General features: G+C 42.2%; 5 protein-coding genes, 1 long non-coding RNA gene and 1 pseudogene across 10 annotated transcripts; 3 read left to right on the forward strand and 4 right to left on the reverse strand.

The window, feature by feature from the left end:
• The first annotated feature begins 12,469 nt into the window (after positions 1-12,469).
• On the forward strand, positions 12,470-16,369 carry LOC143890215 (Putative thiol-disulfide oxidoreductase DCC). Of its 2 annotated transcripts, none has more exons than XM_077394810.1 (5): positions 12,470-12,740; positions 13,158-13,215; positions 13,649-13,756; positions 15,863-15,955; positions 16,059-16,369. In XM_077394810.1, exons 1-5 carry the CDS (start codon positions 12,557-12,559, stop codon positions 16,081-16,083), a joined length of 468 nt encoding a protein of 155 aa, XP_077250925.1. In that variant the 5' UTR covers positions 12,470-12,556; the 3' UTR covers positions 16,084-16,369. The 2 variants fall into 2 exon arrangements, with proteins under 2 accessions (XP_077250925.1, XP_077250924.1); XM_077394809.1 differs by having other exon boundaries at positions 12,474-12,740; positions 16,076-16,369.
• A 736-nt stretch (positions 16,370-17,105) lies between these two features.
• On the reverse strand, positions 17,106-24,061 carry LOC143890216 (pentatricopeptide repeat-containing protein At5g06540 pseudogene; annotated as a pseudogene). Of its 3 annotated transcripts, XR_013255145.1 has the most exons (5): positions 21,789-24,061; positions 18,451-18,540; positions 18,228-18,334; positions 18,036-18,132; positions 17,106-17,952 (listed from the first exon to the last, which is right to left on the reverse strand). The product of XR_013255145.1 is annotated as a pentatricopeptide repeat-containing protein At5g06540 pseudogene, transcript variant X3 (transcript). The 3 variants fall into 3 exon arrangements; XR_013255143.1 differs by lacking the exon at positions 18,451-18,540; XR_013255144.1 differs by having other exon boundaries at positions 18,228-18,540.
• Positions 24,062-25,632: 1,571 nt separating this feature from the next.
• Positions 25,633-26,226, reverse strand: LOC143891309 (uncharacterized). The gene is made up of 2 exons (XM_077395911.1): positions 26,036-26,226; positions 25,633-25,953 (listed from the first exon to the last, which is right to left on the reverse strand). Exons 1-2 carry the CDS (start codon positions 26,090-26,092, stop codon positions 25,633-25,635), a joined length of 378 nt encoding a protein of 125 aa, XP_077252026.1. The 5' UTR covers positions 26,093-26,226.
• Positions 26,227-26,721: 495 nt separating this feature from the next.
• Positions 26,722-31,960, forward strand: LOC143890217 (17.8 kDa class I heat shock protein-like). Its single transcript, XM_077394811.1, has 2 exons — positions 26,722-27,464; positions 30,901-31,960. The coding sequence occupies exon 1, from the start codon at positions 27,004-27,006 to the stop codon at positions 27,442-27,444; it is 441 nt and encodes a 146-aa protein (XP_077250926.1). The 5' UTR covers positions 26,722-27,003; the 3' UTR covers positions 27,445-27,464; positions 30,901-31,960.
• A 13,893-nt stretch (positions 31,961-45,853) lies between these two features.
• On the forward strand, positions 45,854-49,711 carry LOC143890218 (uncharacterized). The gene is made up of 5 exons (XM_077394812.1): positions 45,854-46,300; positions 46,528-46,710; positions 48,879-48,948; positions 49,050-49,121; positions 49,432-49,711. The coding sequence occupies exons 1-5, from the start codon at positions 46,025-46,027 to the stop codon at positions 49,482-49,484; spliced, it is 654 nt and encodes a 217-aa protein (XP_077250927.1). The 5' UTR covers positions 45,854-46,024; the 3' UTR covers positions 49,485-49,711.
• Positions 49,712-55,888: 6,177 nt separating this feature from the next.
• VTC5 (GDP-L-galactose phosphorylase VITAMIN C DEFECTIVE 5 (VTC5)) lies at positions 55,889-62,868 on the reverse strand. The gene is made up of 7 exons (XM_077394813.1): positions 62,299-62,868; positions 57,791-57,900; positions 57,652-57,711; positions 57,327-57,569; positions 57,024-57,209; positions 56,650-56,910; positions 55,889-56,548 (listed from the first exon to the last, which is right to left on the reverse strand). The coding sequence occupies exons 1-7, from the start codon at positions 62,408-62,410 to the stop codon at positions 56,216-56,218; spliced, it is 1,305 nt and encodes a 434-aa protein (XP_077250928.1). The 5' UTR covers positions 62,411-62,868; the 3' UTR covers positions 55,889-56,215.
• On the reverse strand, positions 59,724-62,289 carry LOC143890220 (uncharacterized). The gene is made up of 2 exons (XR_013255146.1): positions 60,121-62,289; positions 59,724-59,997 (listed from the first exon to the last, which is right to left on the reverse strand). It is a non-coding gene; the product is annotated as an uncharacterized LOC143890220 (long non-coding RNA).
• Positions 62,869-64,308: the final 1,440 nt, after the last annotated feature.

A 64,308-nucleotide genomic window follows, 5' to 3' on the forward strand; every position in this document is an offset into this window, starting at 1 on the left:
GAAAAGGTTTCCCGAGAAACTGCTCGCCCACCCTTTTTCACTAGTTTTCCCGGGGAAGTAAATCCGACCAAAATAGTGGGACTTGGTTTCCCACACTTGTGAGAAAAGAGACATTTCCACATCATTTTTGGCAATTTCCATGTCATTATTTGACATTTCCCATCTAGGCTTGTTACTTTCTCAGGAAAGCAAGTGAACACTAGAATTCTGTCTTGTCAAGGAAAAAAGAGGCTGTTTTCCAGGGATTTGCTTTCCCGGGAACGCAAGTGAACAGAGCCTAAGGAAAGTAGAATCGAACCCATTAACCTCACCTTGCAAAGGTTGAAAACATCGGTCCGACCCGAAATCAATCTTCCAAATTAACTTTCTCCTTTGTTTTTATTTTACTCATTTTATAATGGAAAAGGTAGATTTGATGGGTCTGCTAAAAACCACTAGAAATTCACGTATCTTCTTATAATGAATAACAGAGAAAGATACCACTCTCTTTCCACCGTCAGATTGTTTCACCTGCGCAGCACAAAGTGGGGTCACCCAAAATCAGCCTTTAACTTTTTTTATAAACGTCTCAGATTAAAATATTTGAATTTCTATTGAGACTCATTTGGTTTCCTGGTATTCAATTGAGAGAGGGGCTAAAGTGAATAGGAAAAAGAGGAATTGTATTTTTGCTTTTTATTTTCCTCTTTGTCCGGAATTCGGAAACAGTAATCCTAAGCAGAGGAATGATAGATACAAGGGAGCTCCTGCAGAAAGAGCCGCAAAAGGGCTCTTGATTGGATCAACGTCATCAAATGTAACTGATTTTACTTTTTCAATTGATTTTAAAATGTAACTGAAAATGACGTAGATCCAATGAAAGGCCCTTCTGCAACTCTCTATGCAAGGTCTCCCTTGTTGGATATATGTTCAAATATAAGCCCATAGATAATGGACCAGGTGTTTGGGCCCATATGGGCTGAAGCCCATAACCTCTTATTCTCTCATCCCTTCAATATTTATACTTTGTATAAATAGGGGCTGGAAGCAACGTGTTAGCATTCCACTTAGATGCAACCCACGTAATGCTCAAGCACAAAACATTCCACCGACTCTGTTTTTTCTTCTCTCTCCTCTAACATCCTTGTATCTATCATTGCTCAAGTAAGAGTATTATTTGCCATTGTACTAATAATTTTCCACTATTCCGGTTCACCCTTTTCAAATCCGATTAGAATGCGTCTCCATGACAATCGGTTCTTAGCTTGCCAAAAGTCAAAACAATCTCCATAAACCCAACTACATTCAACTTCTACCATGCCATTTTTCATCTCAACTTCTTATATTTTCTACTAGGAAAAAACAGTAGTCTTATAGTTTGATAATTTGCAAATATAGTCTTCATATTTGAGTGAACTTTATAAATCCGGTCATGTCATCAATTTGTAACCAAAATACCCTTGGTAGATTTTTTTTTTTTTTTTTAATGTCTTTATATATTCTAAAGGCCGAAAATTACCTTGTAAAAAGACAGAAATACCCGTGACGCAGTGATATATTTTGATAGGATGGAGCCCACCAATTTACGTTACTTTTAGATCGGGTAGGTCCCACGCTCTCCACCCAAGACTTTGATAGGATGAGGCCCACAATTTTACACCCAGTGTTTTGATGGGGTGGGGCTCATTATTTGACAACCGTGCATAGCATGTGGCCCAAGAATGCCACTATATGTAGAAATGATATTCGACACACTATAAAAACATCACTAACAGAGTAACAGTCACGGGTATTTTGGTCTTTTTACGACGAAATTTTTCGTCTTTTCACATTTTAAGAACATTTTGCTCTTTTACCATGAATATTCTCATCACAAATTGATGGCATCACTGGATTTGCAAAATTCACTCAAATGTGATGATTCTATATATAAATTGTCAAACTAGAAGTCTATTTTTGCAAAATGTTATGGTAACAGAGTTGTGGGCTGAGAGTGAAACCAAACAAATAGCCTCTTCACACGTTAGCAAGTTCCTTTTTTCTGGCTTTTTAGCTTTCAAAATTTCAAAACTACCCTCCCATGTCATGTGGCATGGGGGGGGGGAATTGTTCGGCCCTGAGAGCCACCGACAGAGAGAGAGAGAGAGAGAGAGAGAGAGAGAGAGAGAGAGAGAGAGAGAGAGAGAGAGAGAGAGAGAGAGAGAGAGAGAGAGAGAGAGGAGAGTCACATGACATACACAGCGTTAATCAAGGGAAGGATTCACGACGATAAATCTCTGCTCTGTTTGGCAAATTTGGCATGAAAATTGATGGTCAATTTGACTCTATCCCTATCCTCACCTTTTCAATACATACCATTTTTCTAATTTTTTATATTGACACCCCACGTGGTACGTTCAATTTGGTGGGTCCCCAACCAAAGAAACTCAATCCACCTATTGGTGGACATTGGGTAGTTGGGCAATTCCAATTGTATAACAGGAATCACCCACCTTCACCTTTTGAAGGGAATCATTAATTCATTACTATCATTACTCACTGTGTTAAAAAGTAGTAAGCTGTAAACACTAAGCTAAGTAATTTTATGACTAAGAAAGTGGGTTTCTACTGACTTAAGCTTCAAGCATAACTTGGCTGAGTGTGGAAATTTTACAGATTCTGTGTACGGGTTCATCACATGGACTCCGCATAGAGACGAATATTTCAACATCATCCGTGTCATTATCCTCTTCTAATTATTATCTAATATGTCATTATCCTCTACTACCCTTTTTACACTACGAGGGTAGGGGTGTAAACGGATCGAATTCGAATCGGATATGGCTATATCCGAATTCGATTACAGTATACACTATCCGAATTCGGATTTAGATTCGAATTTGACGGATATTTAATATCTAATTTGGATTGGGTATGGCCCAAAATTTTTATGGATCCGTCCCTTCTTTAAAATTGACTACTAAAAGAAGAAGAAAAAAAATGAACAAAGAACTGTATTTTGATACGAATGTCCTCTTTACCGGATGCTCAGGACTCTTTGTTTGTTTATGGCATAATGGGATGACTGGATGAACGGTCCAGATTCTACTTGCATGATGCAAGTGGTGAAGAATGGAAGAAATACAAGTGGGCCCTACTTGTTGGATGAACCAAAATCGATTCATATTGGACAGTTCTAAGCATCCGATTTTGTAGTGGCTTTCTTGATTAAACAGACTGATGCTTCTTTCTTTATTTCTTTTTCTTTTTTTTTTCCTAACCGTCGATTTAGTGGCCACAAATTGAAGGGTCAGAATCATCCCATTGCATCTCCATTTCGCTCCATGGACCACACATCAAATAAATGGTTTGGATAATTGAGCAAGTGGCCCCTATCTATACTTTTACTTCTGCCCACTCAATTTGGGAAAAGTATGTTCATCCATCATGTAAAGAATCCAATGTTGCAAGGTATTAGCTTTATGGTTCTCCAATCGTTGTGATCCATCCCTTGAGAATGCTTCTGTCTACAAACACAGTTGATTGCTGTATGGACCGTCTAATCTTCCCAATTCCTTAAGGCTTTGTTCACTTGTTTTTCAGGGAAAGGAAAAGAAAAGGTTTTCCGGGAATCTGACGTGGCATTAGGAAAAGAAATCCAAGGAAACTGTGTAGGAAAAGGTTTCCCGCGCCTGTTCACGTGCACAGGAACTGTGCAGGAAAAAGTTTCCCGAGAAACTGCTTGCTCACCTTTTTTACTAGTTTTCCCGGGAAAGCAAATCCGACCAAAATAGTGGAATTTGGTTTCCCACACTTGTGAGAAAAGAGACATTTCCACATCATTTTTGGCAATTTCCATGTCATTATTTGACATTTTTCACCTAGGCTTGTTTCTTAGGAAAGCAAGTGAACACCAGAATTCTGTCTTGTCAAGAAAAAAAAGGCTGTTTTCCAGGGATTTGCTTTCCCGGGAACGCAAGTGAACAGAGCCTAAGAACAGATGAATGGAATTCTAGGCCTATCTACTCAATGATCTAACTAACAATGTGGGCCGCCTTTAAATTTCTTCAGAAAGACAAATCTAATAATCTTTGAGCCATCACCATGCGATGGAGTGAAGGACAAGACAGAAGTTGGGTTGTCCTTGCCGGACACTGAAATGGCTACATTAACTATTACATATACCTTTCGCTGTCTCTTCCACCGTACCATCTAAGGAGTAAGTACAAACACATTACTTCTCAACTATTTTGGGAACTATGTCCATTAAAATATTTTAACACAGTAGTCTTCTCTCTAAAATATTGATGGGTCTTAGGTTTGTTTTTTTAATTAGATAAGAAACCCTATTTTTCATATTACTTAGAGAGCAAATTAAGTAATCAGGACAAGCGAAAAACATGTTACTAATTAAGTTCCGTAATCTCTTAATTGCTTACAGAACAGTTTGGCAACCATGAAAAATTATTCTATTGAATATTAGTGGGTCCAAGTCCAACTGTGTTTAAGATGAGCTGAGAAAGAAGAAGGAGCAGTTGATGAGCCACTACTAAATGAGAAACCCCTAGAAACAGTTGAAAATAATACACCACTTCAAATGAGGTGTTTTTGTCTCCTCACTCCAATCCTCTTAAATCCCTCCCTCTATACCCATTTCTCACAGCGGACCCTACTAAAATTCTATTTGGTTGCAAAAAAGGTGCAAGGTGGCTGGGCATTTTAGGGATATGGAATGCCAATTGTTGCTTGGTTGTAAAATTTGAGCTCAAATTTCATTTGACTTTAAGACATTGAGGAGACATCATCATTTAGGAGTGGTTATTTGGTTATAACCGAACCGAAATAACCGAAATAATTTTAGTTATCAAATTTGGGTAACCGAAACCGAACCGAAAATTTAAAAAACCGAACCAATTAAAAATTTGGTTATTCGGTTATAACCGAATAAACCGAATAACCGAATAGTGGGAGAAAAAGAGGGAAAAAAGCTAAATCTTTGTTTCGATCGGAGGGCTAGGATCATCCAATTGAAATAATTTTTTGAGCACAACCTAATTAAGTTGTGATCAATCAAATGGACGGTTTTGATCATCCTTTGGAGTGCCCATATCACACTTTTTTTTGAAAAAATAATGATTTTTTATCATAATTTCGGTTTTTTCGGTTAACCGAATTTTTTTTGGAGATAACCGAAACCGAAACCGAATAACCGAATTGCCAAAAAAAAACCCGAAACCGAACCGAAATGGAAAAAAACCGAACCGAACTGACCGAACCAATTCGGTTCGGTTCGGTTATTCGGTTTTAACCGAATAATGAACACAGCATTAGCTTTTTTCCTAGGTCGCTGATGTAACGGAGTTGTCCCCTCTAATACAATTCCAATGCAAAACCTCATTTTGAAGTTTTTTGTGAGAAGAATAGTGGAATTTGTTTGTCTTGTATAATAATTGTCTTCTTCCATGGGTTTTTTTTTTCTCTTCCACCACCCATTTGATATTACACTCAAATATTTTCACACCTCTTCTAGTAACCAAGCGCCTCACCGCTTTTATCTTTTCAACTACCACTCTTTCCCCCTAGACAAGCCTACACAACTTCCATGCTTGTCACCTCCCCTTTGACTACTTCTTCCACTAAAATTCCAGCAACCAAATAGAGCCTTGAATAATTTTTCATGGTTACCAAAAATGCCCTTAATTTCATTTTCTTTCCGGTGCTTTGTAATTCAGGTATGCTCACAAATGATTCTAAATGGCTAATAAATTCATCATCACACACAATGAGAAATTTCAAAACACAGACAGCTGCATGAAGTATGTGAAACACAAGTAAACGGTGTATGCGAGTATATATGATTAAGAGAACGGTGGGTGGTAGGAAAGGGCTCATTGATGAGGTCCACCCAGGCAAATTGATTTTGTCTCCGCCGTGTTTCCCGTCTCCACGTCATACAATCATTTTCTTTCCGTATCTGCCAGCTGGATACTTTTTACACGTTTACACGTACTAATACTATTATTTTCCCTTCCACCTCCCGTCCGGAAAGTGTGGGAAAACTTCTCTCATTCTCTCCTCAGTTCTCACTTGCCATGCCAACAACCATTTCACATGGCTATGATATTTACAGGTAAGCCAACAATGTGAAATGACTGAAATATCCTTGGTTAAACTTGTCTTTATTCCAATTAAACAAACCATCTGAAATGACTAAAATACCCTTGTCTCACACTTATCAGAAACTGAATGACGCATTAGGTCCTGTGGGTAACAAAAAGGTTCATTCGTAATCTATGAGCAACATGGTCTAAGGCGTTTTTCGTTTAAGATTTCGAGAATCGATTTTGAATTCAAAACTGATTGTTGGACTCAGAGCTGTGTTTAATTTTGACTCCAATAATCAGTTTTGGACCCAAAATTGATTATCCTAAATCGATGTTCATGGTACAATTGCCATTTATGCCAATGGAAACGATCACATACCCAAAGTCAAAAGTATGGGCGCATAAATGCCTTTTAGGATGGAGCATAACACCCACCAGTTCATTTATTCCTAGAAATCAATTGATAAAAAAAAATTCTAAGCCATACGTTTAGAGTTGGGATAGGCGCTGTTTTGGATGCCAATTGCGAGTGAGCCCTAAGCAATCCCCAAGCAAAATAATGCACTTTTTGGTGTTTGTTTGCTAATTTAGCATCACAATCTATGGAGACTGCCAGACTAGAATCATATGTAGCTAATTATTGCTTGTCTAGTGATGTGACAGCCATGAGCTCTCTTATACCCTCAATGTCTGATTTCTCCAAAATGGTAAAATTCTTCAAGTAGAATTCTGCTTTTTTCACTTTCTCTCTCTTATCTTTCCATGGGTTGGTAATGACACTGCTTCTCGTTACTTACGAGAATGGCAACCAAGCACTACCTATCACTATTCTACCAGGTAAATCCTTGGTGGATCTGGTAGATCAAACACTACTAATCTACATGCTAACCGTCTGCATCCATGTTTGGGAAGTGGTGAGAGAGGCATAGGGAGACTGGGAGAGGTTATGGATCTTATTCTTTTACCTGGTAAATAGGGAAGGTAACCATCTGCATCCAATTGGATAAAATCTTGAATTTTCTTATATTATAATAATAAATACATAAAGGTGGCACGTGCGAACAAGAGGCTAGAGCCAGATGGCTACAGCTGTTTTTTTGTTTATCATAAGGTGGACGAATCCAATGAGCCGTACGATAGTCCTACCAAACGAATAGTGGTGTACGGCATAAAAATTAGGGGAGGGATATTCCCCCATCCCCTTCGATGGCTATTCCCCCCCCCCCTCCTCCTTTAACAGAAATCGTTAACTTTTATGCTTTTGGAGTTAACGGTTGCTTGTCGATGGCTATTCAAAATTTGGTATTATATTAAGAGGAATGTTAAAGTGAAGGATGCGTCCAAAAAAACAGCCGCAACGACACCCCCACAGATCCACATCAGCATAGTTCATTAACCCATTACTTTTTCAAATTTTCAGTGATACTTATAAATGCACTTTGATGAGTGGATCCAATAGGAACGCCCATGTGACTGGTTGTGCAACAACATCCCTCACTTTATCATTTCTCTTATCTTAATCATTTTGATAAGACAATTTGGCGGTTATTAAGCAAACAATGTTCAGCTTATCTAACATCATTCCCTCTCTTATTACGACTTTGATTCTTTTTCAAATCTGAAAATTCAAAGCGCATTCCCCGCCAAGATTGTGGTTTGGTCTTTGGTTTGGTATCTGGAATATATAATCTGAAGAAGCTTGGTGGGAAGTCTTTTACTTTACAAAAATTCACCTCCTTGAAAAGCATTTCCCCCACCCACCCAAGTTAATTGAATCCGTGTTCCACACACCTTTCTTACTTTTCCTACCAGATCACAAGGTTTTATGACATACACAGGCTCCCCAAAATTGCAATGATCAGATATTGTAACCATCAAGGTTTAAAATTTCGGTTTCGGTACCGGTTTCGGACCCGAAATTCCAAAATTTCGGTCAAAATCTGGTACAAAAATCGAAACTAATATTTTATTCAATATTAAATTTCGGCCGAAATTACCGAAATTTCAGCGAAATATTAAATTAATTTAAAAAGAAACAGATTTTTTGGGTCAAATTTCGGAAAAACCGAAATTTCAACTGAAATAAATGACCGTTTCGGTTTTTTGGTGGTTTCGGTGTCGGTCTCCACCGAAATCTGAAATTTCGTTTAAAACCATTTTAACCATTTGATCAACAAAATTTTTCCCATGTAGCCTATTTGATGTGGGGCCTATAGATGGCCAATCCAATGTGGGCCCCAATATTTAGATGACGGAATTAAAGATCACTTGTGCCACTTGTACAATAGAAATTTGTTGGAAATCTAGAACAAATTCAGTTGAATGGGAATGGAAAACAACCTAAAATCAATCAAGAGTCGCGCCATAAAGATAGTCTATTGTCAATTAAGACTAACACCCATCTCCACAATAGACCTGACTTTATGATGATATGATCTTCAAAATTCTAAGGGTGGAGTCGGTGGACTTTACCATTACTGTGGGTCTGTCAATCCTAATCGTTAGGTCAATACACTGCCTATGGATGGTTAAAGTTGTGGTCAAAATGTTCATCCCTAATTGATATCTGCACTCCCCTCTATCTAGAACTCGCATAGCTGGCTTTTATAGTTGGCAAACCAGCTGTCAAAAGCCAATAAGAACCAAGGATTGAAATTTCGGTGAAAATCTTATAATTTCATCCAAAATTTTAAAATTTCGGTCCCGGATTGGCCGAAATCCCAAATTTCGACGGGTATTGCGGCTGAAATTTAAAACCATTTCAGAACAGCCAGAGATTAAAAAAATAGAATTCAAGCATGAGAAAAAATTGGGCATTCGGCCATTAGAGCGGGCCAATGGGCCGATAAGGTTCAGTGACAAATTATCCCACTCTGACCAGAACTGAATCATGTGCACTTTGAGACGATAGCGTATTTTGTAAGGGTTGCCCATGCACATGGTCACATGTGAACTCAGCCCCTCCCCCTCCCATAGCCATGTGCCTTAAATGCTCCCTAACATGGACGTGTTCCGGCATGGGCCCCACTTGCTTTGCTGTCATTGTTTGACACATGTCCCATGCATCTCCCTAATAATTCAAAAGGAAGTATCCATTAAAAAAAAATAGAAAAAAATCAAATGGAAATTTAATCTAATCTAATCTAATCTAATCTAATCGAATCTAGCTACTATATATGAAGGCAAAATGATGGGTTAAGTTCTTCCACCCTTTGCCCACCTTTGCCGTTATTTCTGCTTGTGTCCCATTGCCATAATTCCAATTGTATTCCACATGTAAGGGCATTTGTGTCATTTTTCGTTATTTCCACTTGTGTCCCACCTTTTACCTTTTGATCCACACGTCATCATTACTCTTTTATCATTAACCCCTTTGTTGTGTCTCACCTTGTACCTTTTGACCCACACGTCAGCATTACTCCTTTATCATTAACCCCTTTGTTGTGTCTCACTTTTTACCTTTTGATCCACACATCAGCATTACTCTTTTATCATTAACCCCTTTGCTGATATCTAACATCTGTCTCTATGAGAAATTATTTGAGGGTAAAATCGTAATCTACATACGAAAAGTACCGACATAGGATACCTGTCTATGACAATTACGGCAAAAAAGTACTAAGAAAAGGTAAAGACATATGACAATGATGAAAGAACTACTTTATATTACTCATGCAAGACACTTGCAAAATATTGATGGATTCCGGGCACCTGAAGAGGAACAACAATTATGGAAACCCCTATCGATTGGAGGGCTATGATCAGCCTATATTGATTAGAGGGCTAGGATTAACCTATGGAAATGGTTTTACGGGCACAACCGATTGATGTTATGTTCCATCACATGGACGGTTTAGATCAACCTATAATCCTCTATAGATCAGAGGGTTCAGATCAACCTATGAAAATTATTTTTGGGGCACAACCTATGTAGGAAGTTGCCCATCCAAAAGAAATTTCTTTTCTTTTTGTTTGGGATTTACACGTCAGCATTACTGCTTTATCATTAACCCCTTTGTTGGTATCTAACATCTATCTCTATGATATATTATTCCAGGGTAAAATCGTAATCTACATATGAAAAGTACCGACACAGGGTACGGGCCATACCATACATTTTAATAGAGTGAGGAGTGCGATCATCAAAATACGGTGAGTAGTGCCATTATAAAATATGGTAGTGAGTAGGGGTGTTCATTATTCGGTTAAAACCGAATAACCTAACCGAACCGAAATGGTTCGGTCGGTTCGGTTCGGTTTTTTTTCATTTCGGTTCGGTTTCGGTTTTTTTTTTTTTTGGCAATTCGGTTATTCGGTTTCGGTTTCGGTTATCTCCAAAAAAAATTCGGTTAACCGAAATAACCGAATTAATGATAACAAACCATTATTTTTTCAAAAAAAGATGTGATATGGGCACTCAAAAGAATGATCGAAACCGTCCATTTGATTGATCACAACTTAATTAGGTTGTGCTCAAAAAATCATTTCGATTGGATCATCCTAGCCCTCCGATCGAAACAAAGATTTTGCTTCTTTCCCTCTTTTTATCCCACTATTCGGTTAATTCGGTTATAACCGAATTTATAATCGGTTCGGTTCGGTTTTTTAAAATTTCGGTTCGGTTTCGGTTACCGAAATTTGATAACCGAAATAATTTCGGTTATCAAATTTCGGTTATTTCGGTTCGGTTATAACCGAATAACCACCCCTAGTAGTGAGGACTTTAGCACTATATATAATTTCAAACCGTCGTTCTTACTTGGATGTTCCCACGTAGGTCGGGTTCAACCCGAACCCAACAAATTCAACCCGAATTTGGGTTGGGTTGGGAAAAATCAACCCCAATTGGAAATCGGCTTGGGTCGAGTTGGGCTGTCAGGCAACACGACCCGACCCGACCCGAAACCCGAATTTGGGTTCTATCTAAAGAAGCTCTGTATATGTGTGTTTTTCTTTTTCAACATTCAAATAATCTCCACAGTCCACAGTTGACGGTTTGGATAATCCTATGGTCCGGCTCATACCGTACTTGAATAAAGTGAGGAGTGTGATCATCAAAATATAGTAGTGCGGATAATATTTCCCTTTGTTAATTGTTAGTCCATGTTTGGTTTGGATTTTGAGAACCGATTGTGAGTTAAAAACTGATTATTGGTGACTCACTATTGGTTCTCAAAATCCAAAACAATCTTGCTTCAGTTGAGGTGGTCAACAATTGGTACCATATCAAATCGGGTCAGCCCGACCCAATTCGGGTTGGTTGACACCCAAGTTGCACCCCTAACGATGACGAAAAAACTATTTTTCCTTATTCACTATGTGTGGGTCAAATTACAGAAATATTGATATTACGAATGCAGGACACCTGTAAAAATATTGACGAATTCTGAGCACCTTAAGAGGAACAATAATCATGAAAACCTCTATAGATTGGTGGGCTAGATCAGCCTATGGAAATGATTTTACGGGCACAACCTATTGATGTTGTGTTCCATCACCATCACATGGACGGTTTAGATCAATTCTATGATGTGGTCTGTACAATTTTAAATGGATAATTTAAATGGACAGCACACGTGCATTTTTACTAGTCTAGTAAAATATAAAACTAAGATGGCCATGCATATAAAAGATAAACATAAGATATATCCATATCTTAAATTCCACCTCGTGTAAGGTGTGGTCTAAAATCCTTGCCTACTAAAATGTTATCAGCACTACTGTATTTTGATTAGGGCACTCCTATCTTTATTAAAAGTACGGTATGGCCCTCACCATAGGATGATCCAAACCGTCCATTAGATTGGCCAAAGCCTAAATAGGTTGTGCCTCAAAAAACATTTCCATAGGTTGATCCTAACCTTCCGATCTGAATGTTAGAGGGTTGATCCTAACCCTCTATAGATCGGAGGGTTAGGATCATTTTTACTAGTCTAGTAAAATATAAAAATAAGATGGCCATGCATATAAAAGATAAACATAAGATAAATCCATATCTTAAATTCCACCTCTTGTGTAAGGTGTGGTCTAAAATCCTTGCCTACTAAAATGTTATCAGCACTACTGTATTTTGATGAGGGCACTCTATCTTTATTAAAAGTACGGTATGGCCCACACCATAGGATGATCCAAACCGTCCATTAGATGGGCCAAGGCCTAAATAGGTTGTGCCTCAAAAATCATTTCCATAGGTTGATCCTAACCTTCCGATCTGAATGTTAGAGGGTTGATCCTAACCCTCTATAGATCGGAGGGTTAGGATCAACCTACGGAAATAATTTTTGAGGCACAACCTATTTAGACTGTGGCCCATCTAATGGACGGTTTGGATCACCCTATGGTGCGGGCCATACCGTACTTTGAATAAAGTGAGGAGTGCCCTCATCAAAATACAGTAGTGCTAATAACATTTCCCATCCCACAAACGGCAAAAAGTTTTTCATTCTCCCAGTGCCAATAATCAAAAGCAGAATCCCCCAACGAGAGAGAGAGAGATGGCTGCTCTCCTTCCTCATGGGTGCGCACAATTAAAGATATCACGACCTGCGCAAGTTAGACAACCTCGGCGTCCGAACGCCACACTGTCTCCTTCACCTTTGAGGGGTGATACCATCGATTGGGTTGAAGCCAGTTCTAGCTTCTTCCACAACGACACCAGACCCATCATGCTCTTTGACGGTAATCTGCTCATTTTAGTCTCCTTCCCTTGTACAATTCTAACTTACGCCTCTCAACACAGTCTACCCTGTTAACCTCTGCATACCCAAGTTTTAATAAACCAAACCCTTAGGATTTGGATCTGTAGAGGGGCAATTTCTGGTCTGTATACTCCAAGGTCTACCTATATCAGTTTCTTCAATCTAGTGAAACCATTTTACTAAGTGCAAATGTGTGGCCAAACTCTCAGTTTAGATTTATACAGTTTGCTTTGTAAAACTAAAATTCAGAGAGCCAAAATCCCTTACTAAAAAAAAAACAAACTCTTTAAAACCCAAACATGAGATAATGAAGAACTAGACTGTTGTGGATAATGAGTTTTTAACTGAAATGCATTGCCTAAACATGACACACTCCATATAATATTTCGTGTGATAGGTGTATGCAACTTATGCAATGGGGGTGTGCGATTCGTTCGCGATAATGATCATAAGAGGTCGGTAGCTCAACAAGTATCTATAGCAATTTCAACTCTGCATTCCCATGTGTTTACTGTTTTCGCTTATGAAGTAGAGTAGTAATTTATCCTAAGGAGTGCAACTTGGGTCGATTTTTAGGAATTTGGGTTGAGCTTTTACAGTAAAATCGGGGCGGGTTCGGGTTGATTCCAATTCATTATGTTCACCTAGTTAGGACTCAAGGATTGTTGGGTTTTTCTCATAATTCCCATATTGATAAAGTCTTAACGTTGTCAACATGGATAAATGCCCCCATTTAGTAGCAAGAGCTCAACCCGACCCGACCCAAGTTGCACCCCTATAATGGCTATAAAACTGATAAATTTGCCATCCACATGATTTCAATATCACCCTCAAATCTGTATGCTAATGTGCTTGGATGCCCCTTTTACAATGATTATACTCCAACAGGAATATTAGGTTTGAAGCACTACAGAGTGAATCCGGGAAGAAACTGCTTCAAAGATCTAGTCGATCACCTGATGATATTTCCAGTGTCGTACTTGTTGAGAAGGATAGGTAAAAGGCTTTGTTTTTTATAAATGTTAGAGCACCATGTCTAGATATTGTCTTAATAATATAGAAAACTTGTTCTGTTTTCTTTTATAGTAAAAAATAGTCTCTGAATAATGAATCAATTCTTCAAAATGCAAAGCCACTTGATTGAATCAAACTGAGTTTCTAGATTCTCCTTTTCAGATCTTTAAAAAAAATAACAAAACTACAAATCATGCTTATAAATAGTATAATATATAGCCAAGCCAATTACAATCTAGAGGCCACAGAGTTGGTGCTTTGTCCCAAGCCCGTGCTAAAGGATTATCTAAATCTCCTTCTACAATAAGATGACTGGTCATCGACTTTGCAAACCATCTCAATCCGCATAATAAGGCTTGAACTTCTGCCTCATTTGATCCACAAATCCCAGCAAATCCCGAAAAGGATTGTATGATTTTTCCATCTGAATCTCTTAAGAACACCGACGCATGCACGGCACAGGTTCCTTTTGGAATTTCCATCAAAGTATAACTTCAACCAACTCATTTGATCCTTTTGGGTATTCTCTCAAATATCACAGTTCTCCAATTCCATACGATTTCTCCCATGCTATAGTGGAGCAAGCTAGATTCTCTCCCTAGCCCAAGAAATAATATCCTCTTTATTCTCCTAAATAATTCCTCCCCTTCCGCATTACTTTTTTTTCAAAAATTCTAGTGTTCCTTTCTACCCACAAATGCCATGATATTGCATATGGAGTGAGCCTCGACAAGCATCGACATGTTTCTCCAAAGAGAACCTCATTCCAATCCAGAATTGTGTTTTTGAAGTTCCCATGAAAGACCCGCACCATTCCAATGCTAGTTTGGATCATATCCATGAAATAAAATTAATCTAGGCTAGTTAGGGTCTACAATCTGATTGGATTGCGGGTGCAATTTGTGTGCACGGAATCTAATGGCTCCCAAAATTCAATTACATTACAATTTTACACACAAGTTGCACACAAGCTCCTTTTACATACCACAGAAGAAATTAATTTAGGTCTAATTTGAATATGCAATCTGATTGGATTGTGGGTGCAATTTGCGTGCACACTATCTAATTGCACCCAAAATCCAATTAGAATGGAACTTTACACCTATGATTTGTAGACACGGACACGAATGTCGCATGTCGACACGGACACATAGTGTCGGATACGGCCAACTCCAAAAAGTTAGAAATGGGGACACATCTAAAATAGAAAGTACATATAAACATGATTTGTGGACACGAATTTGTGTGCCGAGTTTTGACACGGATACAAGGTATCTGATGTGGCAACTCCTAAAAATATAGAAAGAGTGTCACACTCACATACACACATACATATAAAGTATATAAAGTTATTCACACTTCTAGCAATATATTTTAAAAGTGTCTAAAGGAGTGTCGACACGTGTGGACATGGGTGTCGTATCGGACACGACACGACACGTGTGTCGGCAATAAATTCAAAGTGTCAGCCAAATCATAGGTTTACACACAAATTGCACACAAGCTCCTTTTAGATTCCACAACCAAAACTAACCCTTTATAACAACAATCAAGAAAATTTTTTATATTAAATCATATAGTGAAATGTGCAATTCACGTATGATTATATCAAATAAGACAACTTGAACCTTCAATTATCATTGTCTTGGAGGGGTTAGTTGAAATCAAATAAGGCCATGTTTGGATACCCACGAGATTTAGATTTGGATTTAGTTGATATTTTGAACTGGATCAGATCCTTAGATTTCCAAATCAGCTACAACAGTGCAAAAAATTCCGATTTCCAAATCTGTTATGCGAGACGTTATTTGGAAATCAATATTTGTGGCAACTTCCTTCACCGTCGCTGCTCTTCGATGTTGCTCCGGCAGCAGCGAGACACCCCTCCCTCCCTCCCTCCCTCTTAAAACATGATCATTAAGATGATTGATGTATTAAGTATCCAAAACTCAAATCCAAATCAAAATACAAATGCATGAGGTATCCAAACGGGCCCTAAAGGGATTCACACTGTAAATCCAACGAGTTTAGCAGTACTGTTTAAAATACACAAACTAGTAACTGCTTGTGTTCTATGGCTGGATGCAGATCATACATAAAGTCAGAAGCGGTATTGAAGATCATGGAATACCTTGACTTACCTTTCCCTCAACTAGCATTCTTTTTACAGCTTGTACCTTTGTAAGCTCACCCTTTCTCCATTATTCAGAAAAAAAAGCTCACCCTTTGATGATTCTTTAGCTCACATTATGTTATATTTAATTAAATTATGTTATCTTTACAGTTATTTAACTGTTGCAGGTTCCTAAGAGATTTTGCATATGACAATGTAGCCAACAACCGGTACACTATCTTTGGCCGCTCAGAATCCTGTGAAATATAAAGTCTTGATGATTCTTTAGCCTATCTTTATCTCTGTATGTAGAATGGCTTGTTTACATGGAAATGTAATTTTATGTGATGCGCATAGAAAAATTATAGAACACACACTGTTATGTATAAGTAATGAATATATTTCTGAACGTTAAAAAATAACAATTGTCTTTGATGGAGAGTCGCGACAGATATTGCAATTGTTCTTATTTGTGTTTTCTACTTACTGATTCTTCAACAGATATTGCAATTGTTATACTGTAAAACAATTGTTTGTTGTACAACAAAAAATTGTTTCTTGTTTGTAATGTCTCTTGCCTCCTTTGTAATGTTTCTTGTTTTTTCAAAAAATTCTACCCTCATTCAAAAAAGTATTGCAGAACAATTGAGTCACTCTACTATATATGTGCATGTGGAGGAGACTGATATCTGCACACTAAGGTGTAATATCAGTCCCTATATACATGCACACACTTAGTATTAAAGGATAGGGAAAAATGCAGTTACACCCCCTCAACTTTCTGACATCATACCTGAATCCAAACACTACCAAAACCACATTGGGCCCACATTGTTTGGATGATCCAAAGCGTTCATTTGATGGGCCCTGACACAAATAGGATGTGCCCAAAAAATCAGCTCCGTAGGATCATCCTAACCCTTCAACCTGTGGACGAACTGTAAACTGAGGGGGTCTACCTTACACAAGTTGAAACCTCAGAGGGTGTGGTTGGTGACTTTTAAAAGTCAGGGTTATAATTGAAAATGTCAGAAAGTTGAAGGGGTGTATATGCATTTTTCCCTAAAGTATAATATAAACTTTGTACGTAGAGAAAGAACATGTGCATCTCCAGTTCAAGTTTTTCATGTCACTAGTAAAAAATGCACGTGCGACCGAGATATCTTGGAACATGTATTCTAATGTCTCATTCGTTTGCACCAATAAAAATAACAGACATGCCAGAACAAGTAAACTGAATATTAGTATGACAAGAGCTTTCATTGTCATCATCGATCACTCAAAATGCATTACAAAACAAGGCTCACTTTTCATGGGACCTGATTCTAGGGATCCTTACGATCATTGCGGCTAGAAAACCAAAAGAGATGGAGTTACACAGATCTGCTCAAATGAATGCCTCCTTATTTGTTGCTGGCTGTGATGGACTGGGGTGTGTATACACTCCATGATTTGGGGTCTTTGAGGGCTGAAACCATCCATGGTTCTTGGATCCAATTTGATTTAGTTATACTGGTAAAACAGATTTCTCCTCTAAAGACATTTGCTGCAGAACATCAGACCTAAGAAGATTTGTAAACATGTTGGGACCCGGGTAGAACTCGCCCTCAAAAGCTAGCCGTTAAGGGGAGGGAGCTAGAATCCTTTTTAAGCATCCACATCCACTCACTTATCCAATTTGGGATTAATTGCTTTCAGGTGGAACCCCCCAACAATCTCCCCCTCGAAGTGGAAGCACCGTGGACAATCTCCTCCCTCCACGCGGAGGCAAAGTGGGAACTACGAGATCTTCCCCGAGGGATTTTTCCATCCTCGGAGGCATACCGTGGTTACCGAGATTCTTCCCCGAGGGATTTTTCCGTCCTCAGAGGCACACTGGGATTACCAAGCCCTGAGCTCTTATACTATTTGTAGGGAATTTAACTGGGTAGAACTCACCCCTAAAAGCTAGCCGTTAAGGGGAGGGTGCCCGAATCCTTTTTAAGCCCATCCACATCCACTCACTTATCCGATGTGGGATTAATTGCTTTCACACGGAACCCCCCAACAAAAAGAAATAGCACATCTGCAAAGCAGAGGGAACACGTCAAACTCAATTCAATTTTTGAAGAGAAATACAGTTTAAAATAACAAAACTGGAGTCTGTACCATTGATGATATCCTTCTGTAACACCAATATCCATGCACGCAGTAAGCACTCAAAAAATTTGAACAGAGTAATTGCAATGTCACTTGACATGACAGCCTAAAATCACATATTAGGTGTAGAAGGTGAGAAATAAGTGCGATAAGCAAGAATGAAAATCTAGCATAGATATCATGAAGGCATTTTGTTGTTACCTGCATTCGTTCAACACGACTGATACCAATTCCAATATCTGCTTTTTGAAGCATACCAACGTCATTGGCCCCATCACCAATTGCTATTGTAGTCTCACCTTAAAAACCTGCATTTTTTTCAGAGACGAATCAGATTCCTTTAGACTTTATCTACGATGATCAAGAGAGATTGACAAGGAAGTGCGTGTGCGTGTGTTTAAATGTGGTTGGCAACAGTAGCCACCTAAGAAAAAAGTTTAAGAAATTATGTTTCCACCATATTCCAAGCATTTCCAACCCCTTCTTTCTGCACATGAAAATTTCAAACAGACCACTATGTGGGTGTTTGTCAGCTAATCCAATAATAATTGAACAATTTGCAAATACCAAGTCCAGTAGTCAATGTGATTGTAATTGCAATCTAAAAGAAACTTCTATTGCATGGAGTTCATACAAGGAACTGTTTTAAACATTCAAGCAGTTGCACACCCCGTCAAATGCAACTACTATCTGAGCATGCCTCTGTGTGTATTAGTAGAGAATCTGTTAGAAAATGCAGTCTCCAAGACAAATAAAGACAAACCAAAACAAAGGGTTGGAAATTTTGTTTCCCATTTAGATAAGGTAAAGTCATTACTCATAAAACGTAAAAGAACTCTCTTCTCAATTCTATTTGCTGGATTTTTGTGTAATTTTTTTTTCCTTTCAACGATTTAGAGGGAAATGATATGGTTACTTGGTTATGGCTTATTTGAAGGGATATCAAGGGTTTCTCAGAATACAAATTGAACCACGCCGGTTGAAGTTATTTTTCCATCTGTAGCGAAACAATGAAAAAAATAGGAAATTATTGTAAAGTTTTCCGTGTGAAAAAAAAAACTTTTTCAGAAGTTTTTCCCCTCACTTTTTGCCGCATTGTTTTATTATTAAGCAAAGAGAATTCCACCTTCACTATCAAGTGCGGTAAAGGAAAAGATTGAAAAGAATTCTACCAAAATTGTTCCTCTGCCACAAAATAAAACCAATGTAACTAAATGAGAAAAGTTAATAAGTTGAATCAAGAATCGGGCAATTCAAGTCAACCGACCGACACCAGCTTTTAGAGACATACAAGCGAGAAAGAGAGAAGTATTTCAATTCGGGACAAATGAAGTAACATAGTATAAAATTCATAGCTCAGTTGAGAAATTAAAATTTTAAAATCGATAGGAGTAGTACCTCATGGTTCATGCCCAAGAGTTTATGATGTACATAATCCCTGCTAAAAAAAAAAAAAAACCCACGCATAGAGAGAAGGAGATAGGAAAAAACAATTTCCAAACGATACTTATTCTAGGGAGCATTTACTCATACATCTACTGCTATACTGCTATTTACCACCCAATATTAAAAAGATAGAGATGATCCAAGTCTCAAAAAAATGGAAGGATCTTGCATTGACATTTATTCAAAAGACATACAGCTGAATAAAAAATCTAATTAGAAAATCTAAACCTAATCAGTTGATGGAATGACTTTAAAAGAACAAATAAAACCATTTATATGAAGTTAATTGTAAGAATAAAAAACTTCTATTGATAATCTTTATAAATCTCTAAGGAAAAAAAACCTCTTGATAACCTTTTTAAATCTTCAACCAACGATGAGCAATTCATAACTATCGTCTTCAGAATCATCCGCAACAAGAGCAGAATAGGGGTCGTTATGCAACAACTGTTGTTCACAGGGGGAAGTGAGCAGCTTTGTTAAATAGCCTTGGGTGATCCAGAAATATAAGAAATTCATTACTGCAAATCCAAAATAAATTAATCCAAGCATGATTATGTCTGGAATAAATGTGCTCTATTGGCCATTCATGTGTCCCTAAGCACTGTCATGCATGGTAGCCTATGCTGAAATCACACCTAAACATATGATTATGCAAGAAGCCACATCGCTTACAAAACAAGATGCAATTTTCTTTCACTAATGAACGATACAAAGTACACATTGGAAAAAACTGTGTGAATCATAGATTTATAAACAAAAGCCCCAAAACTAAAATTTCAGTGTAGAAGTTTCTACACAGCGCCCATCTAGATCATACATTGATGCAAAGTAGGTCCTAATAGATCACTTATTAAATGTCAAAAAAAAAAAAAGTTATTTTATTCCAACCATAAAAATTGGTATGTTGGTGTGTTAGTCACCAAAAAGATATGTTAGGGCATTTTTTCCACCATATCAACTACCCTTATTTGATTTGATCTTACATTTCACATAGAAGAGAAATTGACAATGATTTTAAGCAAGAAACGTCAAATGCAGGCAATGACCAAAACTGCTCAAAATTTCGAAGAGACGGAGTACTGTGAAGAGATAAAACACAATTATTTACCAATGTTTTGCTCCTCACATGCAAAAATCAAACCATCACTCTGAAATCCAACTTTCTTATCATCATATCTTATGAATGTCCTACATTGGATTTTAGGAGAGACAACAATCTATATCAATTCCCCTAACAAAACAACAAATTGGTTTAGGAGAGAGTGAGAGACAACAATCTATATCATTTCCCCTAACAAAACAACAAATTGGTAACAGAGCTAAGGGAATTCTCTCCTTTTATCATTGTCAATTTCTCATCAACATTTATCATAGTAAAGGGAGATGTGGTTCATTCTCTGCCCATTTGATTGGTTGCAGCAATGAGACCAAGCTGAACATCAAACAGGTCACTCACGTGGATTGTCATTAGGCCCATCGACGTCATCAATCAGATGGCGGTATCCTGAAATCACTGCTCAAGATTTCACTTTGTCAATAATCATCAACTAATTAGCAGTACCAAATCAACACTTCATTAACATACATTTCAGAGTTTTTAAGTCACTAATTCACCTTTTTTATTTCTTTTTTTCTAGAATAGTCTAATTATACTCATGCAAAATTAAGGGCCTATGAGAAATGATTAAAGTGCTTCCACGAACTTTGGCCATTGTAAAAAATTAAAGCAGAATGTAAACAAGTCCTTTTATAGACAAATTATTGCTTAGTATTGCATAAATCACCAACTTTTTGGTCTCACATTCTCAGAATTAATCTACAAAATCGTTGATCACCTGTAGCAATAAAAATACAAGAAAATAAAAGAATTGGCTTCATACCTCAACAGACACATCATACATTAAAAAACGCTGACCATCTGCGCTAGCAATATTGCAAGCTCTGTATATAGTTCATCTGAAGAATAGACAGTGACTAAGAGAGACACCAATGCCACCAGACCAATTGCGACTTGACACAATGACTCAAATATAGAATAAATAAACATAGGAATGAAACCAGAATCTGTGTATAAAAAATGATATAATTCAATCAAGAAAAGAAAAGTGTAGCATATAAGGGAAACCAAAAACGCTGAAAGGAATCAAAGTGCAATATACTCAAACGAAAGCAAAAATCTCTTAGCATTTATAGTTCACAAATGAAATAATCACCGATCTCCATGCAGAAATTCTCTTGAATATCCATCAACGAAGACAAAAATCAATCAAAGAAAACAGTGAAGAATAAATACAGAGAGAGAGAGAGAGATACCTACGAAACACAGTGATTCCAACCATAAGATCGTCCTGCAAATACCCTCTCCATCTGTAGCTTTCCCAAAAAATAAAAATAAATACTCTCTCCACCTGTAGGTTCATGCTCTTGAACTCTGGATGCCATTTGGAAGCAAAAGGATGGAAGAAGAAGACAACAAGGAATTAGAAGATGGAAGGGATTCTTTAGTCTGAAGTATTTCGATCCAATCTCTTGATCTCAAATCCAGCTTGCCGATCACACTCATCAGGCTGGAAAACATTTCTGGCCTTTCATTGTACTCATGCTAAATGTACATGGCAGTAAAAAAAGGACCTGTGTTGTATACATAATTAAGTCCCCTAAAAGTTCAACAGTTCAACACCTTAGTCAAAGAATCAAGTATTTCCCATATCTCTCGTGCTTGTGGATGAGAAAAATCACATGCAAGAAACTCACCAACAACACCATCCACCTCTATCAAGCTACATCCTGGTTTCTTCTTCAACCTCTCCTCTGTTATCAACCCCCTCATCCTATTGGCCTCCATTTCCCAACCGGCTTCCCTATAAATATTATACAAAAGCACAAAAGTTCCACAATCAACTAATCCCAAATTGGCTAACTTTTCCCAAATTCTATTTCCAACCTCAACATTCCCATAAGTCCTACAAGCACTTAACAAAGCTCCCCACACATTCACATCCCCAGCACCAAATCCTCCCATCTTCTCCTCGACAAACTTTTCGGCTTCCTCTAAGAGCCCAGCACGAGCCAAAAGGTCGATCATACAAGCATGGTGCTCTAGCTGAGGGTTGACCCCATAGACTGTATCCATTCGGTCAAACAAATCAAGACCTTCACTGACCAAACCCTCATGTGTGCACGCACTGAGTATAGCAATGAATGTCACGTCGTTAGGTTCCGTCCCATTTACACACATTTTGTTGAAAAGCTTGAGTGATTTCTTTGCATCACCATTCATTGCGATTCCTGAAATAATCGCATTCCATGCCCTCACGTCCTTTGGTGAGATATCCTCAAAAACTGACAAAGCTGATTCCACGCAACCACATTTTGCATACATATCGACTAGTGCGGTTCTCAAGATCGGATTCGAGTCGAGCCCGTGCCGTTTCACATATGAATGGACCCACAACCCCTGTGAGAGTGCTCCAAGATGTGCACATGTGGTGAGAATACTAACAAGAATTGACTCGTTTGGCATTGTTCCTACCTCTTGCATCTGTTGGAAGAGGCGGAGTGCCTCCTCATAATCGCTGACCCGTGCGTACCCTGCAATCATTGTGCTCCACGAGATCACATTTCTGTCAGGCATTTCATCAAACAGTTCTCGAGCTCTCTTGACATCACCACTCTTGGCATACCCATCAATTAATGTCGTCCATAAAACCACGTCCCTGTTTGAACTCCCATCGAACAATCTCCTTGCAGTACCCATATCAAGAATGGAAGAGTAAAACTCAATAAGCGCACTTTGGATGAAACCATCATCTGAAAATCCGAATTTCACGACATGGGCATGAACTAAACGGCCAATTGGCAGTGAGGCAGGGAGGAGGAGAGTGCAAGCTTTCATTAAGGGAGGAAATGTGTAATTATTGGCGGAAAGACCGTCTTTTAACATGTCAAGATAATAGAAAATGGCGGGAATTGGGGTAGAATTTTGTACATAGCCTCTGATCATGGTGTTATACATGAAAGTGTTGGGGTGAACGAGATGCTGGAAAATCAAGTGAGCATAGGCAAGAAGTGCGGTGTCGCCAGCACAAGCAGTAGAAGAGAGGAGACGACTAACAGGAATAGGGTTTTGTGTGAGGATACCTGATGTGATAAAGTGGGCGTGTAATTCCTTGAATTGCTTTAGATATTTGCATTTCTCTAAGAGGAGGAGAAGACTGTGGTAGTGGTCTTTATTCTTCCATGTTTTAACGGATTTTTGAAACATGAAGAAAAGAAAAAAGGGCGGGTAAGTTTAATTTGAGGGGAGGAGGCCTTTGTTATCTTGCAAAGGGCTTCTCCTAACTCCAAATAACCAATATGCACTTATTATGGTAGAAATGCCTGAAAAAGTACAGATATATGAGTTATGAAAAAGCTTTGTTATCTTATTATGTTAGAAATACCTGAAAAAGTACAGATATATGAGTTATGAGATCTTTTCGAAAACACTTCCCTTGCCGTAAGTGTAGGACCCTCGAGGGAATTGCGCCTCTCGATCTCCACATTATGGAGAGCTTTATGCAGCTCTTAAATGTCGCTGCTCACTCAATATGAATGACGGCGTGTGATACCACTTGATTTGGGGTCAAATGACCTGGAATAAGTCGTACCAGCAAAATGTCCCCACATGGATAAGAAATCCAATGGGGAATACAGAAAAGAGTCGTCATCTAGGATTAAGGCCTAGAACCCATAAACTTTGTGTTGAATAAAGGCATGTCAACGTTCCAAAGTGATGGGTCCGTACTTGGTTACGAATGGGGAAGGTGTTAGGCACCCCACTCGCCCGAGAAACTCGGTCTCTAATGCCATTTTATTAGTTTTAAGGAATTTTTGGCGAAAAGGCGTAAAACGGAAACAGGCATCCCCGAACAAGTGATCTATCTACAAAAGGTGGTCCCACTTTGATCAACTCGCTTTGATTGGCTCAACTATTTAATGCCAAGCAATCAAAACACACATGCATAGCCAATCAAAGAGATCTGATGAAAATGGGCTCATCTGCCATTGGATCTGCGTTAGAAGGATGGAAACAGGGTTTGCTCTTCACTTTCCATAACGTATCTACAGAATTCTAGGGATACCTCCCTTGAACTCTCTAGATTGAGGATAGTGACAAGGAAACCCTATTCTCATTCTCCTTTAGCTGATAATGGCGCGAGGATGCGCAATCACAATCACAAATACAAGATAAAAGCAATCCACATCCACAAGATCACGGAGGGTTGATATTAGCTTCATGCAACCCTGGATAGAGCACTAGAATCTATCGTCTCCCCCCTATATAGTACATCTCTCGAATAATACAATGATACATCAATGATCCTCACATAATCTCTCAAATTGATGGGGGCCGGAAAGACTAGTGCAACTCCAACATTACATAACCCTAATATCGTTCTCCAACTACAACTAGATAAGTATAATACTAGGAAAACAGTAACCGAACGCATGCTAATAAAGTAAACGCAAAGTAAACATGTAACTAGACAAGAAATAATGCTAAGAAAACAGTAACCAATCACATGCTAGAAAGTAAGCAAGTTGAAAGTAAACACATAAGAAACTAAAAAACAAACACACAACAAGCCAAAAGATACAAAGAAAGAAAGAAATTGGGAAATCAACGGTATGCGAGGACCATAAACGCTAGAGAAAAGAAAAGGGGACATACGATAGGCCAGGGGCAATTCTAAAAGAATTATGCCCAGCGATTCTGATCCCCTAAAGATGGGATAAATCCCAGTCTCGCGGTCGTCATAGCCTATTTTTGGGTTCAGCAAGAACAATCCCTGCGAATGGGCCACGCTACGTCATCATCCATTCCAAAATCCGATTAAACATCGAAAAACTGATGAAAATCGGCAAGCCATGATCAAAATAGGAAACAGAATGAAAAGATGGCTCCAAGTGACCTGGCAATCACCCTCCGATAAAAAGGAAGAGAAGAATCTTTGACTCGGTATGAGGCATGTACATCAGACAGATTCTATCAACAAAAGAAAGGCTCCCTGCTTATATAAAGAAAGGCTCCCCGCTAGCCTGAGTCACCTTCCGCCACCCATTCCGCTACAAGTAGTAAGAGGAACTATAGGCGGACGACCTTCGAAGGCTTTCACTAAAAGAGCCATAAAAGGCCAGAAAAGGCCACGAGCAGGCAGCATTTAGAGACTTTCACCAAAAGAGCCAGAAAAGGCTCCATCATCAGGGGGTCCCCCTGATGATCATCCTCGGAGGAAGCTCCATCGTCCTCATCCAGACGGAGCCTAAAGGCTTCGATCAAGTCATCTTTGGCCCCCAGTTGGCCAGCTAGGGACTCCTTCTCTCTCTCCAGCACCTCCACCTCATTCTCCAGCTCGTCAATCCTAGCCTTAAGGCTATGGACTTCGTTTCCAAGCTCCAAGAGGCGAGAAACGACATCTTTATGACGAAGCTCTTCCTGCAAGAAAGAAAACACTGAGAACCAAGAAACTTAATGAAAAAAAAAAAAAGGAAAAGAGGAAGAAGAAAGGGAGAAACACCTCCTTGAGGTAGAGATGATAGCCTGCTACAAAATGCTTCAAAACATTCCTCTCCATGTCTATCGGTTGGAGAGGAGAGGGCTAGAAGCTTCCGCTTCTTCTTTCCCCGCCCGTCTTTTTCTTCTCCTCCTCGCCATGATAACTAGTGTCCAGGATAAGAGCATAGATTAAAGTGTATCCTGCAATTAACAAAGAAATGCTTAATAGTCCACATTAAATTGACAAGAGCTGATCCATTGGATGGGGAACCATCTTACACCCATGAGTGGGCCCACCATCTCCACCCATTTTACAACTTAATTTTTGATGGGCTGGGGCCAACGCTTTTCTCCCATAGGATAGGCCACGAATGTTAAGTATGCCTTGAGTGGGCCCACCATCTCCATCCGTACCCATGCATACTTATTGCATAGGGTGGATCTCACCAATTTACACCTTAAGTTTGATGGTGTGGGACCCACAATTTTACACCCATGTGTATGGCTCACCATATCCAAGCAAACCCTGCATTGGGTGGGCCCACTATTGTACAACTCATTTTTGATGGGCTCGGGCCCAACATTTTTCTTCCATAGGATAGGAAATATACCTTGTAGATTCTTACAAGTAAGCCCATATTTTTAGTGGCTTAAATAACTAGTATTCGGGCCCATATTAAAAAAGAAAGAAAAAAGAACAGGGCAGAGAAGTAGAGAACACAGAAGAAACGAGAAGCCTTGAGAAGATTCCAGGGGTTTCTTCACTTAAACAATCCAATCTCTCGAAACATCTCGAGCCTACCAAATGCGTACGAACTAAGAAACAGAAGAAATCGCAAATCCCACCTTAGCTCCTCTTTAAATACCTCTCTCCGTCTCTTCTTCACGCCATCAAATCATTGCCCATCTCTGCAAATCTAATAACAACCCTCAAATCTTTGCCTTTTCCCCAATCTCCATAGTTTCCAATTGCTTCTTTACAACAAAAAAATGTCGATCATCCCCAGCTTCTTTGGTGGCCCCTTAACTCTCGACGTATGGGACCCATTCCAGAAATTTCCATTCAATTCCAATTTCTCGAACGAGGTTTCTGTGATTGCTAACACACAGATTGATTGGAAGAAAACCCCAGAAGCCCATGTATTCAAAGCTAACCTTCCTGGTCTTAAAAAGGAGGAAGTTAAGGTAGAGGTGGAAGAGGGGCGAGTCCTTCAAATCAGTGGTGAAAGGAGCAAAGAGAAAGAAGAGAAAAATGACAAGTGGCACCGTGTAGAGAGGAGCAGTGGCAAGTTCTTGAGGCGATTCCGATTGCCGGAGAATGCAAAGGTGGAAGAGGTGAAGGCCTCCATGGAGAATGGAGTGCTTACTGTGACGGTGCCCAAAGAGGAAGTTAAGAAGCCTCAAGTGAAATCCATTGATATTTCCAGTTGAACTAAGGTTGTCTTTTAAAGGTATAAGAAAGAAAATGTATGAGTTTTAAAGTTTGTAAGTAATGATGTGTTTTGGTTACTTGTAATATTAGTTTATAAGATGAAGATTGTGTTTTTCTGATTTGTATCTCATTGGTATCTTCTCTTTATAAAAGTGTATCTTCTCTTTATAAGTTGTGTCTTCTCTTTATAAATTTCTTTTTGTTATCAAACATCAAGATGTGCAAAGAATTCCATGAAACTATAAATTGACCACTCAAATTGTAAGTTGGGGTTTCAGTTATTCCAATCCAAATGCCCTAATTGAAACATACAGATACAATCCATAGCAGTATAACTGCTTTTACTGTATCTTCTATTCGACAATTTTGCATCTCAAGAATAGGTTTGGTTCAGCAAAATCAATGTGATTTAGTACAATTCATCAATCAGTTTTTCGCTCTACTATTTTGATACGACAAGGGAAGAAGAAAGCAGAATGACAGTAAATTCCACCTCCACAGGAAACTTCACATAGCGATCGAATTCTAATATTCCAATATGTTTCGAGTGATATGGGCCAAGAGATGGATGGACTTAACCAGAGATTTCTTAGACTATAATAGTTATGAAATTTAACATTATCTTAAATTCTCTACAAATAAGGAAGCAGAAAGTTAAAGTTAATTTTGCCTCAGTGCTTGTACTTGTGACAGAGGGCAAAGGCTTGACTTGGAAAGGAGATCATTTGAACTCAACCGTATATATGATAATGATGATCAAAACTGAAACTATTTTTAACAGTTCGAACCCCAGTCATAAGGCCAATATGTCACCTTCTCCTATGCTGTGCCTAGATATAGTATTCTAAATTTTATGTACTTTGAACAATATTTTCTAAGAAGATGCTCTCTTATATCTTATATCACTATATTTTTCTATTAAGTATTGGAAATAAGAGATTATAAATTACGGAGCATTAATTATGAGAGCTCCAACTCTATTTGCAAATTTGCTTGAGAACAGATAGGAGAGTCAAATAAGCTTTCTCATTCCACTATTTACAACATTAAATGTGTGCAAGAATGCTCCTGGTAGAGAAGGAAAAAGAAGGTAAAATATGAGTGGAATAAAAGGGAAACAAGTGGCAACAAGGGGAAAACAGAGAGGCCAAAATACCCTAAAGAAATCTAACAATTGTCAAGGGAGAGTGACCGATGTAGATCTCCTTCTAGCTTCTTATAGTAGTTGCTATTGATTATAGTTGATTGTATGCTTTGGTTTTACACTTTTACTTGCCTCATACATCTTCCTTTTGGGAGAATCAAGTTCTCTGTTCAGCTCAATGATGTCTCTTCTTCGTTCTTCAAAGTTAAAATTTTACTGATAACAAACTTTTAGTGAAGTTGCTTCCTCTTGTGCAATGGATGACTTGGCTCATGCTCAAAGCTGTAGATTCCTCAATGCATTTGCCGACCTGGGAATCAATCCATTTGCTCACAAGTAAACTATATGTGCTCTGGTAACCTTTGATTTGGTAACCTGTGATTTTTGAACTTTGTGTTTTCCCACCTGATATAACATCTGAAGCCATGGAAACCATGGTTTTGAACTGCATGAACCTGAGGATGAGGTGAATAGTGTATTTGTTAAGCAGGAGTAAGCAACAAACCTAAGCCCATTGCACACTATAATTGTTATGGGTTCACTTATGCTCCCCTAATTACTTTTGTTAAGAGTTCACTTACGTATTATGTATAAAATATATGAATTATATGTGAAATGTGGTATGTACTGAATTATCATAATGCGCGACAAACCTAAGCCCATTGCACACTATAATTGTTATGGGTTCACTTATGCTCCCCTGATTACTTTTGTTAAGAGTTCACTTACGTATTATGTATAAAATATATGAATTATATGTGAAATGTGGTATGTACTGAATTATCATAATGCGCGACAATACAAGTAACTAGCTGAATTATCACTTGTTTTCCCGGGAAAGGAAAGAAATCATGAGAAAAGAATGCTTGAGAAACTGACGTGGCAAAAGGAAAAGAAATCCCGAGAAACTGTGCAAGAAAATGTTTCCCGCGCCTGTTCACTTGCGCAGAAAACCCCGAGAAACCAAATCTCACATGACTTACTCCGTGGGAAACCAAATCTCATCAAAATAGTGGGATTTGGTTTCTCAGACTTGCGGGAAAAGAGTCTTTTCCACGTCATTTGTGGCATTTTCCATGTCATTTTTTGACATTTTCCGCCTCATCCTATTAGTTTCTCGGGAAAACAAGTGAACACCACTATTTTAGCTTTCTCAGGAAAAAAAGAGGTGTTTTCCCAGGATTCGATTTCCTAAGAACGCAAGTGAACATAGAGCCTTATGGATTGTTGTTGAGTTGGTGATACAAAATCAGTGGTTCTATTTCATTCTTGGAATGGGTTCCACCTTGCCTTTAAGTGGAATGTGTTTTCTCTCTACATATATGGTTTGTATATGAAAGAAATGGTTTGATGAAGAAGCGGAAATGTAGAGAGGAGAGGAGATAAGGCTAGGGCAAGACAAGAGGGTTTTCTCTTGGGGGCCCTAGGAGGGCTTTTGTGGTGGAGCAAAAGCAAGGTTCTTCTTCTTTAAGAGAATACTAGGACAAGCCAAGATGGGTTTTCTCTTGGGGTTCTACGAGGGCTGTTGTGGTGAAGCAAATGCATGGTTCTTCTACTCAAGGTTGAGGAGAAAGTTTAGAGCAAAAAGAGGGGATTTCTTTTGGGCTCTCGCAAGGCTTTTGTGGTGAAGCAAAAAGGGTTTTTTTTCCTCCTCTTCTTGTTTACTTAAGGTGTATTCTTCTTCTTCTCTATAGGATTTTATCTATTATAGCATAAGCACTGTATTGGAAGGTTTTCCAAAGGGGTTTTTCTCGTACTCGGTGTAGAGATTTGAGGTTTGCTTCGTGGTTGCATAAAAGGTTCGAGAGAAGGGTTATCGGTAGATTTTACCCATGGAGGTAACATTGCACTATTTTGGTTCTAAATATTGGATTCTGTGTTGCCTTGTCCGTGGAGTAGCCTATTGTGGTGAATCACGTATATTCTTGTCTTCTTGTGGCTGCTTGTGATTTGCTCTCTTTCGTGGTTGTGATTTGTTGGCATATATTTTCTCCATCTTGTTGTGCAAGATCTCGGGTATTAGTGTGTTTGCTCGTGGTAGATTGGCGGATGTTTTTGGCAGTGGGTATTGGCCTCCCTTCATGGATGACTGTAATTCTTTTGTGATAGTTTTCAAATGTGTAGTTGTGCTTATTTGAACATTTGCCGGGGTTTCATCTAAAACTGGTATTTGTTTTCATACTTTTCTATGATTTTACAGCATTTCTGTTAAAATGTCCAACCGAAACCGAAACTTTTCATTCCTCTATGACCAAGATTGAAATTTAAAGCCTTGTCCTTGTCTTGTCTTGTCTTGTCTTTGACCATTCAGGTGGATATACAACAGGGGAGACCATTTGTACAACCAAGGGGTTCGAGATGACTTTCTCTTGGCCTATGGGTGTCTGTGATGCGAATGAGGCGGAGGTGTCAGCTCTCCTCTTTGGGCTACGGTGGTATGCCAATCACGGTTTTGGGCCTCCTCTCATTGTTGAAGGGGATTCCTCAAATACTGTGGATTGGGCTATGGCAAACAGCGGTGCCCATGGCGCCTTGCGAATAAGATTGATGAGGTCAGGCATTTAGTCTCCATAATCCACCCTGTGCTGACTCACAAGACCGTGACTCTATGGTGGTTGAAACTCCTGTGATGTAAACTTATTATTTCTACTTTCTTTGTTCTTGGCCTTGCACCCTTGTATTGGCCTTCGTTTCTTCTGAGGACATCTTGTCCCTTCGTACTTCTGTTTTTGCAATATATTTTGTTACCTTATCAAAAAAAAAGAAGAAGATGGCTGTGAACCTCCAATAATTCCCAGTTGGAGATGAAAAGGCTCATTTATGAACCTCTAGAGTCTTGCGGTGGTGGAGGCAGTAGCATCTGTCAGTGTACCTCAATGAGACCATTAGGGTGAAGTTTCTCTTGAACATATGAGCAGTATTTCCGCTAGCCACAACAGCATAGTGTTTATCCAAAGAGGCAAGGGTTTCAACCTGAAGAAGCAACCTTCGACTGCTCTTCAAGATCCAACTTGTTCTATCACTCTTGGGCCTCCATGCCTCGCTTCGGAAGAAGGGCTGCAAGATGAGACGCCGTTGGTCTCCCCAATATCAGAAGCAAGATCAATGCGGGGTGCTCTTACTTTTCCTTATAGTCGCTGCTTGTGGTCTTTTCTAGGGCTTTCGCTTGTTGTTTTAGACCAGGAGGTCTGGTCACCTCTTGTATGGTCCCTACTCTTTCATACATTTGCCTGCTAGCCCAGGGGCCGTTAGAAACTTTCCGTGTTAAAAAAGAAGGTTGTTTCAACCTTGAGAAAAAAACTTAATCATGTTGTAAACGGCTCGATCAGCAAGTTCTGGATTTGAGCAACCAAGTGGCCATTTTTTTATTACCTTTTGTTCCTCTGTGTATTGGATTGCTGCATGCCCATGTTACTAGCATCTGGTTTCATCCTTCGGATTTGCTGTGTTTTTATCAAGTCTCAAGCAACTCGGTCCAGTTGACTCGACACCTTTCATTCAGACCAGTTTGTTTGCATGTAGTTATGACATATGATACAAACTGAACTGAGTGAATGGGGTCGAGTTGCTTGATACTTGATAAAACTTGTATGCATTTTTCCATCGAATTACGTCAAGACCATGTTTGATAATGGGACAAATCACCTTGTTTTACACTTTCTTGATCAGCTGTCAAAAGCTATTACAATTCCCATAAAGCTCTAAGCAGCCATTAGCGGTGTAATACCAGGTGAGTCGCCCCATTATCAAAACATGGTTGCGAGATGATGGGGTCCGGACTCAGCACTGATGGAATCCGGACTCAGCACTGATGGGTCCTAACTCAGCGTCCAATTGGCTGCTAGCACGTGGCCCTCACAAGGACCATTGGAAGGCCAACACCTGTCCCTACTAGGTATGACACCTGGACCAATCAGGGACTTCCACCTGCCCTCCTTAGGTATGAGACCTGGTCCATACAGAGGCCACCACCTGTCTTGGACAGGTGGCTCAGAACTACCACCTGTCCTAGACAGGTGGCTCAAAATCACTATAAATAGCCTTCACTTGTACTAAGGTGAGGGTCCTGAAATCTGAGAATAAAAACTCTAAGCTTTTGCTCTGACATTGCTCTGCACTCCTGCTCATACTGACTTGAGTGTCGAAGCGCCCGTCCGGAGTATCACTCCGGGTTGGTCCTCTGACCCTTTTCTTTCTTGTCTGTACCCTTGTGCAGCGCAGGACTCCACCAGCCCTTCAGCTGTGACTTGTTAGCTCGGACCATCCAGCTCTACCATAACCTGTTACCAATTTTAGACCTAACAGATTTGGCGCCATCCGTGGGATGGCCGCAACAAAAAGCTATTCGACATCTTATCTCAAGAAACAATGGTAGGACAGACCGGCAAGCGAGCACCTCCGACTTCTCAGGCTACCCGGGCTACGGCCCCCCGCGAAGGACGAAGTGAGCGACTGGCCTCGCAGGTAGAGGTCGGGGCGGCAGTGGAGCGGACTTCGCCTCGCTCGGACCGCTCAGACCCTACCCCGACCCCAAGGGAGATGCGGGCCCTTTTTCAAGAAATGACTGCTGTAGTTGCGCAGTTCAGGAATGCGGCCCCTGCACTCCAGCAACACCCAGTCGAAGTTTCTCGACCCGTTCAGAGGGGAGAGAGCTCCCGCAGAGAACGCACGCCTCCACCCCGGGACTAGACTCGTCACTCCACAAGAAGAGACCATCGCTCGCGGGACAGGAACGTGCGTCCCGAGCCTCGTCAGCATCACCGGTCACGATCTCCCTCCGTGCAGAAACGTGGCAGTAAGAGAGACCCCACGCACGGAGAGGGATCCCGGCACCGGCGAAGGAGTCCACTCAGCCAGTCCGGTTCTGCAATGAGCCCATCAGCCATAAGGAGCAGACCTGCCCGTCAGGCCGAAAAGAGGGATGATCCAATGTTACTGAGGATCCAGAAGATCGACAATAGAATCGAAGAGCTGGCCAGAGATCATGGCCGCCCTGCTTCGAGGATCTTCAGTAGCAATCCTCCTTTCACAGACAGAGTACTCGATGCGGCAGTCCCCGTGGGCTTCAAGATGCCGCAGATCCCGCAATACGATGGGACCACCGACCCCGTGGATCATCTGCAGACTTTCAGAACCACAATGCTTCTCCACGGGGCGTCGGATGGATTCCTTTGCAGGGCACTCCCCACCACATTAACTGGAGCCGCGAGAGACTGGTACTCGCGGCTGAAGCCCAAGTCTGTGGACAATTTCGACGACTTCGGGGATGATCTGGCCCGACATTTCATGAGCAGCAGAAGACCTCGAAAGACAACAACTTCACTGATGGCCCTGAGACAGGAAGACGGTGAGGCCTTGAAAGCGTTCGTTGGCCGGTTCAACAGGGAGGCCCTGCAGGTACCCAACCTGGACCCCTCCGCGGCAACGAATGCCCTTCTGGCCGGAGCCCGGTCAACTGACTTCAGACGAGCAATTGCCCGGCGCAATCCGCAATCCCTGGCAGATCTGATGACCGGGGCGGAAGAGTACATCTCCGTCGAGGAAACTCTCGCCGCCCTGGATTCCGTCAGCAAGAGAAGACCCGAGGAGAAGAACCCTGCCAAGCAACGTAGGGACGACAGGCCTCAGAGGAAGGAGAGCAGCCCGCCCCGGAAGGAAAGGAGCTCCCCCCGGCTCCGGAAGGAGAGGAGCCCCCCGCCGAGGGAGCGCTACACCCCGCTCACCGCATCCAGGGCCCAAATCTTGGCAGCCATTCGGAAGGAAGACTTCATCCGATGGCCGAAGAAGCAGACATCAGAGGCGGGCACGCAAGATATGTCCAGGTATTGCCGGTTCCATAAGAGTCACGGCCATGACACCAATGCATGCATTCATCTGAAGGAGGAGATCGAGCAGCTGATAAGCAGAGGGTACCTCGGAAGGTACTTAAAAAATAATGACAACAGAAGGGAGCGCCAGGACAACCCGAGGCCCAGAGATAGAAGCCCCCGAGACGCCCAACCTTTGGGCGACCGCATCCAAGCTCCTGCCCCGGCCATCCCCCCTCCTCAGGTACCTCAACCTCAACCTCAACCTCAACCTCATGGTGTTATTGGTATCATTTCAGGAGGGTCGACCGCGGGAGGGACCTCTTCATCGGCCCGCAGGACTTATGCCCGGCAGGTCAACGCCGTCCATGCCTGCAGCAAGAAGGCCAAGCCAGAGAACGAGATATCATTTTCAGAAGCAGATCTTGACGGCCTGATCCTCCCGCATGATGATGCCCTGGTCGTCACCATGCTAGTGGCGAACTGGGAAATGAAGAAGATCTTGGTCGACAATGGGAGCTCCGCAGACATCCTCTACTACCACGCCTTCGAGCAGATGCTGATCGGAACTGACCGTCTGAAGCCGGCCAACTCTGATCTGTTCGGGTTCTCAGGAGAAGTTGTCAAGGTTGAAGGGCAGATTGAGCTTCCAGTTCTTATCGAGGAGCCGCCCTGCCAGTCCTTCGCCATGGTGACCTTCCTGGTGGTGAAGGCCAAGTCGGCCTATAATGCCATTCTAGGACGCCCTGGCCAGAACCTCCTCCGAGCTATTCCCTCCGCTTATCATCAGAAGATGAAGTTCATTACGCCAGGAGGCGTAGGTGAAGTCAGAGGGGATCAGCCCCAATCAAGACGGTGCTATGCGGCGGCACTGAGAGGGAAGAATGCGTCTGAGTCTTTGCCAATCGAGCTGTATGATCTGAGAGACGAAGCGCAGATCACAGTCAACGAGCCCGCAGAGGACCTCATCTCTATTCAATTGAACAACGATGACGAACAGAGGGTTGTCCAGATCGGCTCTGCCTTGCCAGAGGCCGCGCAGCAGGATCTTGCTCAGTTCCTCAGAGCCAATGCAGATGTCTTTGCCTGGACTCCTTCAGACATGCCCGGCATCGACCCATCAATTAGCACCCATGAGCTCGGTGTCGATCAGACCTGCAAGCCCGTGAAGCAGAAGCGGAGGCACTTTGCACCAGAGAGGCGGAGAGCCATCAGAGAAGAGGTGGAAAGGCTTTTGAAGGCCAATTTCGTCCGCGAGATCCAGTACCCGGACTGGCTCGCGAATGTGGTGATGGTAAAAAAGTCCAATGGGAAGTGGAGGACCTGTATAGACTTCACAGACCTGAATAAGGCCTGCCCAAAGGACAGCTACCCACTCCCAAAAATAGATCAGCTCATTGACGCTACTGCAGGTCACGAGCTGCTCAGTTTCATGGATGCTTTCTCAGGATACAATCAGATCAGAATGTACGAGTCAGACATCCCGAAGACATCGTTTGTGACTGACCAGGGAACCTATTGCTATCGGGTGATGCCTTTCGGACTGAAGAATGCAGGAGCCACTTACCAGCGGCTCGTCAACAAGCTGTTCAGAAATAAGATCGGCCGGAACATGGAGGTCTACGTTGATGATATGCTAGTGAAGAGCAGAAGTGCTTCCAACCACGTCTCCGACCTCAAAGAGGCCTTCCAAGTCTTGAGGGAACACAACATGAAGCTTAATCCGACTAAGTGTACGTTTGGCGTCGGGGCAGGCAAATTCCTGGGCTTCATGGTAAGCCAGAGAGGAATAGAGGCAAATCCAGAGAAGATCAAGGCAGTAATGGAGCTGACTCCTCCCAATACTATCAGAGAAGTGCAGCGGCTGACCGGGCTGGTGGCAGCCCTGGGGCGGTTTATTTCCAAGTCCGTCGAAAGATGCCTCCCGTTCTTCAACGCGGTCAAAGGCATAAAAACCGCGCCCTGGACTCCGGAATGCCAAGCAGCGTTCGAGGAGCTGAAGCAGTACTTATCCTCTCCCCCTTTGTTGTCCATGCCAGAGCCAGGAGAAGAGCTGATTCTGTATCTCTCAGCGGGACCCTTGGCAGTTGCAGCAGTACTGATCAGAGAAGAGTCTAACCAGCAAAAGCCGATCTACTATGTCAGCAAGGTCCTCCACGATGCCGAGACCAGATATCAGCGAGTAGAGAAGCTAGTATACGCCCTCATTATGGCGGCCAGGAAGCTAAGGCCGTACTTCCAGGCGCACACGATCAGGGTCTTGACAGGACAGCCCCTTAGACAGATCCTCCACCGGCCAGACACTTCAGGCCGACTTGTCAAGTGGGCCGTGGAGCTCAGCGAGTTTGATATCAAGTATCTCCCCAGGCCGGCAATCAAAGCTCAGATTCTCGCAGACTTCATAGCTGAGTGCACAGTTCCGGATCCAGACCCCGGGTTGGTAGCAGTTCCTTCTCCAGAAGCAGAGCTGGCTGTACCCGAGCCGCGAATCTTTTCCAGAGCAGCACCGCCCCCCGGGACTGAGTCCGCCATCGCGCATCCAGATTTGGAAGAGCCGCTCTGGGAAGTGTATGTGGACGGGTCATCGAACAAGACAGGGTGTGGTGCAGGACTAGTTCTCACTGGACCGGAGGACTTCGTCCTGAATTATGCCCTGAGGTTTGGTTTCCGTGCGTCCAACAATGAAGCAGAATATGAAGCGCTCATAGCCGGAATGAATCTCGCTATACAGACCCGTGCTCAGAGGTTGAAGGCGTACTGCGATTCACAGCTGGTCGTCTGTCAGATCCAGGGGGTATATGAAGCCCGTGAAGAGCGGATGATCAAGTACTTGGGAAGGGTTCGCAGTCTGGCTGATAAGTTCAAAAGCTTTGAGGTCGTCAGAGTCCCCCGAACAGAGAATGTAAAGGCGGATGTGCTATCAAAGCTTGCAGCATCAGGTTACACCGCTCTCAGAGAAATTCGCATGGAGTTCCTGAAGAGGTCTAGTATCGATGGCCAGTCCGTCGTAGTAATGCAGATCGACGATGAGCCGTGCTAGATGGATGAGATCATCAGGTATCTGCGCAGCGGAGAGCTCCCGGGAGAGAAAAAGGAGGCCCGTAAGGTCATGCAGCGGGCAGCAAGGTTTTCACTGGACGGCGAGACTCTGTACAAGAGGTCGTATACCCTCCCGTATCTAAAGTGTCTCCGCCCCAGTGATGCCTTGTTAGCCCTGCAGGAAACCCATGAAGGAATCTGCGGAGAGCACCTCAGGGGCAAGGCCCTCGCCATTAAAGTCCTCCTGAGAGGTTTGTACTGGCCTACATTGAGGAAGGACGCTCTGAGCCTTGTAAAAAAGTGTGAGAAGTGCCAGAAGTTCTCTCCGGCCGTCCACCAGCCCCCCGTTCCGATGGCCCCGATCATCAGTCCTCTTCCCTTCGCAGTCTGAGGAATGGATATTCTGGGCCCCTTCCCGCCGGCCTCTGGAGGCCGTGAGTTCGTCGTTGTCACCATCGATTATTTCACCAAGTGGGTAGAAGCAGAGCCTCTGGCCAAGATCACAGAGCAGAATGTACAGAACTTCTTCTGGAAATCAGTAGTGTGCAGGTTCGGAATCCCCCGGGTCCTCATAACGGATAATGGCAAGCAGTTTGACTCAAGGAACTTCTGAAAGTTTTGTTCAGACCTGCAGATAGAGCAGAGGTTCACATCTGTGGCACATCCCCAGACGAATGGGCAGACAGAGGTGACGAACAGGACCCTGTTGCAGGGGATAAAGAAGAGACTGGATGGCAAGGCCGGGCGTTGGGCTGACGAACTGTATCATGTGCTCTGGGCGTATCGGACTACTCCGCGCACTGCTACAGGCGAGTCGCCCTTCAATCTTTCCTTTGGAACAGAAGCAGTAATCCCGGTTGACATCGGCGTCCCCTCCCCAAGGATCGTCCATTTCAATGAGCGGCTCAACGGGGACGGACTCCGTGCCAACCTTGACTTGCTTGAAGAAGTTCGTGAGGAGTCTCAGATCAGGACCGCAGCCTATAAGCAGAAAGTGTCTAGATATCATGACGTCAAGATCCGACCAAGAGAATTCCGTGCCGGCCACCTAGTCCTGAGGAAGGCCTCCGTCTCCCAACCAAGAAGAGTAGGCAAGCTCTCTCCGACCTGGGAAGGGCCGTACCGAGTCAAAGAAGTCGTCCGCCCAGGAAGCTATCGGCTAGAGTCCCTTGACGAACAGATGCTACCGCACGCCTGGAATTCTAGAAATCTTCGGATCTACTATCAGTAATTTTGTTTGCCTTCGTACACTTGTAAAGAACTGCTGTAATTATTCAAGTTCCGAAATGAATAAAATAAGCTTCCCAAACAAGTGTCCCTCTTTGAGTCACTTATATAAACGCCAACATACAGCACTGGACCACTCCAGCTCATCCTAGTGGCTTGGAGATCAGTTCCAGCCGAGGACGCCCGCAGTGGAAACCACCTTCGAAGATTCTAAGTGTTTGCGTACGGAGCTCCCAGCTCGGTTCTCGCAGACCTAGTACGAACAGTAGTGGTGCACTCCGGCTCATCCTAGTGGCTTGGAGATCAGTTCCAGCCGAGGACGCCCGCAGTGGAAACCACCTTCGAAGATTCTAAGTGTTTGCGTACGGAGCTCCCAGCTCGGTTCTCGCAGACCTAGGACGAACAGTAGTGGTGCACTCCGGCTCATCCTAGTGGCTTGGAGATCAGTTCCAGCCGAGGACGCCCGCAGTGGAAACCACCTTCGAAGATTCTAAGTGTTTGCGTACGGAGCTCCCAGCTCGGTTCTCGCAGACCTAGGACGAACAGTAGTGGTGCACTCCGGCTCATCCTAGTGGCTTGGAGATCAGTTCCAGCCGAGGACGCCCGCAGTGGAAACCACCTTCGAAGATTCTAAGTGTTTGCGTACGGAGCTCCCAGCTCGGTTCTCGCAAACCTAGTACGAACAGTAGTGGTGCACTCCGGCTCATCCTAGTGGCTTGGAGATCAGTTCCAGCCGAGGACGCCCGCAGTGGAAACCACCTTCCAAGATTCTAAGTGTTTGCGTACGGAGCTCCCAGCTCGGTGCTTGCAGACCTTCTCGATCGTTAAAGTGGGGTTGAAGTGGTCCACTCCGACTCGTTGTAAATGGCTCACAGACCTTCTCCGTCGACGACGGACAACCACTCCGGCTCGACAGAAAGAGAAGGAAGCAGCATATAAATTATGCGTACAAAAGTGTATTTGTATTCATCGTATTCATATTACAAAATTGCTCTCTTCGCCGAGCTGGCTTACAAAGAATGGGCCTTACGAACCGTGCAAAGAAACATGCCACCAAAAAGAAAGATAGGAGCAAGAGGGCTGCTACTCAGGCCTCCTCGTCGGCCACTTCCTCGGTGACGACCTCTGTAGGAGTGAGGGCTGCAAGCTCGCCGACCTCAGTAGAGGAGACTACGGCCACAGTCACCTCCGCATCCATCTCAACAGGCCGGGAGGCGTCCGGTTCGTCTTCGTCTTCATCATCCTCCCCCTCCGGAGGTGCATACGGAACGGTCAGTCCGTCCAGAGAAACGCCCGGGTGAAGCCTCTTCACCTGCTCGGAGCAGAGAAGGAAACCCGCCCTATAGGCCTGGAGGCCCAAGTCGAAGTGCTGAGCCTCCTTCCTCTCCTCGGTCTCCTTCACGGCCTTCTCCACGGCCGCCTTCTCCTTCTTTCCGGCCCTCTCCGTCGAAATTAGGAGATCCTGCACGGCCTGGTTCTTGACCCTCTGCAGTTCGTCCTGTAAGCTGTTGAGTTCGGCTTCTTTGATCTGGACGGCTTCGGTAAGCTCGTTGTTCTCTTTCTGGAGCTGGGCCTTCTCGGACTCGATCTTTGTGATCGTCTCAGAGAAGAGATATCGTTTCTTAGCCATGTCTCTCGAGTAGACTTGGAGTTGATAGAGGGCGGAGCTGATTGCCGCTTCGCAGGTCTCCGGCACCTCTTTCTCGACTTCTAACCGGTCGCGTGGGAGGACGCCCTTGTACATCAATTCCGTGGCCACCCGGGTATCCCCCAGACCGGTGTCCGTTTTCTGCACGGCCCAGTTCGGGCGGAAGACGTTGTCGCCTCCAACCGTCGTGGCGGCAGCAATGCCCAGAACTGCCCCGCCGTGTTGCGGCCCTGTCATCCCTCCAGACCTGGAGCTCTGTCCCGTGGTATCTGCCCGGCTCGATAGGGCGAGCTTATGCGTCGCCCGGCTGCTTTTCAGAGGCTTAGCCAGTGCGACCATCGGCGGAGTCGACTCCGGCGCCTTCCTCTTCTTGCCCTTGGCTTGGGGCTGCTCCTGCGCCGAGGACGCTTGGGAGGTCTGCTTGATTTTGTCCAACAGGGACATCTGCTTCACCATTTCTGAGAGAGAGAACAGAACGCAGTCAGAACTATGAAAAATTGAAGAGCAGTTCAAAAAAAAAAAAATGCTGGCCTAAAAAGTCTACGTACGTGCCGGCGTTGCACGACTGACCCCGAGCGCTACCAGCTCGGCCTCCTCTTCGAATTCTGAGCAGTGTATTTGACCTCGCTTGAGCTCTTCTTTGATCAGAGCGAAGGTCATGTGGTCATAGTCCTCAAGGGCTGGTTTCTTACTAAGGAGAAGAGTGTCCGGCGTTCTCCATTGTAATGAGAACGGCCAGTGGGAGCCCGGCTCGGTGTCCTTTACGTAGAAAAACCTGTTCTTTCATGTGTGAATGGAAGTAGGTATCCCAGTGATCATTCTTACTTCGGGCCTCTGGCTGATGTAGATCCAGCCGCCGTCCTTATGCCTCTTCAGGTGCGCACACATCCTGAAGACGGGCACGGTGGGGTTCCTACGGAGCCGGACTCCCAGAAGGTACAAGAAGCCGACCAGCGTTCTCCAAGAGTTTGGGACGACCTGTGTAACCGCCAGCCCGTAATAATTCAGTACGTCAACAAAAAAGGGGTGGAAGGGGAGCCTAAGTCCGGCCCGTAAGGCCTCTTCATATAGGCAGAGGTCTGCGCTATCGTTGCTGGCCCGGTCCCCTTCAACGGCCGCTCTCAAAATATACCGACCAGGAATACAGTATTTGTCCCTGACGGTCTGAAGTTTGCCTGGCCATAGATGGTTCACCTCGTACAGGGCCCCGATGTTATACTGTGGGTTGGCTTCCATCTGTGCCTCCGCTATCACCTCGACAGGCATGCGCGGCGAGCGAGGAACTACCGTTTCAACGTCTTCTTCATCGTCGCTGGTTTCTACCCGGTCCGGTCCGTCCCCACGGACCGGGATTGTGTCTAAGTCCACGATCACTTCCTCACCGCTCTCCTCGTCTAGTACGATTACTATCTCTTCGTCCTCAACACCGGCCTCCATAGGTGAGGCCGGCATCGCCCTCTCTGACGCCCCGGACCCCGTAGTGGTACTGGTCGAACCGGACTCCTTTGAGCTAGAGTCCGAGTCCGAACTAGTGCTAGACATTAAAAGGGAAGAAAAGAAAAGCTAAAAGAGATTACCGAACCGAAGTGTTGGACGAAGATCTCCGGGCTCACTGATCCGAAGCGGGCAGAAAACTTGAATAGCCGAGCAGAAGAGGAGGAGAGTAAAAGATGAAAAGTAAATAATGAAGAGTAAACTTCGGTATATATAGAGAGGCTGGGAAGAGCGGGAAAAATCCCGCCCTTTTCCCGCCAGCCGGAGTGCGCCACGTCACCTGCCGCATTAAATGCGCCGTTCGCATTAAATGCGCCGTCCGCATTAAATACGAGGCACAGGTTCCAAAGCGCTAGAAGACAAAAGACCTGCCCGGCTGGCCGTCCACAGCCCTAGCCGGACAGGATATGGCGCAATCGCTAGACGACAAAGCGCTAGAAGGCAAAAGACCTGCCCGGCTAGCCGGACAGGATATGGCGCAATCGCTAGACGACAAAGCGCTAGAAGACAAAAGACCTGCCCGGCTGGCCGTCCACAGCCTTAGCCGGACAGGATATGGCGCGATCGCTAGACGACAAAGCGCTAGACGACAAGAGACCTGCCCGGCTAGCCGGACAGGATATGGCGCAATCGCTAGACGACAAAGCGCTAGAAGACAAAAGACCTGCCCGGCTAGCCGGACAGGATATGGCGCAATCGCTAGACAACAAAGCGCTAGAAGGCAAAAGACCTGCCCGGCTAGCCGGACAGGATATGGCGCATTCGCTAGACGACAAAAGCGCTAGAAGACAAAAGACCTGCCCGGCTGGCCGTCCACAGCCTTAGCCGGACAGGATATGGCGCGATCGCTAGACGACAAAGCGCTAGACGACAAAAGACCTGCCCGGCTAGCCGGGCAGGATATGGCGCATTCGCTAGACGACAAAAGCGCTAGAAGACAAAAGACCTGCCCGGCTGGCCGTCCACAGCCTTAGCCGGACAGGATATGGCGCGATCGCTAGACGACAAAGCGCTAGATGACAAAAGACCTGCCCGGCTGGCCGTCCACAGCCTTAGCCGGACAGGATCGCATGAACCGCATGAACCAATTACGCCCGGCTATGACGCCCAGGAAGCCTGGCCGGCCAGACTTCTGGTCCAAAATTTGGCCGTGGCCGTACTGGATAACCGAGAGCCTTCTGCCCGGCCGTGCTCCTTCAGGCCAAACTTCAAGGCCAGGTCAGGGCGCCCGGAGGCTCCTGTCCGGCCACGATTCCTCCTAGCTGAATCTGAGTCCGGCCTGAGCTGCCCATAGGCCTTAAGGCCGGTCAGACGCTGTCTTTACCTTCTCTTTGCTTCTTCTAGCCACTCTCATGGCTCGAAGAACCAGGGGGCAACTGATGGGGTCCGGACTCAGCACTGATGGAATCCGGACTCAGCACTGATGGGTCCGAACTCAGCGTCCAATTGGCTGCTAGCACGTGGCCCTCACAAGGACCGTTGGAAGGCCAACACCTGTCCCTACTAGGTATGACACCTGGACCAATCAGGGACTTCCACCTGCCCTCCTTAGGTATGAGACCTGGTCCATACAGAGGCCACCACCTGTCTTGGACAGGTGGCTCAGAACTACCACCTGTCCTAGACAGGTGGCTCAGAATCACTATAAATAGCCTTCACTTGTACTAAGGTGAGGGTCCTGAAATCTGAGAATCAAAACTCTAAGCTTTTGCTCTGACATTGCTCTGCACTCCTGCTCATACTGACTTGAGTGTCGAAGCGCCCGTCCGGAGTATCACTCCGGGTTGGTCCTCTGACCCTTTTCTTTCTTGTCTGTACCCTTGTGCAGCGCAGGACTCCACCAGCCCTTCAGCTGTGACTTGTTAGCTCGGACCATCCAGCCCTACCATAACCTGTTACCAATTTTAGACCTAACACGAGATATCATTCCCTTTTATATATTTTGATTTAGATCTGTTAGAGTTTTGGTACCATAATTCGCAGTCCATTGGTTCGCAGTCCATTGGTCGGATAGTTACGTCTGCCTGATTGGTATGGGCAGGAAACAATCCAGGGCGTCTGCCTGATTGGTATGTGTAGGAAACAATCCGGGGCGTCTGGAAACCGGTGCTCATTCTAGATGAGGTCCAATTTGGTTTTCATCGTGTCTGTAAGGCTTTAGGAATTGCTAGTTTCAGCTCTAGCTCTAGCTGTAGAGGGATACTACAATTGTTTTTTTTCCTGTACTTTTTTTCTTTTTTTTTTCGTTTTTTTGTATGTGTGTTGCGTTGGGGGGTGGGGGTGGGGGTGGGAGTGTCTGCCTGCTGTATTTTTTCTCTCTTATTAATAAAATTTAAATTGCTTGCCCGGTTTGGTTTGGAAATCTTAATGCCATAATGCCTTTCAAAGCCTCCTAGACATTGTCCTACATTCCTATTGTGATATTTCTTGCTCAGAAGAATACCCATGTTGTGGTAATTCCACCCAGAAGGTAATGGGTTACCCCTAAAGCGTGTCCTTGACAATGCTCATGGCTAGGCTGAGTAGCTCAAGCATTCAATCAATATTTGATTGCGTGGGTGATTTGTTTTTCTTTATAGATCTCATATTGTAAAAAATAAAAGTTGGGTAACCCCGCCACCTGTATAAATTCTAAATCCCAGGTTAAGAAATGTAATCCGAAGACCGGAGGGGAAGGGACTGAGATGACACCGGATGTTGGATCCCGTAGGGTCTGTTTGGATATGCGGTATAGCCTGTAGTAGAGTAAGTAGTCAACAGTGAGGACTCAAGCATTGGATTTGCTTAGAATTACCTCAAAGAATAGTGGTAAGTAGCATTCGGTTGCCCGGCATAAACTAGCAGATTAGGAGACTAAGTAGGGGTCATTACCGAGAGAGAGAGATGGCATGCCAAATCCAAACAAAATTTCGACTGTTGCTGGGATTTTTTTTTGGCAATGGATCCAGAAAGCTTGATAAGTGTGGGGCCCTCTAAGCAGCATTCATGAATCAGGTCGTGAATCCGGTCGTACCCATCCCCTTCCCATGGAAAGAGATAGACCTGGCAAACGGGTGGGTCGGGCCGGGTCAACCCGCGGGTGATGCGGGTGCGGGTCGGGTGAGGAAATGACCCGCATTTTTGCGGGTCAGAATTTAGGTGACCCGCGCGGCCCGCGGGTCACCCGCAAATTCAAACAGTTGCTTATTTTGGGAAATGTTATCACTGGATTTTGATGAGGGCGGTATGGCCGGCACCGTGGGATGATCCAAACCGTCCATTAGATGGCCCACAGGCTAAATAGGTGTTGCCCCAAAAATCATTTCAATAGGTTGATCCTAACCCTCCGATCTATAGAGGGTTAGGATCAAGTGATCAACCCTCTAACATTCAAATCGGAGGGTTGGGATCAACCTATGGTGCTAGCCATTACCTATTCAGGCATTAAACCCTTAAAAAATAGATTAGCATGACAAAATCACCATCCTTGGCATTGGAAAAAAAAAGCCATCTAACTAGATTAACATAACAAAATCACCACCCTTAAAAAAGCGGGTACCCGCGGGTTGACCCGACCCGACCCGTGTTTTTGAGGGTTGGGTCACCCGCGGGTTAGTTTTGACGGGTCACTAAAACTCAGACCCGTGCCCGCAAATTTGCGGGCGGGTACGGGTCGCGTTTGCCAGGTCTAGAAAGAGATGGGGCCAACCTCATTGGCATGTTTCATATTTGGTTCCCACCTTTGGACAATGTATATCCACTGCAAAGGAGAGGACAAAACATCCTAATCTTCCGTCCCTGTTTCACATGGGGGTCCTTTGTTCTTCTTTGATGAATAATCAACAAAGACATTAGTGAACAGGGGATAAGGTAATTTCAAGATACACTTGTCCTAGTAGATAGTTAATAATACCAAAAGCAGCTTCTCCAAGAATTCCTGTCACTACCACCATCACAAATATCTTTTAACAAGATGCTCTCATGCTTATCCCCTTCCCAATCTTCAACATATGATCTTATCCGCACACTGTTTGAACTATTACAATACATTTAAGTCCTCCTTGATTCTTACAGATTACCTACCTGCATCTCTCAAGGGGAGGGTCCATACTGCATTATTACATACAAAAAGACACGAACAGAAATACAAGAGCGAGTGAGTTTTAAGACTGAAGTTGAGCAAGGACTGTATTCTAAGAAAAGAAACGAAAAACAGAGAAGGCTTTGAAGAATAAGAGAAAATGGCATGTGAATCGGTTGGATTTGGAAGCTTGCTTTTACCTCGCTCTCCAACAATATTATCACCAAGAAACATCAAAAACCTCTCTATACCTATAACGGCTAGCTTTACCAGGAATGGTTTTCCCATGCAAAAGCTTTGGGCTTCTTCTGTTGATAGAGTTGAGCTGGACGAGAACCCAGAAGGGATTATCTCTGGAGAATGGCCTGATAATTTTTCCTTACTCAGCTACGATGATTTAAGAGCATATTTCGAACCAGAGATCTTCAAGGAGAAGGTTTTCCTCTCTCTCTCTCTCTCAACTAAGCCTTTGTCCCAAACTAGTTGGGGTCAGCTAATGAATCATTTAGAAAATTTTCATGAAGAAGGTGAAATGATCTACCCGTCTCAAATTGACTAAGTCTAATCTTGACATTAGTTGGGTTCGTCTACATGGATCATTTTCCTCTCTCTCTCTCTCATTTTTTTTGTTAGGGTTTTCTTATTTTTGCGATTGTTTTGTAGATGCAACCATCTGCTCGTCTGGCAGAGATTATGTCCACGTTAATCCGGACGGCTACTGCTGATCACACTTTGGCAGAGATCGATCATTACTTTGAGGAGGTTTCGGGGCTTCCTGTCATTGATGATGAGTTGAGATGCATTGGAGTTGTATCCAAGAGAGACAAGGCTAAAGCTTCAGATGGGGTCAGTTCTCTCTGTTAATTATCTCTGTTTTGCCTTTCTTGCCCTCCCAATTTCAGTTAGAAATCTCGAATTGAAGGCTTCTTTGTGTGGATTTTATGAATTGAATCGTGGGTTGGTATTAAAAGATGCATATGCCTCACTTCTATTGATCAAAACTATACATTTATATGTGAATACTGCTTCCTCCTGATTGCTAATTGAGTTTTTCTTGGGTACTAGGTGTTGGTTTTGATGTTGGCTTGACAATTAAATGTCCTGCACAACGTTCACTCTGAATAGAAGACAGCCTGATCATAATTTTTGGATTTCTTGAAATTTACCATATCATGATTTGTCTAATGTCTACAATTTCCAACAAGTTCAGTTGAAGGCTGTGAGGTTAACTTTGTTGTCAGTCTGTCATTCAAAATTCTCAAATGAGGCCTTCTACTCTCTTTAACTCTGCCCCTTTGATTTACTCTAATCCCAGTGTTAAGAGTAGATATATATGCTGCATAAGCTTATGGATTTAGATTTCTAGGCTGCATAAGCTTAATACCATTCAAAAAAAGAAGAAGAAGAAGAGTTCATACATAAGCTGCATAAGGTCCCTTGGAAGGACTGTGGGCCTCCCTGCTTATAGATTTCTAGGATTTAGAAGTTCAAAATTTGGCCTTAAAATCCTTCCTAGCGAACAATCTCCTCTCATGCCTCCATGTTTTTTAGTTTAATCGAATCACAGCTAAGAATTGGGATGTGAAACCTTTTAATGATGACGACCCATGAGAAACAAACATTAATATAAATGACTCACATGAGCTTGGCGGGGCAGAAAAGAAATTTAAAGAGAATGTAGATGTTGCATCTTCAACATATGCACGCGACACTGAGTTGGATATGTGCAACATCCCTTTTAAGATTGGGGAATAGGGTTATGTGTTGTGTTGTGACAGTCTTCATTCCACGATCACGAGTATGATTGGATGGGCACTCTCATAATCAATGTCAGCAATGTTCTTTTCGATGAGGACTTGTCCTATTTAGCTGTTTTCCTATTTGTACTGTCTCACTTTTGCATGGAGTCTAAAGATAGCAAGACAGTACTAAAGACTTTCACTCCTAATCCTAAACTTTTTACCCTAAGCTTTTAGTAATTAGCTTCTTCTTGGCTATTTGCATATTGGAAATAATCAAACCACTTTGCTTATGTTCTTCACCGCAGAGAGTGATATTTTTGTTACCATACTGTTTTATCACGAGAAGGACTTGCAATGGCAACATTTAGCATGCACACACACACGTGCGCACACTCCCTCACTCTCTCATTAGAGTGGGATTTCAAGGGTTAACCTGGTCTTTTGTACTTTTATCACCATAAGAACTTACAATGGCAGCGCACTGCAGAACAGTTAGGCCAACAAGTAGATTGAATGATGAACTTGAGTTTCCATCCATTCTAGTGAATCTCTAGTAGTGTTTGAAGTTAGAACTGGCAGAATTGGGGAAACTTTCCTGCTGTATATTTTATTTTTTTGTTTTACTTTTTTTTTATAAGAAATCTAGGGTTACCATGACTTCAAGGTTTCGGCACAGAGAATCTTCCATTTGAGTTATGAGGTCATCCTCAAATGAGTTGTGAGCAACCGAATTCTCAAAGTAAATTGCTGGGATTTCTCTGGATCTAGAGATATAGATGCAAAAGGATGAACATAATGTGTTTTCTAATGATGATATGGCATCGCAGAGTGATCCACTGTTCTAATAATGCTTCAGGTTCTTTATAGAGCCTATCCATGAGTGCCGGCGTGTTGATTTTGGATTAGTAGAGGACCTTGGACCATCAACGTGGGTATCATCTGTTCTCTTTGGTGAGAGGAATACTCATCAGTTTCCCAGCAGAGATTAATACGTCAACCTTTATGGGGCAGTTTACAGAGCTCTCGGGTTTTAATAATACCTGTTAGAAGCCAAACATTTTTAAAGTTGAAGGGACAATTCTGTATATAGGTTTTGTAATGGTATTCTTGTAAATAGGTGTTACAGTGCATTCTTAGAACTTGTAGCACAAGACTGCCACACTGTCTTACTTGAGATGGAATCTTGTTTACCAAGTTGGTCTGGTTTCATATTCCTTAATAATGGCCTAAACATTAGAACTCTGCTTTCTGTTTTCACTTATGGGTACACAGCTGAAGTCGAAGGTGGGGGAAATCATGTCATCTCCGGCCATAACACTGTCACCCGACAAAACAGTTCTGGGTAATGTTATCTATCTGCTTCCCTTTCGTTTTCCTTTCTTGGACAATGACCACTTGTGCTGTGGTGACTTAAAGAGATTGTTGTTCCTCATATCATTGCAGATGCTGCAGCTTTGATGCTTAAGGCGAAGATCCACAGGATACCAATCGTGAACAAAGAAGGCCAAGTCGTTGGTAAGAATTATAATAGGAAAATGATACAAGAACCGAGCATATAACCGGCTCTGTACCCAACAACCAAAATCTGCCATCTGTACACAAAAATTACCATTTTGGTGACTTTCCCAGTTTAAGATAAACAAGGGGAAGCAGTTGTCCGTCTCATGATGTCGTGGCAAGAACCGATTTGTTAGGTTTCCTAGTCAGTTTTATCACCGGTTTTCTTAGCATTACTCATTAAGTATAGAGCTGTGTTATCTTTCGTATGAAAAGCTTATTAGATAGTTCTCTGATTAGTCTTAATAAATTCTGGATGTGAAAACAGGTATGGTTACTCGTACAGACATTTTCCAAGCACTGGAGGGCTTGCCGGCATGAGTATTTTCCCTATATTTTCGGTGAGGATGGAAATGGAAACATTTCAGTCATTTCTTGTCGTTTTTGGTGGAAAATTAATACCATGGTTGGTGCGTTTGTAAATTAGAAGTCGCTACTTAGCTTTTAATCTATGTATATAAATGTGCAACTTAGCTTTTAATCTATGTATATAAATGTATGAACTTGCCTTGTACATTAATAGGATTTGTACCAAGTATTTTGTGGCATGCTTGCCTGCCTATCAGTAACATGATGTGCTTGTGTCTTTTCAAAGTTTGTTTGAGAAAGTATTCGGAGTAGGGAAAACGGGAAAAAATTGAAAATGGAAATGAAACGAAGGCTGGTAGGACGCACCAAAACTGCAATGCGCTGGCCCATATCAGAATGTGGTTTTTCTTACGCAGAGCTGGGGGGGGGGGGGGGGTGGGTGTTGTAAGTATTTTTTATCTTTTTATGCTATTAGGCTTAGTTAAATGGGGGACTTCTTGCCATTTGAGTGACTTTTTCATTAGAAGAAATTGGAGGTATGATAATTGCATTTTGGGCTTCTTACTCCAGCAGGAGAGCGTGATTTCTATCCTTGGGATAATTGCAAAGCCTTGAAGCAAGATCTGCAAGGAACTTGCTTGCTGTGATTTTTCCTATTACCCTCCTTGTTTCAAGCAAGGATTTACATGCCCTTGATGAACTAGGGTAGATCTAGTTGTCAGCTCATTTGGGACGAAATTACCTAGTCTCAAATACCTTTTTTTTAATTGAGGCTCAAAATTGGACGTAAAATTTGTTTTATGTTCATTTTTACAACATAAAATAAATTTTACGTCGAAAGAAATGGAGTCTGAATGTACAACTTCATTTTCATTCTTAGATTATTTTTTTGGAAAAAAGGTTTATGAGCTCGAGCACAGATAGCTTATCTGCGCTCGAGTGCTGATAAATCATGTGGGCTCACATTTATGGCGTGATCCGAAGCATCCATTTGGAAGGCACTTCCATAGATAGGGTGTGTACCAAAAATCAGATCCATTGGATCATCCTAACCCATCCAATAGTGAGGGGGAAATGGACAGATACTGTTTGTCACAAATCTGCCTAGTTTCCCCTCCACAAATGGAAGGATTAGGATGATCCAATAGAGCTGATTTTTTGTGGACACCTATCTATGATAGAGCCTTCCAAATGAATGCTTTGGATCACCCCAACAATGTGGGCCCACCCTGTTTCTGCACTCGAGTACAGATAAGCTTATCTAAGCTCGAGCGCAGGAGCAATAAGCCCTTTTTTTTTTTTTGGGGGGGGGGGGGGGGGGGGGGGGGGGAATTCTACTGTTACCATTGCAATGCACTTTGAAATTACTATAATAAATGAATGCTTGCTTCCTGGACTATTAATGTCAGTGCTGGAATTGCTTGCTGCTTGTTGATCGACACTTCATAGCAGAATTGAATCGAGAGGACCAGTTGCCACGTTAAATCTCACGGTTGGCAATGAATGTGGGAAGGTAGATCTCTTAACCACTGAATGCTCAGGTCTTAGACAGCATTCAATTGAATTGAATACATCAGGATGGGTCTCAGGTGCCACAGATTTTAGTCCTGATCATATCTGAGAGTTTCGATCCGTTGTTGTGCTTAAGGTGTATGGAATGCTGATTTGAGCCAGATCATAACTTCAAAATCTACATTACTGTATCTCGTTTTCTTAGGTAAACGGCAGCTGCTAATTACTGGATTATGTAGCAGCTGAATTCCAAACTGATTTCAGATCTAAGCCCAACCCTTAATGAAAGCAGTGAGAACGAGTTTTAGATAAACCAGTGGCGAAGTTCTATGCGTGAACTTAGTAGTGAATAGCTGAAGTTAATTCCAGGGAGCATCCTTCCACCATTAACATCCTTATCAGTTGCATACTAGATTGCCCACATAGCACATTCAGCTTCCTACAGTCAATTCTCGCAGAGCAAGAAATCCAATTTGCTTGCTGGCTTTTCTGTCATCAAATTGGAAATGCTTAGTGAATGAAGTCAAATAAAGCACCTACCTATTCCTTCTAATTCAATTCTGCCAGGGATTGGATTCCAAGTGCATGAGTTGTTCTCAAAATGTTGGGTATATAATATAACCCATGTATGTTCTAATATAAGCCCAATAGGTAATGGATCAGGTGTAGTGGGCCCATTTGGGCTGGAGCCCACTAACCTCTTATAACCCTAGTGTATCTCTATATATATGGGCTGGAGGCAACAAACTTGGTATTCCAAATTAGATACCTTGGGTGTAATGCTTCAAGCAACCTTTTGCTTGACCTAATTACTCTATCTTCTAGAACAGGGTATTATCACTTTGGTTGATGTGAGATCGAAGGATAATATGGCCGATGCTCTTACGAAGGGACTGAACAAAGATCGAATATTCAAAACTGTGAGGGAGATGGGGTTAAAGACTGTGTAGACGTGTCTTAACCTACATTCATATTATTTTGAATTTTTCGAATCTCCCTATCTTGGCCAAGATAAACACTTGATATGTTTCAATGATGTTTACAGTTATCTTTATGTCATTCCACATTTGATAACATGTCTTTCTTGGGAAAGGTTGTTTCATTACAAACTTGATGATACAGCTTAACTCAATTTGGATATGATGCCTGTAACATTCCAAATGGAAACATAGATTGGTTCTTTGCAAAGAAACTATTTAGGTCTGGTTCTTGATTGAAACTTGACATTGATGCTTATTGATATTGATATTTATTTTTCAGCCATTATGAAATTGTACTAAGTTCTTTTTGTAGAACTAGATATTTTTAGTAAAATACACAAATGATTGGATTCATTTTAATGAAATTCATATTTGGTAATTTACAGGAATTTGCAAAAATGGAGGAGATTGCCTCAATTTGGATCTTGATGATGATGACTTACTTGATGAGTGAATCCTTATAGAGCAGTGGGAACTATTATTTTCTTTTCAGTTGATTAAATAGTTCACCTACATGTGAAACTGCTTATGTTTGAGTTTAGATTATTTCTAAAACTCTTGGTTATTCTTTAAAGTATTTTGCTTTCAGTTGGATTACAGATCTTTATTGATATGGTGATATGGATGATTCAATAATTTTGTTTGGACATCACATTAACTATCTATTAGATTGTGCTATATGTAGAACACATGAGGAGATTGTTGGGTATATAATATAACCCATGTATGTTCTAATATAAGCTCAATAGGTAATGGATCAGGTGTAGTGGGCCCATTTGGGCTGGAGCCCACTAACCTCTTATAACCCTAGTGTATCTCTATATATAGGGGCTGGAGGCAACAAACTTGGTATTCCAAATTAGATACCTTGGGTGTAATGCTTCAAGCAACCTCTTGCTTGACCTAATTACTCTAACACAAAATCCATGTTAACATCATATGGATTGAGATGCCATTCAACGTGGATTTCAAATTGAACCAACCCTTCTGCCGCTATACATTATGGACTGCACTAATGCCAATTGTTTACAAAGCATTGCAGTTCAGTTTCCGTTAGGAAAGACTGGGTTTTTGTTCTTTTGATTCACTTAGTGCACATTTGGCTACCATGATTTTTTTTTCCTGGAATATTAGCTTACCCAATGGTGAGGGACGGTGGGAGAGGGATAGATAAGAGGGACTAGTGAGGAAAGGGCAAGAAAAGACTTAAAAATGAGGAAACAAAAAACTCTACTAAAAATAGGATCGATTTTTTCATGATTTTTAGCCATTTCTCACCTTCAACTCGTTCGTGCCCTCTCAAATCTCCTTGTCCCACCTGCCCTACCCCTCTCTCACCACCACCGTGTCTTTTTTCGTGATAAATTAGAGGGGTAGGGCAGGTGGGAGGAGAGAGGTTTGAGAGGGCACGATTGAGGTGAGGGTGGGTAGTGGCTAAAAATCAGGAAAAAGTCAATCCTATTTTAAGTAGTTTTTTGTTTCCTGATTATTAGACACTTCTCACCCCTTGGAGAAAGTACTTTCCTAGGTTTTTTCCTGAATTTTAGCCGCTTCACCCGCCCTTTGCCTCCCTCACCACTTGGAGACACTAGTTTATCATGAAAAAACATTCATGGTAGCCAGAAGTACCCTTGGAGGTACTAATTTATCATGAAAAAAATTTTCCTGGCAGCCAGACATGGCCTAAAGAATTGCGCTGGTTTCTGGTTCAATCCAAGCCAAGTGCTAATATTGAATTGGCTCATATTGACATCTAACTAATGGAATTCAGCATCAAGCACTTAACTCACAACTGCTATAAAGTTTTGCCTGCTTGCTACTTAGGGCTGAAACCATCTGTCATTGATTGTATTTGGTACCACCTGCATCATTTTCCCTCTGGATCTGAACTGAGTAGGGATAGAAGAATAAGTATCTTGACATCTCCCATTACTACTTTTTGTGTAGCTGGTATTGTTGCTCTGGCACACTAATATTCTCCCAATATTCCGATTTTTGTAGCTGATATTCTTAAAAAGTGAGCTGCTGCTGGAGGAAATATCAAGGATGGGATGATGAGTACATGTTTATATGCTCATTCATGGTATAATTTCTCATTTTTTGCAGCCATGAAAGTTTTTTCCATGGAATATTATTTAATCAAGTGACAGGAGACAAGGGGAGGGTGAAAAGGGGAGAGAATTCAAAGGGTATGAGTAAGGAGAGGGTGAGAAGTGGCTGAAAAACAGGTAAAAGAAAACGTATACTCAAAATAGAGTTTTTGTTTTCCTTATTTTTCAGCCCCTTAACACCATATCTCTCTCTAGGGTGAGAAGTGGCTGAAAAACAGGTAAAAGAAAACGTATACTCAAAATAGAGTTTTTGTTTTCCTTATTTTTCAGCCCCTTAACACCATCTCTCTCTCTCTCTCTCTCTCTCTCTCTCTCTCTCTCTCTCTCTCTCTCTAATAGATCTATGCTCTAGTAGATGATCATATCAATCATTAACCACACTCTACATGTCGATTTAACATCCATTTATAAGTTACTATTTGCTACCGTCTATGGCAGAAGGAATTTCGCGGATGGTTTGTTGCATGTGAGAGCAGCCACTCATGAATAAGATAAAATCTGCTGAAAAGTGAGCATGTGTGGCTGTTCTCGCATGCAACAGCCCATCCGCAAAATGCCTTTTGGGATGGACACTAGCAAATTCATCACATTATATTGCAAACCATTCAAATCTTCGTACAAACTTCAATACCTATTTGAATCTATCGAACCATTATTAATCACACTAATAGGAATATTTGTTATTTATCATTAATTAGTAGGGATTTTCTAGCATCCCATCGGAAAAGGCAGATGGTTTGTCGCATGTTAGACCAGCCACCTTGTGAATGATGACAAAATCTGCTAAATAGTGAGCCTCTGTGGCAGGTCTGACATGCAACAGACCATCTACAAACTGCCTTTTGCGATGGACACTAGCAAATCCCTAATTAGTATAAGATCTTTGCATCTTGCTTTCATCTACAAGACTCTTAGTTCATTAAAGTTTTCCTTCCAACCACACTATTCTAGCTTTTTTTTTGTTCCCCGGGATGTTCATTGGGTCAAGTTGGTTTAGGCTTCCTCTCAAAAAACAAATTTGATTCAACCCAGACAAGACTCAAAACAAGGTAAAATTGTAGTCATTTTATTTCTATATTTCCATATATAACCGAAGAATGAAAACGATTCTTTGAGAGCCTTGTGAAAGTAGAGAGTGTTATTTAATTATTTATACTTCAACACTCCCCCTCTTTGTATGGCCCCTTTTTTTTTCTGGGTTGTGTTATTTAATCATTTATACTTCAACACTCCCCCTCTTTGTATGGCCCCCTTTTTTTTTACGTGGATTTTTAATATTAAGGAGTTGTTCGGTTTTGAACCCAAAACCTGCCGTGAAGTAGTAGCTCTAGTAGAAAGAACCAAATTACTCCAAAAGCTTAAGCTGTTAGAGACGGTGGTGCTATTTAATCATTTATACTTCACAACAACAACAAAAAAAAGCATGATAAGTATCACCAAAGCTGAAGACTGCATAGGAAATTAAGTGAAGTATTCTAGATACAAGGTATGGAAAGGTGTATATAACTTTCTCACCCGGACATACCCCAAACCAACAGTAGCAAGATGGGGAAGTAAATAAATCCATGTTGGTTACCAGATGAACCCAAAAGTCCAAAAAACTCGGGCCCCTACTTAATATTTGTTAGAATCAGGGACATACAGTGCACATTAAGGATTCCCAAGTAGTCCGCTTTAGCCGCTGCCACATATGAGAATTGGCACTGCATTTATCATGTACACAGTAGTATGCTGTTTTCTTCTACTTTTTTCGTATTTTCTAGAAAGAGTTCTCGGACCACAATTGTATAGGAAGAAATTAGTACATAGCAGATTAATACAAATACACAATACAATTTTTTTTAAAATACAAATACACAATACTAGTCCTCTAAATGCAATCAAGATCCAAACAGATAGTTCTACACACATGAATTGAAATTACTACACGGACAGACAAAGCATAAAACATCAAAAGGACAACAACTGCCAAAGACCAGCTATGGCTTATTAAACTACAACTGACACTCCTATGGCTTTTATTTAACGAGAGACACAACAGAGACAGTAAGAACAATACCAGAGTAGGGGCATGTGGTCATGTCTTAAACCAGGTGTCCTTAAACAGTAACTACTACTAAGAAATAGATATCTCTATTTCTTAAACCAGGCAGCATTCTTCCTTCCCACTAATCATACCAGAGTAGGGGCCTCTGGTCATGGCTTCTTCGTCTCCCTCTTCTTCTTTTTCTTCTTCTTCGGCTTCCTGATAAGCTGCAACAGCTTCCAAGATACAAGCTTTCACCTCTTGGAACCGCTCCTTGGAAAGAGAGACCTCGGCGAGCAGCCTCCAAGCGTTCTCATCAGATGCCTCTTCGAAATCCTTTTTCCTCTTCAACACCATATGTCCACTGATCTCCCATACAGCCGGGTTCACTTGGGTGTCCAGAAGCTCCTGGCTCACTTCTCCAAGCGCCTGTTTCTCAGCGTAACACTGCTTGTTTGTTCAAAAAAAGATGAGTGTCAGAAATGAAAATGAGTCAGCAATCAACTGGATAAGATGATTCCTGAATTATTCGTAGCTCCATTTGTTACCTGAGGGAAGAGGAATATCCGTCTCCCGGAATCAGAAATAAGGACATTGTACGGGATGTTGTTTTCTTGAAGGAAAATGCAGGCATCAGAGACGGTATTGGATAAATCCTCCAGCGTATTTCCACCCTCGAAAACGAGACCTCTCACAGGATAATTCAACAGCTCAGAGATCTTCACTCCACTACCTGAGTGTCCTTTCACAGTTGCTATTCTTCGAGTTGGAGCCTTCTCGATGGGAAAGGGCACCGCCAAGTAATAAGCCTGTCATCACCAATGAATTTGTAAGCAGAAATTAATTACCATCATAACCAAATCTTTTTGGGACTTACCCAGAGCCCATCAAGAAAATAATAAGATGTGCAACAACTAGTCACCTGGAAGTGAAGATGATTGATGGTGGCAAAGGCACCCAAACTGTTGTAACCTAACCTGAAGTACGGATTCCCTGCCTCTGCAGCCATATAAAGAGCAAGCAAGAAGCTCTCGCGATCAATCCTCTGGGGCAAGCACTCGAGAATACGAGGGATCAAAAGCACGTGCCCATACTCGATTGGGCTTACCTGCAAGTAAAACATAAACGAGGAAGCTTAGGCTATCAGGTTTATTTATCCTGAGAGCATAAATGAGGAAGAATCATGATGCTGAATTTGAAAAACAGAGTCTGCGCTTATACTTACATTAATAGCAACGACACTTGGGGAGTTGGAGGAATCAATGCGAGCATTTTGTAAATACTGGGTCTCAAAGTCCTCGCTCTCTTCAAACCTGAAGAGAACCTCCTCCTGCCCAACCTTCGTAAAGTTGAACTTGTTCCCATCAAAGGGTTGGAGCACTCGGTCTACTCGAAACTCGGTGGGTCGTTTCTTAAGGTGACGACCTTCGTTAAGCTGTGCAATGAAACCATACTCACCTGGAATCACCTGCATGAAAGATAAAAATAATGATAACTATTGATCAAATTGCATTAAGAAGCTCATAGTGGCAAACAGAACTGGATTAAACCTTTGTTTCACAGGCAGTGACATCATAGCGGAAAAGCCCTCGGCGTGTTCGATCCTCCCACTGCAATTCAAAGTCAAAATGAGACTATCCGTCGTAAGTACAACTAAAAAACATGAAATTCTTCATCCCAACAATTTACCTCTCCGAGAAGCAAGGTATCGAGAAAGAAAACTTGGGGCTCTTTGTTATGACAGTTCAAATCCTTCACATTATTCTTCTTCTTAAATGTGTACAAAGGAAGCTTGGCCCCTGCCACAATCAATCCATACATAAATTGAGCACAGAGAACACCAAGTAAACAGTAAGATCCAATCCTATCTCCATAATCAACATGAAGTGCTCAAAAAAAAATAAAAAAATTGTACAGGTTCTCAGTAGAACCTTACAATAACGACGGCATTGGGAGTGAAATTTCTATATCACTACAGCCAAATTATTGCAATTTTGTCAGATTGATGCACCCACATAGCATTGTATTAATTTAGTTTTAGAAAGAAGGTAAGCCTACAGAGTACTTGGGAATATGATAAAAAGAGAAAAGGAAGGGATGTCACAGATTGCGGATAGACTTGGACAAATTTGAATCTTTTCCTGTCCTCTATATTATGTGTCTGTTCTTTAGGACAACACTATGAATGGGTCACTGTGGAGTAGGAACAGTTTGTAGTGTAGATAAAAGTCCCATTTACACTCTAGAATGGAGGAAAGTAAGAAAGAAATCAGTACAAGAGTTCATAAGCCCATAGCTCAATTGGAAGACACTCCCATGCCCTTAGCACTAGCCATTCACATGAACTAATGGGTTTATTAACAAATGAAATGGGAGTTTAGGCTTTCTGATCAAATCCCGACAAATTTTTTACATTTCTTGAGAAAAAAGGAGAGATTTTTTCAGCCAAACTACGATACTCCAAGTGCACACAGATGAGATGATCCTACTTCCTAACTTCTATGCTGGATCTTTTGCCCTTCTTTTTTTTTTTCGGGCGATGATATTTTCAACCCCCAACCCCCAACCCCCACCCCACCCCACCCCCGCGGCCATAGTTGTCAACCCGTGACTCGTAAGAGTTTTTGAAAAGAGTAGAAATGTAGTTGAAAAAAATATCATTATATCTCAAAAGATGAAACATGTAAAAAAAAATAACCCAATTGCACATAGATAAAGCATTAAGCTAAAAATATCCATCAAATATACTAAGCACGTAACTTTCCAAATGTCATTCATCTTTTCCAGAAATTTTTTTTCCTGGAAAGTATTTTCCCCTGCATCATGTTTTGATCTTTTGATGGGGTGGGGTGGATTCTATACCCAAGAATAGCATGCGTAGGGTCCACTATTTTACCCTTGATCCGATGAGCCCACCAACTCTATCCAAACCCATGCATACAGAGTAGGACCAACTTGTTTTTTTTAATGGTTTGGACTAATTATTTTACACCTCATGCTATGATGGGGTGGGGCCCAATATTTAATGACCATGCCTAGGATTGGTGGGCCCCACTATCTCTACCCAAACCAATGCAGAAAGTGGGGCCCACCATTTTACCCCTAATGTTATTGACAAGGTGGTGTCCACCGTCCCTACCCAAACCTATGCATTTGACTGGAGCCTGCCACTTTACATCTCATGTTTTATGGCGTGGCGCCCACCATTTTACTAGTAAATAACTACATGCTTGTAACTTGCATGAACAAAAATAATTAAGTTTTATGTTCCTACTTCCAAGTTTTCAACCATCAAAATAAGAAAGCCCAGGCCCAACAACTCGATTCAACTCTTAAGAGTCATAGTTTTTTTACTCGACTCGGAGCGACTTGTAAGAGTCACCAGATGACTCGTAAGAGTTTCGACAGAGGCGACTCAACTCGAAAGCCCGGCGACTCGACTCGACTCGAGAGCCCGGCGACTTGTACGACTCGTAAGAGTTTGACAACTATGCCTCCTGCAGCAGGCATGCGCCCCCCTTATAACATGATTTGACGTCAAACAACGTTAAAGTTGCCCATTGTTCACGTTATAGGGGGGCGCATACGTACTGCCGGGGGGGGGGGGTCGTTGTTGAAAATATCATCACCCTTTTTTTGAATGGTAAAAGATTTCATTAAAAGATCGAGATGGTAAAAAAATACAGAATACATATACAAGGGACAACCAAAACCTATAGAACCAAGAAAAAGGATACAACCAGAAGCTCAAGGAGGGAGAAAGTCATGATGATCCAAAGACTCCAGATAAACTCTGCTCCTAGCAAGCTTATCCGCCACTCTATTGGCTGATCTTCTAATATGACGGAAGGAAACACTAGCAGAACCCACAATGTCCTTTATCTGATTAAAGAGATCTGCAAACCGCCAAGGAAAATATGAGAGTCAGACAACCATCGAATCACATTTAAGGAATTGCCCTCCACCACCACTCAATTGAAGTTTTCTCCTATTAGAAATTTGATGCCCTAATAGACTACCTGGACTTCCACCTCGTTAGAGTCAGAAATGTCAATAGGACCCGCAAAAGCCCATCTCACCAACCCCTCTTCATCCCTAAGAACTTCCCCAATTCCAGTTGGGCCCGGATTTCCAACACTAGAACCATTGAAATTAAGCTTGAGAAATCCCCTCTCTGGAGGCTCCCAATCTTGAACTATAGGGACATTGCTCTCTGAGTAGACGCACACTTCTCTCCATCCATTCCACCAGTCAAAGGCAGAAACAAACTTAAAGCTCGGAAGGGTTTTAGCCCAAAAGACCGTGACAGCCACTACCTTGGAAGACTGGAAGGGTTTTTGCCCATTGAATGAGGACTATTCAAACATTTTGCTTTTCCTCATACACTAGAACACCACTTGTACAGTCATGATTGTCTAACTGGGTCATTTTTAAGATGATGAATTTCTGATAAGGCCCACCACCTGGATAGTTCAATGGATCATAAGAACTGTTGGTCACATCTACAGTAATGATTGGAGCCAAACCCATCTCTAAACTTTTCAACCATTTAAGGTGAAGATTTGGACTTTAAGATTGAGCCCTTGGGTTGTACAGGACTGCTTGAGCTTGGTTGATGCTCTCTTGAGTCCAGCATGAGATTGACTGTGATGATTGGAGCCAAACCCATTTCTAAACTTTTCAACCATATTAGGTGAAGATTTGGACTTTAAGATTGAGCCCTTGGGTTGTCCAGGACTGCTTGAGCTTGGTTGATGCTTTCTCAAGTTCAGCCTATGAAATTTGACTGGGCCGAGCCCAGCCTAGGCCAATGATGAGGGAAATCTTTACACCCAGGCCCAGCTTAGACTCAGTTTGCAAGCCTAAGACCTAGCAAGCTACTAAACTTCTTTTTTTTTTTGTCTTTCGTGAAAGATTAACACATTAGGTATCATAAAAAAAAACACATAGGGACTGTTTGGACTTTGGATATATGGATTTTAGAATCCAGGTTTTAGTTTGAAAGCGGTGTAAAATTTTGGATTTTACAATCCATTATCCTGGATTTTAAGTAAGAAATCCAGGTTTTAAAAATCTCTCCCCATCCTGAGATTTCTAAAACCCAGAAACACGGGACGATCTCCTCTCTCTCTCACTCTACGAAAAGAGGGGCGAGAAATTAGAAAACGATGGACAGTCTCCTCCTCTCTTCTCCCATTAAGGATTTTGAGGAAATCCAAGATTTTAAAATATTGATATCCAAACGGCCCATAAGGTATCAAAGATACTTTTGATAAAAAAAATTTTATTGAGTTCTGCTACTTGTACTGAAAACTCATTTCAATATTCTAAAATATTTATAGCTTAGCAAGAGCCCCTTAGGCCCATAGAGATGACTTATGTACAGTCCCAACCTGCATGTTTTTTGGGCCTAGAAGTTATGCCCGCACCCAACTCACTATGATTCAGTGGGCTCACCAGATAAACGGCTATGATCATCCATACAAGGATTTCTTTTTTTTTAACAAAGAAAAACCCTTTTGAATATTAAAAAGAAAAGAAAAAGAAAAACCCTTTTAGGGCAAAGTTGTCTTCTCTCTCTAGGCTAGAAAAGTTCCAACAAAAAAGGGTTTCTGGTTGCAGAAAAACCCTAGAAAAAGTAGGGTTATCTCAGCAAGAGAACACCCTACAACAGGGCCGTAAATTGTTGACAAAATACCCAAGCCAAAAACCCATAAAAAGGTAGGGTTATCTACTGCTCTCTTGCTGTCGGAAAGAAAGGCGAGAAGTAAAAACGACGGCTGATCCGCTTCTTCTCGTCTCTCTACAATTTTGAAGAAATCCCGGATTCTCATATCGGATTTTAGAATCCAGGATTTCTTCAAAATGGTAGGTAAGAGACGAGAGAAGAAGCAGACAAGCCGTCGTGTTTGACTTCTCGCCTACAGACCGGCCGTCGTGTTTGACTTGTTTTTTTACTTCTCGCCCTTCTTTCCGACAGCAAGAGAGCAGCAGATCTTCCCATATTTTCAGGTTTTAGAAACCTCAGGATGCAGGAGAGATTTTTAAAACCTGAATTTCTCACTTAAAATTCAAGAAACGCTACAGATGCTTGACCATGAACCCTCTTTTAAAATCTGGATTCTATAATCCGCCTATCCAAACTGCCCCTAAATTTCTATAGAAAGAAAGAAATAAACAAGAGAGAATAAGAATACCTTGAAGAAGACAGCACTTTCCAAGGCACTTACGGCCACATCCTTCTCCATTCTCGTCCTCTTCATTTTGGAAATTAGAAACAATAGTGGGAACCCTCTTGATGCTCAACATGACTACTGATTATGGATCTTGATAAAAAACACTATCTAATTCTAAACTTACTAAACCTAACTAATCTAACTCTCTCCCTTCCCTACTTGCTCAGTCTTCTCTTATTCAACGTTGATAAGATTGAAAGAGCGAAAAGGAGAGAAAACAAGGAAAAATTTTTCTACACCACCACCAGCAAGAAACAAGAGATCAGAAGGACTCCCTCCTTCAGAAGGCAAGGCTCCACGCCCGCCGTGCGGCGAAGGGTTGGTCTCCGTTACACAACCCTTGCGTCGTACTGCCCGGACATGAACCAGTGACCGGATAAATACTTGTATAGCCGTGATGTCTACAATGCTACAAACCTGGGTTTTACCCCTTACTAGAAGGAAAAGAAAACCCTAAATCTCAAAAGGGTTTTGGTGGATTTTGAGGAGAATTTGGGAGCTGAAATTGCAGGGTTCTCGAGGAAGGGGAGGGGGAGGGATTGGGGTTTAAATAGAGGATATGGAGGAAGAAATGAGTGGTTAGTTTAAACTGTAAAAGGGGTCCAATAATTGAAGAAAAGGAGGGTAAAATTGTAAAAAAAATGAGACCCTGTTAGATCTGTCTTGACAGGGGACCATTAATGAGGGATTTGAGGAATCTGTGTTGACATGATGATGCACAGAGATTTAAATTTGATGGTCCCCACGCTGCTGTGGAGTCTATGGTTCGCAGGTAATTTTGGGTCCCACATGTGGACGTATTTGTGTAATCAGGACTACCGCAGAAAAAGATTTAAAGAAAAAACAGGATGGGAAATACGGTATTGGCTAAAAAAACCGGCTAAAAACTACCGTTAAATTAGGTGAGATGATAAAATTGCACCCCCTGTAGTATAATTCGCACCCCTATTAACATGAATTGTTGTAGACACTAACGTTAAAAGTAGGGGTGCAACTCGGGTCGGGCTCAACCCAAACCCAACGGGTTCAACCCAAAAAAGGTAAGGTTGAGTTCGGGTTGGGTTCAAGTTCGGGTTGAGTTTAGGTTGGGTTCGGGTTAAGGATTTGGAGACATGAATGAAACCTGACATTTTCTATAATTTTTAAGCTTAAAAACTCGGATTGGGTTGGGAAAATGGGTTCCTCCTTCCTCGGGTCGGGTCGGGTCGGGTTAAACCTTGTCGGATTGGAAATCAGGTGGGATTCGGTTTGGAAAAATGGGTTCCTCGGGTCGGGTTGGCCTCAACCCGACCCAAGTTGTACCCCCTAGTGTTAAAAGGGGTGCAAATTATCCTATAGGGGTGGAAATTTATCATCGCCTTAAATTAATGAAGAGAAATTATATGGTGCCTGAGTATGAAGTTAAATGTACGGGGCTACGAGAAAAGTGCCGCCCTTATATTTGATCCAACACCAGCCTCTTGAAAAGTGACTTGCTGTTTGACCAAATATCAAAGGTTGTGAGTCCTACACCAGACTTCACGGGCACCATATAAAAACGCATGTGAAGTAAATTAAAACACGAAAGAACCCTAGTTAATGGGTGTTAAATTTTGTCATTTATAAAATGAGGAAGTTTGCAAGAGGTGAAAGGGCTCCTGGCTGATGGGGAGCCCTTTCACCTCTTTTTCGCAAGGGCTCAACTTCCTCATTTTATAAAATATAGCGAGCGTAAAATAGGAAAGTTAGTAAAAATGCATGTGTAAAACGTGTTTAAAATGCATTTAAAAGGTTTTCCTTAAAAGACGAGTTTTTTCACTTTTTGCCCTAAAAGATTTGACAAGTAACAACCTTCAAAAAGGAAAATGAACTTTTGCTTGCTCCGATCAAGACCGTTGATCTAGTTGAGCATCATGTGATGAGTCACATGGTCTTGGTCCCATCTAGAGCAGAGATCACATGGTCTTGGTCTCATCCTGAACCCGATTGGGT

This window comes from Tasmannia lanceolata, unplaced genomic scaffold (assembly GCF_043159265.1).
Source record: "Tasmannia lanceolata isolate RefF3 unplaced genomic scaffold, GAP_Taslan_0.1 ptg000013l, whole genome shotgun sequence".
NCBI lineage: Eukaryota > Viridiplantae > Streptophyta > Magnoliopsida > Canellales > Winteraceae > Tasmannia > Tasmannia lanceolata.

Bases quoted from the DNA above. Each gene is read 5' to 3' on its own strand.
- VTC5 (XM_077394813.1), bottom strand. From the start codon at position 62,410: ATGTTGAGCATCAAGAGGGTTCCCACTATTGTTTCTAATTTCCAAAAT. The intron at 57,570-57,651 runs GTTTAATCCAGT...TCTTTCATGCAG, and splicing joins TCACTGCCTGTGAAACAAAG to GTGATTCCAGGTGAGTATGG. The intron at 56,549-56,649 runs GTAACAAATGGA...ACAAACAAGCAG, and splicing joins GGATATTCCTCTTCCCTCAG to TGTTACGCTGAGAAACAGGC.
- LOC143890215 (XM_077394809.1), top strand. From the start codon at position 12,557: ATGGCTGCTCTCCTTCCTCATGGGTGCGCACAATTAAAGATATCACGA. The intron at 13,216-13,648 runs GTCGGTAGCTCA...ATACTCCAACAG, and splicing joins CGCGATAATGATCATAAGAG to GAATATTAGGTTTGAAGCAC. The intron at 15,956-16,075 runs GTAAGCTCACCC...TAACTGTTGCAG, and splicing joins TTTTTACAGCTTGTACCTTT to GTTCCTAAGAGATTTTGCAT.
- LOC143891309 (XM_077395911.1), bottom strand. From the start codon at position 26,092: ATGGAGAGGAATGTTTTGAAGCATTTTGTAGCAGGCTATCATCTCTAC. The intron at 25,954-26,035 runs GTGTTTCTCCCT...TCTTTCTTGCAG, and splicing joins ATCATCTCTACCTCAAGGAG to GAAGAGCTTCGTCATAAAGA.
- LOC143890217 (XM_077394811.1), top strand. From the start codon at position 27,004: ATGTCGATCATCCCCAGCTTCTTTGGTGGCCCCTTAACTCTCGACGTA.
- LOC143890218 (XM_077394812.1), top strand. From the start codon at position 46,025: ATGGCATGTGAATCGGTTGGATTTGGAAGCTTGCTTTTACCTCGCTCT. The intron at 46,711-48,878 runs GTCAGTTCTCTC...ATGGGTACACAG, and splicing joins AGGCTAAAGCTTCAGATGGG to CTGAAGTCGAAGGTGGGGGA. The intron at 49,122-49,431 runs GTAAGAATTATA...ATGTGAAAACAG, and splicing joins CAAAGAAGGCCAAGTCGTTG to GTATGGTTACTCGTACAGAC.